Here is a 72089-nt window from a genome sequence, read left to right on the forward strand (position 1 = left end):
GTGTTATGAACAAGATTTTCAAAAGCGTGAAACTATCAGAAGACGTATTTTTTAATATAGATACATTTTGTAACAAAGATAAAGAAAAAGAGAAAGCAGAGATGTACTTACTCTCTACATTTGAGGAGAAACAGCGCCAGTAGTGCCGCTATGCAGAGAACAGCTATGCAGCAGGTGATCAGCACCAGGAACCATGTGTCATCATTAGTGGCTGGCTCTGAAAACATTACAAGTTTACAGATGAAATATGGTAACATGCATTTAATATGTCCAAGTTGTTGAACAGCAATAAGGAGGATATTTAAGCTAAGCGTCCACTTGTCGGTATCGTACGCAACGGACGCAACGCACGCAACGGATCGTAGTATTATTTATATAGAAACTCGAACAAGATGTGCGATGCGTACGATGCGGACAGGTGGACGCACTTGTTTGAGTTTCTATATAAATAATACTACGATCCGTTGCGTGCGATACGTCCGTTGCGTACGATACCAACAAGTGGACGATTAGCTCAAGAGACGTAACTGAACCACCAATGGCGAAGATAGATTCGTGGCCATGTGGCAGATACATACCTAGATTGATAATCTCTTAAAAAGATTGACAACCTCCTTTTTGGGAAGTCGTTCAAAAATACCTCATGCTTTAAACAAATACTCTCTGGGTCATATAAAACCTCGGAGAATAGCTACTATAGTCCAAAGAAAATGAAAGCAACATACGTATCTCACCATGTCTGGGTAGCTCATGGTATTCCACTCCTGGGAACAGCGAGTTCTCCTCGTTGTTCCTGCTAGTGGGGCACTTGGAGGCTCGGCAGGGAGGCGTCAGGTTTGCTGCACTGGCCAGGAAGGCGGGCAGGGGGGGCGGAGGCATGTGTAAGATGGAGTCCGGAGGAGGGCCCAGGGACAGGCATTCTGCCCCGCAAGACATCCTGTAGAAAAAAATATATAGTTATGTATTACCTATTCTGTAAATTGTGCTAAAGGCGTATCCACGGATAAAAGAGAACTGCAGGACTTGTATTTCTATTACTAAATGTTTTTGTTTTATTCACTTTTTGCTTAGCTAAACTACAATGGCTTTTTAAATTCATAATTTCGCGCGCTCCTAATTCACCTGTGTTCACCATTTCCATTAAAAAAAAAATAGGTACCTACACTTTTACCTTAAGCTAATCAACACTACATTGAGAACCATGAACACTTCACCAAATTTTCTTATAAACAGGTTTACTTATAAATATTTGTTCAATTAATTAATTATATTAATTTATTTATGTTTACTGATGCGTTATGTTTATTCATGAAAATTAATCGTCTTCATCGTCAAATTACACTTTAATTTAATAAACAAAGACGAAACAGTAACATCTCCGATAAGCATCTTGCGGCAAAGAAAATCCGGAACAAGAAAATTGAAAATTCACACAAAGAAAACGTCCTTATAAAAATAGCCAAAATAAATGGCCTATCCCATGAAATAGCAGTGCAACTCGATCTACACTACATACGAAACACAATAGTAACAAACAGACTCACTTTTTAATATTATTTATAGACTTTTCACAGAAAACAGATGCACTTTACTCGGCTCTCGTATTACACTTGCTAAAAATTTGGTCCATCGGATGCAGGGCGCAGGCGCGAACCTTTACCATAACGTTTACAAACGAGTATAAACTTTCCTACACAAACAAACACAATTAATCCATTGCTGGTTTACACCGACCACGTAATGGAGACTGTTCTACAAAAGCAGCAGTGTATGTATACAACATTTATTTGACACGCATTTTGACGTTTACACTTAATGTCGTAATAAGGGGTACATTATTGATTCACGCACGCGCGGGAAGGGATTTTGACCCTCGAGTTAAGGGTGGTAAATAAAAGGTTGAAACGAAATAACAATTCTATTGTTGTCTCCCTCTATTGCAATAAATCTAGGATGAAGTGAAGAGTGTAAATAATGTGGAATTAGATTTTAGAAAATTGCAAATGATTGGAGAAGGGTTTAATCGAGTTGCAAATCAAATTAATAGATAGTTGAAGCGAGGGGATATCATATCTTTAAACTTATTAAGATTACTGCAATAGCTCAGCAGTTAAAACGTAGCTTTCTGAGCGAAAGATCGTAACTTCGATTCCTAAAATTATACTTGGGTATAGGTACTTTTCTAAGTTGGTATGTACTTTCTAAGTATATCTTGGACACCAATGGCTGATAAAAAGGTGAAGGAAAACATCTTGAGGAAACCTGGAGCATTAATCACCAACCCGCATTGAGCAAGCGTGGTGATTAATGCTTAATCCTTCTCCGTGTGAGAGAAGGCTTGTGCTCAGCAGTGGGACGATAAAAAGGCTGTAACAGTATAGGTACTGAACATGGGTAGTCGGTTCAGTATTTATATGAAAGTTCGAGAGTTCGAGTTCGAGTTACCTACTCTAAATTCACTGTTACGCTTTCATATGAAATGCTGAACCGATTTCAATGAAATTTGATACAGATCTCTATCGGTATTCAGCCACAGAGCTTATTGTGTGTGTTTATTAATCGTACTTTTCCTGTCACAAAAAGAAGATATAGATACCTAGATAAGAAAATAGATGGTACAATAATGTCGATCTCAAAACTTTTCGCTGCAACCACAAATTGTGATGACAATAAGAACGAATACGGAATAACGGAAACAGCTTCAGACGATAACTCTTCTACCAATAAATTATCGAGTCAACAATGTGAACGCGAACTGACTTACATGATAATAATATTTAATACAGCAAACAACAAGCCTTATGGCTTTGTAATATGATAAAGACTGGCTCTGAAACTAATAACCTGATTTGAAAAAATCTTACAATTTTGGAAAGCTTCCCTCTTCCCGAGTAACATTGTATCCCAGAACGGGTCGCGGTGAAACCGCGAGAAAACAGCTAGTGTTTTTATTAACAAACTTCTATAAATAGTTTGTATTAACTGTAAATCCGTTTCCGATACACGTGCTACCCTCCAATTAAAGCCACAAGGTCAAATTGAAAAAATAAACCTTTAATTAATTCCGCCACGAGTGGTTAAATTATAATATTGCATGTTTTTCACGGAGAAGTGGTATAAATGCAACTTATTACTTGCCAATGTCGAGGTCACGTTCCAATGAACTTTCCAGCTTTATTAACTTACTTATTTGTATGGGAGATACGTCTGTTAATATGGGAGAGGAAATCCGTAGGATGGCGGATAATAATAAGTAGGTACATGAATGAGATAGTTGTAAAGATTATAAAAAAGCTATCCAATGGAATGATTTTCAATTCAATCTCAAAAAACGCCAGCTTTTTCCTATCCTTTTTAAAGATGTTTGAGTCGGCATCCAAAGTGGAAGCAGCTGAGTACCGGTGGTTTATTTTACATAGAGCGACTACCTATCTAACCCCTAATTCCCTATTCCCCTTTGTAATACTTGTCGTCAGGCTTGTTCAAATGACAACCGCGATATGCCAATTTAACGTGCTGTCCGAAATAAGCCTTGCTTTACTAGTCGACCTATTACATTTCTACTCATGTGCTCACGTGTCACAGCAATTAACTCTTAGTAGATCAGGAAGCTTACTAACACTCGTGCTAATTACATTTCACGACATTTCTTTGTGTTGTCCTATCACAATGATTCAATTGACCCCCTGTGTCAACAGAACAAGTCTTCTCATTATTTTCGGAGATAATATTTCTTATTGTATATTTGATTAGGCTAATTGATCCTGTTTGTTCGGCCTAAGTAGTTTGGCATTTAGTGTACGTATTATGATAGTATGTAGGTGGTGCTACCAGTCTAGGTAGGTACCTACAGGGCAAAATTCGTTATATTATAAGTAGAAGGTTGATTCTAAGAGAGTTCAATTTAACACTATACACTTTCAAATATGGACCAAATCTACCTAAATTATGAACCTACCATTTCCTATAATACTTTTAAATATAACCACGTTAACTTTACTTTTATGCAAATCGTGAATAAAACAATGTCGGTGTGGCAAAAAGTATCTTACAAAATTCCTTTTAAGAAACTACCCTTGAAAAATTCTGTGTTGATAAATGGAATTGGGTAAAGAGATCTGGGGCCCGATTCTCCTAATTTTACTTAAGCAACATACGATTCACGTTCGACTGCGATCCAATCCCGACTCGATTACGATTGAAACGTATGTGGCATTCCGCTATTTTTTCTTTGAAATAAACGTTTTTATCCTTTTCTGTCATTCAATAATGAATCATTTTGTCTGCAAATGATTTACGATTGCAAAATGATTGTACAGCAAACTACCGTATAGACTAAAATTACCAAAATAGCAGACCAATCGCACACCAATCAAATGTCAATCGAATACGATTGGTCTTTTATTAGTAGCAGAATGCCCGATATGGTTAAAACTGCTATTGCGATCATATTGCGATCCGATTTCTATTCGATTTTGACATTATTAACTTAGGAGAATCGGGCCCCTGATCGATTGCCTACACAAAGCAAAATAAAATGTGCTAGCCTTAGCCTTCTCAATACACGTAACAACTCAAAAAGCTTTGTATTAACGTAAATAAATAACGGTACGAAAGTTTTCTAGCACAAAGAGGCTTGTTGTTACAAAACCTGCCTTTGTGATGCAATGAGGTTATCCATAAAAGATAGGTTGGTAGGTTGCCATAGTTTTCAATAAATAGTTCACCTTTAAATGTGTTACCTAACAGTTAGAACTAGCAGCATAAAAGTAAAGTTAGAAAAATTTATTTAAATACAGAGTATATTTATTTTATTTCAATACTTTTGTTGCTTAAAAAAACTGTCCCAACTTAATAGTGTCTATAAAAACCCTTCTTCCAACCTCAAAAATCATCAAAAATGTTAATTAAAATACGCAATGGAAATAACCGCACATTGCCGGTGTTCTCATAAATTGTTCAGAACGAAAACAATCATGGCGTCTGCCGGTATGACGTCAACAAGATGGCGCGTCCATTGATAAAAGGCGGCGCGGCGTGCGTCACATCCGCGTGCAGTGCGCATGCGTCAAGTTATACAACCATTGATAGAGAGTGGGGTGCTTTGTAGCTTACGACGAGCTTACGATTAGAAAAGCTTTTTCTTTAGGAGCTGAAAGTTTGAATTACAATCTGAATTGCAGAAAAAAAGTGGCTAGTGAGCTTCTTTCTGCTTTGGATAAGTAATGCTAAAAAACTGCTCAACATTTTGAATGTAATATATTCGTGATCACTGTCACCTCGAGGTTCATAGGCTCTACAGTTTGGCTAAAACTTAAGGAAAGTAAAACCTATTGAACCAAATTGAGATAAGAACAGGACAGCTGCCTGCATAGTTATTGTTTTGTTAATGATACAGTTGTGGCATCAAAACAAAGGAGCGATGACTGTGTGTCCCAAAAGTTAAAGGTTGCTCAAACCAAACATCAGAATATTTTTAACTGTAATCTGTGTAAATATGTGACTGAACTTTCAGACCATTTAAAAATTAATTCAGCAAAATTGATCAATTTATAACTCATCTATTCACTTTCATCGTTATCGTAATCGTGTCGCCATCGTCCCATATAAAAGACATTTTCACAGTGCAAAAGCAGCCTCTTTCGGACGGCACGAAAATGTAGGCTGTATATCGGCAGTATCAGATGCCACCCTTGCCTCCGACCGCACGGACGAGCGCTACCAACGGGGATAGCCGCGAACTTCAAATTCAAATTTCGTATATCGAACGCGGACTTATTTTTAAAATTTATTTGGTTTTCTTTTATTTTTTAAATTCGTTGCTTCTGGCAACGTGTAAAGACTGTTTATACTCTTTGGTGAACTTTGCTGATTATTTACGCGAAGATACGGTAAGTTTAGTTTATAGCTATAAAAAATAGATAGTATAAAATAGTTTCTTGGTAATTCGAAACGGGTTTACAGACTTCGATCTGGAATAAATCTGATAAAAGCTGCTAATTAGTATAGTTTTCGTACACATACGTAATTTTATTAGGAACCATATGAATTTCGAGACGATTTTTCTATATCTTTAAACGAAATCTGTTTATTTAAACGAAGTTTTTCGAAAACTTTCTTTACTACAATATCATTGTAGTATACAAATACTTTTATGTAAGTTTTGTAGTCACTTTTAGCTTGTGTGCGGCGATTTCATGGTCTACGGCGCGTAGTAAATTAGCTACGCTTTTGGTGCTACGAGATGCGCTACGAGCTACGCGCGGTTTCGTAGCGGATTTATTTTACTAAAATATTTTAAAACTTTACTATTGAACTGGTTCAATTTCTTTGAATTTATAAAAAGACAATATGTAGAGAAATGGGATATAGCATTACCTATATTTCTATTGATGATTATATAATCAAAATTGCCTTTACATTTCATAATACTTAACTCACTACTATTATTTGAGAAATACCAGTCCTAATGTATCCAGAAACGCTTTTACCGGTCTCCAAACACTAATGCGTTTTAAATTGTTACCTACATATTCTTTGATACAACATTTTTTCATGAATAAAATCAGGCTTTCCTACAATTATTTCAAGGTTACAGAAACATGATGAATGAGATAATAATCGTTTTTTTTTTTGGTGAAAAATATGAGAGCGGTGATAGGTGCTTTTAACCCTTAATCGATTCTGTCATTACAACTAGGTACATGAGGCTCCATTACTGAACGATAAGGTTCGACAATATTGCGTGATATGTTTTTGATGGAGAGTATTTTTTCATTTTTAAATGGGTGACCCGGTGAACTTTTGACCGACGCGAAAAGAGGGGTGTTATAAGTTTGTCCGCTTTATGCGTCTGTCTGTCTGGGACACCGTAGTTCTTACATGGATGAACCGATTTCGATGCGGATTTTTTTAGTGGTAGGATTTTTTTTGTATTATACCTATGTTAATGTTGGTCCTCTGTGTGATCTCGAGTCGGTCGAGTTAGATAGCTGTTCCATTGCACTATGATACTGACGAAATATAGACAATGCCCTTATGTCTACGCAAATGCTAGTGCACTATACATTTCTTGTGCAGCTGGCTGATGACCTAAGGGAAAACACTCATCGTGGCCTAAAATCGGTTTGGACGCCATTATCAATATACATATATGTACATTGAATGTATCTACGTATATATTTGTATATACATACCCGATGATATTACGGTACGATGCACATTTAGCGAGAACCTGTTAAGATACCGTGTAGTAATTCAATTTGGGTTAGTTGGGCGACCATTTGAAGTAAATTGACTGGACTAACACGATTTGTGTCGAGCACTGATTCTATGTAATATATTGTATAGATTATGCTGATAGCCACGTGTAAGTTAGTTTACAGCATCATGCTTTTACACCTGGACTTAATAGATATGGATATCTTTCAAAATATTTATCAATATTTAATCCAATACTTTCTTAAGCATTAAAAAATAGTCAAATTAATGGAATATATTGTAGTTGCAGATATCTTGATTTAAATGTCATTAATATTTATTGGGGGCGCTGGGAGGCTTCATATTCGTAGATGGTAAATATCTGATCATATGTCAGTGGTATAATACGTTTAACGAAGCCATCTCTCTACAAATGAATATTGGACATTGTTGAATACTGAAAAAAGTTATATTTTCTCTGTCACACAGAAACGTAATGTACGTATATTGTCGGTCACGTTAGGTTCCCGTGACACACTCCTCAGAATGCGACAGGTGGCACCGATATAGTCACGTTTACATTTATTGCACACGTGCACCATGCAGTTGAGATTGCACCCGCAAACGTCTTACCTATTCATAGTTTGAAATAGGAACGATTCTCATTTATTTTTTCTAATTTGATTGCTGCCAATTGGCCAACTCGGTGATTTGACGGCTGATCATGGTTTGGTTCAGGCATTATGGTGTGTTTTAGAGGAGGAAGTCAGCAACCGGGGTGAATGAGAAATAAATAAATATGTTTTGCCAGCCATTTTCACACAATCCTAAACTGTTTGATAGCATGAAAAATATTGTAAGCTTTCTAAAAAGCCTAGGTTACCAAGCTATTAAACCCAAAGCCATTTTCCCATTGTTATTTTAGACAAATAAAAAACGCGTCATTGTCCATTAAGTAGAATCTGTTGTTTAGCCCCTGAGTGCTAGATCTACATACATTTACCCACTTAGATGTGACCTCGTAGTCGTAATCTCTTAAGTATTACTTTGAGTAAGTAGGCCCGGTATAAAGTACAATTAGTCAAGTTTAATTAAAAGTTATGAGAAAGACAAGTTAAGGTAATGAGATTTTTGAGTTAGGAGTTTTGCGAAAGGGTGGAAATGTATATGTACCATTGTTTTGTGTTATGTTTTCCTGCGTTTCCTGGTTCCCTTATATACTATGGGCCAATGATAATCTTTATCCACAAATCCCACATGTTGCAGCATTTTTGAAATCATTGAGAAAATCTTGTGAAGCGGCAGTTTGCGGTAAAACGAATCCTCATATAAAAGGCGCTTTGTGTAGGCTTTTACTATCTTTAGACACAAATGAATAGTGCGTAATTGATTTTACAAACATCATAGATTGTCTATAGCAAAGGTATTAGCACCAAAATGGTTCCAAACACCAATTTTCAATACACCTTCGAAATCGAATTACCGTCCGCTAAGCGACCGGTAGGTACACAAACAATTATAACTTTACAGCTTTATGTCTATGAATAAACATAATCTTTATTAATATTTGCTTGAACGCCCTGAACTAATGTTTTTTTTTCATTGTTAGATAGTCAATATCGATTACGGCTGTATGATCTTGACACGGGAGAAACCGCTGGTGGAAGCTAGTTCGATTATAAAATATATAGAGAACAGTTTACTCAGTACTTTTAAACCCCCTACGCAAAAACGACGGGGTGTTATAATTTCATATTTTTTCAAAACTTTAGGTATTGTCAGTGGAAACAAGCCTTCGCTTAATTCACCCAAGAGTACCAGGAAAAATCCTAACTTATTTTGGGCAAAGAGTTTACAATGATGACAAATTTTTAAAAATAAATAGAAGCGCGCCAAAAACAGAGGCACTCTGTTACGAAAACATCTCAAGCCGCGTCTCTATATATTGAAGTGCTAGCGCGCGCTCCGCTCCTCTCATAATTGCTCCCATTAGTGTCTAGTCGAGTAATACTTTCATAAATAACAATGTATATTACAACTAGGTGAAAATAGGAAAGAAAGCTATCCTAGACAATCTCCCTTTAGATAAATTATTGAATCAGGCGTTACTTTGAAGAAATCCATGACATACAATGTTCTTTTACTTACATCACATGTGCGGTTTTCACGCTGAAAATACTTAAAAGAATTCTGATACCGAGATATTCTAGAGCCTGAGAAAGGATATAAGGTACTTTTTATCCGTATGCAGTAATTCGGGCCACGGGTGAAACCGCAGGGTACAGCTAGTAATACTATAGACCTGTTATTTCACGAAGTCATTCTCCCCAACCTGTTTGTCCAATGACTAAGCTATCATTTGCAATGCTAAACAGCCCATCCCGGCTTTAATGGAGATTTACTTATAATTCAATTAATTCGCGACTCGCGCCAGATTTTGATGAACAACGCTATTACAAAGGATTTGAACTCGTCAAACGTTTACTCAGCAATAACGAGATTGGTAATTGTATTATTTTCCGCTTGTAGGGATGGTTAAGAAGGTTCACAGTATGAACTTGCATTTATGTATGTCATAGGTTTACAACTACACTAATAATATAAAGCTGAAGAGTTTGTTTGAAAGCGCATAATATTTATGTTAGAGAGCCCAATTTATCGAGGAATGCTTTTTGTGTTGGACCACTTCTGCACTAATTTTGGAAAAATCTTGCAATTTTAAGTAGTATAACATCGAAGGCTATGAATATATAGACCACTTTTTACATGGATACGCGAAGAAGTTGCATTGAAACTCGAGTCAAACTGTCAAACTTCCAGCAGCTGGACGAAAACAGCTTGTTTTGGTCCACACAGCATATTTTTTCTATTGCACCCAGTTAGCCTAACAAACCACCACAAACCAGCTTCATTTAGTCCATTTCCCTTGTTGTAACAACCTCGATGAGACAGAATAAATAATGGGGAAAAACACCTAACACCCATTACGTTTCTAACGGCTGCCAAGAATAATATTCCTTCTTGTAGAAATAAGGAAACTCGAGCACTTGATTGGAATTTTATTTTTGTACTAGCTTCTGCCACAGCGACTTCGTCCGCGTTAGATTCGGACTTTGTGTAATGAGAGAAAAAAATACTAAACACCAATACAATATGCGTAGGTACCTACTATACTACTACTTCACCTAAAAAGAAATAAAATGTAAACTATTATATTATTGTAATTGAACGAATATTCAAACACTACCAAAATAACTAATTATTACCTATTTAATAAAATAAAAACAAAAGAAAGTTTAAAATACATATTATTTAAGGACGCGCTGCAAGGTTTGTTAATATCAATTATTGTCGGTCATTAAGGTTGAACAGTCTGAACGTCTATTCGCACTAATCGTATCAACAGCCAAATATTGTATGAAGCTCGCGCAGACTAACGCGCCGCGAGCCGCGTCGAGCTCGGCGACCGTTACGCAAAAATGATCCTTATACATGATATTCACGCGCGATGGTTTATTACCGTATTTCATGTATAGCTTTGGTTTTTCTTTACCGATTTATATGATTCTTTTTTTATTGAATAGGTAATAATGTTAACCGTTATTATTTAGAAACGTTATAGTAGACAAATATAATCAGAAACCTTCGAACTACTAAGCTATCGAGAGTTTATTGTGAGTCAACCATAAAAGGTAGACATATGACATGGGATGTCATTGAACATCGTATTGAACATCGTTGGCAGTCGTTACGGGTAGTCAGAAGCCAGTAAGTCTGACACCAGTCTAACCAAGGGTATCGGGTTGCCCGGGTAACTGGGTTGAGGAGGTCAGATAGGCAGTCGCTTCTTGTAAAGCTGAATCCGGTTAGACTGGAAGCCGACCAAAACATAGTTTGGGAAAAAGGCTCGGAGGATGATGATGATGCTGTCATGGGATGTCTTTTACATAATTTTAAGGAGAATATTTCCGTCCTACATGGTTTCCGTGTAGCTTTTACCATTAAGGCTGCACACGCGACGGAAGCTTAAAAAATGGAGTAACTTCACCCTTTTTCCCAACACTTCGCACACTTCACGTCACAGCGTGATAAAAAGTATCCTATGACCTGCCCAGGAGTATGAAGTATAATTGTACCAAGTTTCGTTAAAATCCGTCAAGTAGTTTTTGTTTCTATAACGAACATACAGACAGACAGACAGACAGACAAAAATTTTACTGATTGCATTTTTGGCATCAGTATCGATCACTAATCACCCCCTGGTAGTTTTTTTGGAAATATATTCTATGTACAGAATTGACCTCTCTACAGGGGCCCGATCCGATTCTCCTAAGTTAATAATGTCAAAATCGAATAGAAATCGAATCGCAATAGCAGTTTCAACCATATCGGGCATTCTGCTACTAATATAAGACCAATCGTATTCCAACGACATTCGATTGGTTTGCGATTGAACTGCTATTTTGGTGATTTTGGTCTATACGGTAGTTTGCTCTACAATCATATTGCAATAGTTAATCATTTGCAGACAAAATGATTCATTATTGAATGACAGAAAAGGATAAAAACGTTTATTTCAAAGAAAAAATAGCGGAATGCTACATACGTTTCAATCGTAATCGAGTCGGGATTGGATCGCAGTCGAACGTGAATCGTATGTTGCTTAAGTAAAATTAGGAGAATCGGGCCCCTGATTTATTATAAGTATAGATTGATGATATTTATTTGTTTGTTAGTATTGTGGATTCGAAGAAACTTATTGAGTCTGTTTGCTATAATCTATTTGGCTGTCTATCTGTATATTCTGTTGTAATTATAATGCATATCCGTAGCTTATGAAATGAATATTTATGTATTGTTTATTTTAAACTTTCAATATTTTTGTTACCAGTTCATGAATGGGTCTTTTTGTAGGCCTGAAAAGGCTTATTGACGTGCTGTTTTGTAAATTCTGTATTTCATCAATCAAAGCTATAAAGATTACTGTAGGTACTTTACTGTACTTTATTTCGGATAAGATTGAATCAGATTTTAAAAGAATAAAAAATATCATTCAAGTAGGAGATTAACGAAATGTACAAGTAACGTACCTATAAGAAAATTGCTCATTAGGTAGGTACTCATAAAGCCAGAACGTTGGCAACATCTTTTTCAAAATCATTTATCTTTTTCATTTTTTCAAAGGATTGGATCAGTAATCCAGTTATAGCAACACCGTCAATAATGCAATCGATGTTTTAATCGATTTAGAGAAAATACGCTATTCATATCGGATTTTGTTGCGTAAAAGGCTCGTGTTTTGTTTTTGCTTTTTATGTTGATTTTCTAAAAGAAAATTGACGAAGACAGAAAAAAATAACATTACGTGTAAGCACCTATGTGCGTACTTGACAAGGCATGTTTGCCGTAATGGTCTACTAGGTCTAAGATGTTGTCTTTTGTTAAAATATCTGTTACGCCATTTCAATTGACCTCATCATCCTCCGAGCCTTTTTCCCAACTATGTTGGGGTTGGCTTCCAGTCCAACCGGATTCAGCTGAGTACCAGTGCTTTACAAGGAGCGACTGCCTATCTGACCTTCTCAACCCAATTACCCGGACAACCCGATACCCCTTGGTTAGACTGACGTCAGACTTACTGGCTTCTGACTACCCGTAACGACTGCCAAGGATGTTCAATGACAGTCGGGACCTACAGTTTAACGTGCCATCCGAAACACAGTCAGTGGTGTCTAATATATACTTAGAAAGTACATACAAACTTAGAAAAGTTGCGTTGGTCATTTCAATTGACCTATGTTATGATTTTGGTATATGATGATCAGTATTTCAACTACAGCGCTTTCACGCTGTTAAGTATCTGTCGCGAGATTTTGTTAAGCGCGACAAAAATTCACCAGTGTGAAATCGCTGTTAATCTTTAAATCAAGAAAGTCAAGACTTGTTCTCAAGCATCTTCAAGTACTAAGTCCTAAGTCAAAGGTTAAGTAAGGGAAGTTCTAAGTACAAAATGGCGACTTGTTAGCAATTATTTCCACACTTATTCGCTCCCTGGAAAGTTGAACAACGTTGGACTACGCAGTTTCAGAAAAGTTGTTCCAAATTGCTACTTTCATAAAATAAAAGGAATGTTTCCTATTTTTTTTATTGCATTAAATTAATTATTCAAAAAAAATACAAAGGATTATTGATAACAATCTAGATAGATATTGAGATTTGTTGTTCAAAAAGTTTTTATTGTGATTTATATATTTTTTTCGATTCTGAATGTTCGACATTTCAATCTCGTTTGAATTCTAATGAAGTACAATTCAATATAAAAAGAAGAAATTAGAACGTTCGTATAATTTATTGCATTTTTTCCAGTTCAATTGAATTCAAAGAGTTATTCAGTCAACTGAGTTCATTCGAGATATATTCATGAGAAATCGTATTGTGTCTTATTACTGTAGTTGCTTAATTTGGAAACATAATACCTATCTACTGTTCTAAATTTAACATAACTTACGATTGATTTGGTAACTTTTTTTCCCTAAAAAAATATTACGCCTGAAACTATAAATGACAGTCGTATAGGTACAATATAAGAACTCATTAAACCGGTCTATATTATAGTTCGGCCATTAAGAGAATGCGTTCCTGACACGTCGCGATTGAACTGACGACGTAACTTTGCAATGGCGTTGCAGTTACGATAAAAATATTTTTGCTGGTTGTTACCGTTTTAACAATTGAGGAGCATTAAAACAACATTATTATATCAATAATCAATGAATGTTATTACGTCGTCAGTTCAATCGCGACGTGTCAGGAACGCATTCTCTGAATGGCCGAACTATAATCTGTTTGGTAGTTTATCAAGCAAAGTATAGAGCGCACAATAGTTAATTAAAGTGACATTTATCTCGCGTCGTATTAGTGTTAAAAGCTTCGTTATTGATATAAATCGGACTTAAAAGGTTCTCTCAGAGTTATCTCGGTGACAGGGATATTAATATAAATGTGCACAGCGATAGTTGGAGAATTTGTTACACCGTATCTATTATATACTACCATGGTATATTATCGTGGTGGCCTAGTGGGTAAAGAACCAACCTCTCCTTCGATTCCAGGTCAGGCAAGTACCAATGCAACTTTTCTAAGTTTGTATGTACTTTCAAAGTATATCTTGGACACCTTGGACTGATAAAAAGGTGAAGGAAAACATCTTGAGGAAACCTGGACGATATAGTCTGAAATCACCAACCCGCATTGAGCAAGCGTGGTGATTAATGCTCAATCCTTCTCCGTGTGAGAGGAGGTCTGTGCCCAGCAGTGGGACGATAAAAAGGCTGTAACAGATGGTATATTTAAATTTAATTTCGTTGATTTATCACCTCCTTTTTAAATACCAAAACAAAAAGTTTTGAGTTGCTGTTGCGAGTTTTCAAAATTAAATATTATGGAACTTTGTGGTTATCCAAAATATGTTTGAAAAGAAAGGGACGTTTCTATTTTAGTTTTAATTTGATAAAAATCATAAAAATACCATTTCAATTCTAAATTGACAGTGATTTGGGTTAACCTACAATAAAATATTCGGTTTTTATACGTGAACTTTTTGCGTGAAATTTTTGAGGCATAAGGTCTTAATTGGCAGGATTACCAAGTTCATTTGACATTCATACAATTTGAATTTGAAAACAAAGTTTTTTGTGTGGGTCTACGATGTATCAGGGACACTATATTTCGCTACGGAATAAAAATTAGGCACCTATAGTTTTGTTCAGTTTTAGATCATAATATTTTAATTTCAGAAACAATCGTTCAAACCAAGAAACTTTTACATTTTTAATATTAGCAGGATTATCTTGCTGTAGTAGACAAAACTTTGGTCCTGAAAAAAGATCACATATAATATATTACTCAAACGTCCAATCAAGCCAAAAGAAAAAAAAAAACGTTGAAACCAAACTCCTACCCACATTAGCTCACATTTATATTTAGATATAGACCAAGGTTTGACTTGATGAATATTTCATGAAGTTTTCATACGTTTACAGTTCATTGCGTTATGTATATGACGTGGTGAAGGATTATTATGAATCTCGCGCGCAATGGAGGCTGAAACGAGTCATGTGAAAGTAATGATGTAGGTTGGGTTTCATGAAAATGAATTAATGATTTCTGTCGTTATGGGAAAAAGTAAGGTAAATAACAGTTGCTGTAAAATAACTTTCATGCCTTCCAAGGTAGATACCTAATGATAGTCAAAACGCTAGTTTTCTTGAACGAGGTAATCTCTGGAACTGCTGGCCGATTTAGATAGCCCATGGCACATAGGCATCATCGAGAAAGGCTATACATTTTTCTTTTGAGTTTCACGGAGAAGTTAAGTATCACGGGACCCGCTGGCGGAAGCTTAGAAATCGTTTGTTTTATGAACATTTAATCATAAATTTATCAGACCAACGAGTTAGAAATTGTTTTGTCATTTACGTGTTTTTTTCTCTGAGTTTTATTTTCATTATTAGGAAATATCAAAACAAACATATGTACATAAAAATCCAACACATTTTCACGTCATACAACACACAACATTTTGATTCTCAAAAGCCAGCATAAGGCCTTACTAACCTCATTGTCAGCAGGCCTACAGGTCAGGTCAACCATGAATGATAGATGAGCAAGCCAGTCTCAATGTCGTCACAGTCTCCTCAAGACTGGTTGTAACCAGTTGCTCCAACCTTCAAAGTTTCGATCCACTGTGGTCAATTGATAGTCGAGAGTTAAGAGTGACATGTGTACAAGTTCTCGTCTTGTGGTGGGTTACATATTGATATTGATTGATAGCGGGTTTCTATAGGCGATCTATCCATTTTTTTTGCGAATAGAGATTAAAGAATTTATATGGAGCTAAAGTCTAATCGCAAATCAAAGGATTACAATGTGAGATTCACGTTTGAAAATGGAATTGTACAGCCTTACTTATAAAATCTCTAGTCACCTTCTAAGCAACATTTTAACTAATCACTACTTAAAGTTTTAAATAGTGATTAAATGTTAGTCAAGACATGTTTAAGCCACGTTTATAAGTAAGAATTTTCTTAAACAGCCCTTAAGTATTACTTATATTTAATTCACGTTTATAAGTAAGGCTGATAGTCTTAAAATGTTCAGTAAAAAAATAAATTTAGTGGCCTGTTGGTCAGCATAGTTTTTTGAAAAAGTTTCGAGAATTTCTGATTCTTGTCCTGCTGAAAGAGATTTCTTAAGAAATAACCAGTGTTTTTGTACTTGATTGTTCAATTTTTCTTCTTGTCCCATCGACTGTGTGCGTAAGCTGTTAAATAAGTTCCAAAAACGCGAAAGATTTTCTATTAGGAACAGATATATGACATTAATATTTGATAGTATTTTGGGTCACTTCAGTTTCCTATTTCTGTTTATTTACAGGAACTTTCAACCCACACCTATTGTACCGGAACCTATAAAAATTACTTAGTACAAAAATAGCCGGTCCCCAGTCGAAATTTTTACGCGTTTGTACGTGTTTCACGCTACTATCAGATATATACCAACAGCTATAATTTTACATTCATTTGAATACAACGTTTGCGTTAACGGTGCCGTCTATTATTTATAACTCTGTGTTATGGTCACGAACATTACATAGAATAAAAACGAACCTAGAACCTAATATTAGGAATCGCTATGATTTGGTAATTATGTTTGGGGTTGATTCTTGGGCACCATCAAAAAATATTCTAGTGCTGAAATAATGCCTGACTGAAACATTTAGTTAAGTAATGACGAAGATACAGGTATAAGCGATAACCTCCCTTATTTAAACTCGTTTAGAAAGCACTTTCTGCATTGCTGCACCTACCAAAGCATTTTGTAGTTTACCCAGGGGCACTGGGGCATCTTCAAGTTGAGATTATTTATTTTACTGCAAATCGAACAGTCTTGAAGTTGCTCAGTGGTTTATTTAAAGTACCTCATTTTTCTGCCATAATTACGAGAATTCCATATAGAATTCCATCGATAGGTACTATGTTAAAAGATACCATCATTAAAAAAAATCTCTTCATCTAAGAAGGAAACAGAAATAATTAACTGCATTAAATAAACTTAAAACTAAGTCTATTTACCAAAGAGTATAGCCATGTTACCTAGCGAGACACTTCTGCCAATTAAAAACTTCAAACTAATTACCTGTGTGGTCTCTAAGGATTTGCGCGACCGCCAACCGGGGGGGTTACCTACGTTTTTGCGATGCGTTCCTATTTCCAGTAAAAGGTTAAAAAGTCATAGTTTTGTGTGTAATTGGTATTTCTTTTGTTTGTTGACTGAAATGTGATTGAATTTATAGATTGCTATTGGGACTTATGACGTTTAAGAAAAAGTTCCCTGAAGTAATATAGGTATCGACGTAGTTAAGATGTTTTGTTCAAAATAACGTTATTCCCTAATCAGGAATTGCTTACAATATAAATTAAATTAATTAGTTATTAACACTAGTATGGTGCAAATTTATCTCCATGTTAATTTACATGCTCAGTTAGCTCAATATATTTATATCTTACATTAACACAAATAAGCTTCTTTCTATGCCACCCGATCAAGATCCGACTACATTATCGAACTACCCAAAAACTTTTCGTACAAAGCCTGACAGGCAATAAGGCAGAGATCCCACTAGAGGGCTTAATTACACGGTTGAACGACAGCTCTACCTTTGTGTACACGCCCTTTGAACTGAAAGATCGTGTTCGGGTATGTGAATGCCAATGTCAGATGTGAATTGTTCGAATTCTGTATGATTTTGTAGACTATTTATGTAATTTGGTTATATTGGTGATAAATTTAGTCACCTACGTTTTCGATTTTGTTGAGGGTGCTGTTTAAGAACTTATTTTGAGGTTATTTCAACAGTAACGTGGATTGATCAGGTCGTCATAAAGCACCATTTTCTTAGCACCTTGTATTTCTCCATGTATCAGAAAAAGCGTCAACTCATAGGGTATATACTGGTCATGTCGGATTGTCGTCACAGCGAAAGGATTTATTTATTTATTTAAGGACAACCAACAAAGCATACACCAGAAAAGATTCAGATTAATGGTATACGCATTGCACCTGTAGCTTCAATCATGGAGTCATATGCTATGTTATGCCTTCTGTGTGCGTGGCTTATCTTTTTTTAAAAATTTCATAGATTGCAGAACTAGATAATAAACACGAAAAAACGAAAATAGCTTCAGGACACAAATATTCTGACACGAAAACATGCTTGAGTACGCATGTTGGTTAAGGACCTTAGCGGCTCAGTGACCATCATAGCGTCGGCCGCCGCTGGTACTCCTTCCCTCGAAGGGGTGAAGAGTGGAAGGGGTTGCGTCGCAGCACGGTTCGGGAGAGATAGTCGTCGTGGGGGTGTACTTCTCCCCGAGCCGAACTCTCGCCGAGTTCCACAACTCCCTCCTGGAGTTGTCCGTCGTCGTCGGAAGTTATTCCCCTCCCCCGTGATAGTGTTAGGGGACTTCAACGCCAAGAACTTGGCCTGGGGTTCCCGACGCACAGATGCACGGGGTAGGATGGTGGAGGACTGGGCGCTGGAAGCAGGCCTGGTCGTCCTCAATCGGGGTTCTGTCCCCACGTGTGTACGGATGCGGGGCGAGTCAGTGGTGGACATCTCGTTCGCCAGCCCCGCTCTGCTGCCGCGTGTCTTTGACTGGCGCGTGGAGGAGAGGGTGGAGACCTACTCCGATCACCGGTACATCCGGTTTGACGTCTCCGCCCAGAACCCTAGCGCGCCGGTCCTGCAGACCCCGAGTGGTCCACGTTGGGCGCTGAGGCACCTGGACCGGGAGCTTCTCCTGGAAGCCTCAGTCGTGCAGGCCTGGGTATCATCACCGGACAGGCCCGCCGACATCAACGACGAGGCGGAGTGGTTCCGGGAGACCATGTCCGAGATCTGTGACGTGGCCATGCCCCGAGCCCCGCCAGGACGCGCCCCGACGCCAGGTGTACTGGTGGTCTTGCGAGATCGCCGCCCTTCGAGAGGCGTGCGTCGCTGCGAGGCACCTGTACACCAGACACCGCAGGCTGCGCATCCGCCCTCCGGATGCAGTAGCCAGGAAGCGGAGCTGTACGAGGGATAGAGAGCTGCGAAGACCGCCCTCCAACTGGCCATCATCCAGGCCAAGGAGGGTGGCCAATGCGGAGCTGCTGGGGTCTCTGGACAGGGACCCGTGGGGGCGCCCGTACAAAATGGTGCGGGGCAAGCTCCGCCCATGGGCCCCCCCGCTGCCCCAGAGTCTCCGGCCTCAGCTGGTGGAGGAGGTGGTGAGCGCTCTGTTCCCTTCGCGCGGGGAACACTCTCCCCCGCCCATGGCTCTCTGCAACCCGCGGTGTCAACGACGGACCACACTTCCGACGACGACGATGTCCCCGAGGTGACTGGGGTGGACCTGAGAGTGGCGGTGGCTAGGCTGAAAGCCAAAAACACCGCCCCAGGGCCTGACGGCCTGCCTGGCAAGGCCTGGGTCCTGGCCCTTGAGGCTCTCGGGCCTCGACTTAGGGGGCTTCTCAGCGCATGCTTGGAGAGGGGCCAGTTCCCACTTCGTTGGAAGACAGGGAAACTGGTCCTCATACGGAAGCCGGGGCGCCCTGCGGACTCTCCGTCCGCATACCGGCCTATCGTGCTGCTCGACGAGGTGGGCAAGCTCTTTGAGCGAGTTGTCGCACACCGCCTCGTCGCGCACCTTGGGGGGATAGGGCCGGACCTTGCGGACCACCAGTTCGGTTTCCGCAAGGGGCGCTCAACGGTGGACGCCATCATGCGCGTGAGAGCTCTCACGACGGGGGATGCTGTGTCCCCGGGGGGGGGGTTGTCTTGGCGGTGTCTCTTGACATCGCCAACGCCTTCAACACCCTTCCCTGGAGTTGCATTAGGGAGGCACTCCGGTATCACCGGGTGCCGACCTACCTTCGTCGCGTGGTCGAGGCCTATCTGTCGGATAGGTCCATCATTTACCCCGGTCACAATGGGGACTGGAACCGGCGAGAGATGTCGTGCGGTGTTCCACAGGGGTCGGTACTGGGGCCGCTCTTGTGGAACATCGGCTACGACTGGGTGCTGCGCGCCGACCTCCCTAGCGGCGTCAGCGTGGTCTGCTACGCTGACGACACGCTGGTTCTGGCACAGGGGAGGTCGCACCAGGAAGCGGCCGACATAATGACGCGCGGGGTTGCGACAGTCATCGAGAGGATCCAGCTGCTGGGCCTGGAGGTGGCCTTGCACAAATCCGAGGCCATGTGCTTTCATGGGCTTCGGAACTCGCCACCTTCAGGCTCCCAGGTCACGGTGGGGGGGTTACCATCGGCGTCGAGAGGGCGATGAAATACCTGGGACTCGTCCTCGACGGCCGGTGGAACTTCGTCGAGCATTTCCGACGTTTGGGCCCCAAACTGGAGAAGGCAGGTGCTGCATTCAAGCGACTCCTGCCCAACCTGGGCGGCCCAAACGCCCCCTGCCGCAGACTCTACGCGGGGGTCATGCGGTCCATGGCCCTTTACGGGGCCCCGGTATGGGCACGTTCGGTACGGCCGCGGGCTTTACACTACCTGAACGTGCCCCAAAGGGTGATAGCCATTAGGCTAATCCGGGGGTACCGCACGATTTCCCGCGAAGCAGCTGGCCTACTTGCTGGACTGCCACCGTGGGATCTGGAGGCGAGAGTCTTCTTGCGCCTGTACGACTGGCGCGAGGAGGCTCAGCGCCGGGGAGAAACCCCGTTGCCGCGGCAAGTTGTCGCGCAGCGGGCGGAGCTCCGGCGCGATCTCATGGTGGCCTGGAGGGAGCGACTGTCGCAACCCAGTGCAGGGCACGTCACCATCGTGGCGGTAAGTCCCCTCTTTGAGGAGTGGCTGGGGAGGAGTCACGGCGCCCTCACGTACCGCATGACGCAGGTCCTCACCGGACACGGTTGTTTCGGGAGGTACCTGCACCCGCATCGGTCGTGAGGAGGCGCCCGGGTGTCACCATTGTGCGGGACAGCCCCGAGGACACGGTGGACCACACAGTCCAGGTGTGCCCCGCATGGGAGGGGTACCGCCGGGTCCTCGTCGAGGCTTTGGGCGGCGGCGACCTCTCGCGTCCGGCCCTGGTTCAGGCCATGGTCCGGGGCGAGAGGGAATGGGATGCCGTCGCCTCCTTCTGCGAAGCGGTCATGCTCGAGAAGGAGGAGGCGGAACGCCAGAGAGTTCGCACCTCTCATCCCGGCCGCCGCGCTGGACCAGGTAGACATCATGGGCGCCGGGTGTCGCGAGATGACTCCCGGCCACCGTAGGCGTGGGTCGGTGGGCGGTGAGTTCGGGTGGCTCATCGTCCCTCTGTCTTTCTAGACGACAGACCCGTGTCGACGGTGCGCGTTGTTCCACGCGCTCCTCCAAGAGATGTCAGCAACCCCAGCGGGGCCCAGCAGGGCCAAGGCCTGCCGGGGCTGCGGGTTGTTCGAAAGAGATACCGCGGCCCTGGTACATAAAAGGCCTATGACGGAACACGACGATTTTAGTCAGTAAAAGTCTGACACTCCCTCACCGCTGCTAACCCACAGCGGGAGGGGTCATTTGATGATTTTACGTCGCTAAAAAAAAAAAAAAAAAAAAAGTACGCATGTTGGTCATCGTTGAATTAAAAAAAAAATTCGGCAAAGGTCAACATGGCCCTTAGCTTAAAGGGCTGGCGGTTACAAAATTAAAAAAGTTTCTATGCTGTTTGCTTTTAGAAATTTTATTTATTTTCTGTTGTAATTTTTTTGTTGTGTCAACATTTCAAATAAATCGAGCGACGAATTATTTTGATGGGCTCTCATAAATATTGATAAATTCGAATTTTAATTATTGCTTTGTAGCTTGCAGACATCTTTTAAATTTTAATTCTCTTAAGTGTAGCATGAGGCTACAAGATTGAGTTATAAAAAACTTGCAATTTCAGAGTTAGAATTTCTAAAATGATGTGAAAGCAATCGCGGGAATTGTATGTAGGTAGATATTATTATATGATCCATTTGTACAGAAATAAATGAGGCTTCCACTTATTCGTCTACGAAACATCGGAATGCTTTTAATTAGATTTTCTATGAGCAAATATTGGGTCAAGGAGGACATTCTCTGTCCTCACCTTTTCAGACGACTGAGGGGAGACAGATATTTTAATTATACACACTTATACATTACAATAAGTTGTTGTATTATGTTGGCAACTTGGCTTTGATCAGTGGAATTAGTAGTACCTAATCTTAATGGTATTTTTAGGGTTCCGTACCCAAAGGGTAAAACGGGACCCTATTGTTTTCGCTCCTCTGTCCGTCCGTCCGGCCGTCCGTCCGTCTGTCACCAGGCTGTATCTCATGAACCGTGATAGTTAGAGAGTTGAAATTTACACAGATGATGTATTTCCGTTGCCGCTATAACAACAAATACTGAAAACTAGAATAAAATAAATATTTCGGGGGGGCTCCGATACAACAAACGTGAATTTTTTGCTCATTTTTGCTCTATATCTATAAATATACATAGAATATTAGTTTGGATGGTACGGAACCCTACGTGCGCGAGTCCGACTCGCACTTGGCCGGTTTTTTATTTTCATTCTTTATTGAAATTAAATATATGATTAGTGGCTGCTAATTCTGGAAGACTTTTTCCTTGAATCGCGCTTTACTTCATCTAGTGACTCATTTAGTAGTCAACATTTTTAACCCCCGACGCAAAAACGACGGGGTGTTATAAGTTTGACGTGTCTGTGTGTGTGTGTGTGTGTGTATGTGGCATCGTAGCTCCCAAACGGATGATCCGATTGTAATGCGGTTTTTTTTGTTTGAAAGGAATGTCATTCGGGAGTGTTCTTAGCTATGTTTGGTGGAAATCGGTTCAGGTCTTCAAGGTCATCAGCTCGTTTGTTAGGTGTGATAGGAATGTTACACGCTCAGTTTACTTGCAAGCATATGTGGGATCTGAAATTCGAAATACTAATGTCTTCTGGAACCACTGAGCTGGTCTGCTGTTAGGACACGAAGATAGGAGACGTAACCCTGAACTGCCTTTTAGTAAACCCATCGAGTTTGGGCTCGTTGAATTTGTCTTAACTGGTTCTCTTCATGTTTCTAATTGACGAGAACTTGATGCTGGAAATGGGATGTGGCGGATGAAACCCTAGAATGGTATATAACCCTGGATCACCAGAGGTTAATCTGTATTGTTTCTCAATCTGTGCAATTCTCCCAGAGCCAGTTTGCCATGAGGATTGTTAAACAGCTTCCTTTGGCCGAGATCGCATATAGCTACCCCATCTTAAAATAAAATAAATTAAATGAAGGAAAAATGAAGTAGCTCCTTCAAAAAGCATGAAATAAAATTAAATTATAAATTTAAAAAAACCCCGACCCAAAAAAAGTACGCAATTATTATGACAAAAGGTTAAAAACGCTAAACCCTATAAAAAGCAAAAAATAACTTTTAACACTACGTAAGTACCAACTACTTAAAGCATGTCAGACTAAACTAAATTTTGACGTGTCGGGGGACCGCTTTTTACCTTCAAAAATACTTACATAAATCAAATGATAGGTACCTACCTAATTACAACATTCGTATATAAAAAAACACGAATCTTAATTAGATAATTAGAGCGGTCCCCCGACACGACAAAATTTAGTTTAGTCTGACATGCTTTAAGTAGTTGGTACTTACGTAGTGTTAAAAGTTATTTTTTTGCTTTTTATAGGGTTTAGCGTTTTTAACCTTTTGTCATAATAATTGCGTACTTTTTTTGGGTCGGGGGTTTTTTAAATTTATGTATTTTTTGGCGGAAAAGCATATTCTGCGAACTTATACATATAGGTGCCTATATCATATGCTACTAAAGTGCTTACAGACTTTATGTTTGTTTTTCCTGGAAACATTGTATAAGCGTGTTATGTTAGGAAACTCATATGGAGCTAGATCCTAAGATAACATTAAGGATTGTAACTCAGGCTTGTTAATAAGAGTCTTGTTATAAGTACTTACACAATGTAAGGTATAACCTTCAGACTTCTGAAAATAAAAAATCGTTCATAATCTATCTAAAGATCTATAGCTAGTTAAGAAGTTCTGTAATCGACATTGAACCTACAAAATAATCCTAGTCCTAGTAATATTATAAATGTGAAAGTCTGTGAGAATGTATGGATATATGTTTGTTAATCTTTCGCGCAAAAACGGCTGGACCAATTTGATTGAAATTTGGTATGTAGATAGGTAATAGCCTGGATTAACACATGGTTTTTTATCAACACACCAAGCGCGCGAATCCGCGGGCGGAAGCTAGTAATGAATATTTTTCCTAAGTAAATACTCGCTAATTCAACTGATACATATTTAATTACTTACATAATATTTGAACCAGCTAAAGCTTCCATATTGTAAAGTTCTTTATTAATCTCTCTAAAATGAACTCCAGAGATTTATCTTTCGTTTAACTTTGGATTTCATAAACTTTGTGATCTCTCGAATAAACGAAGATATAAATAAGTATTAAGTAACAAAGTCATTTAACTTTAATTTTACGCTTTATTTGCTTTTATAACTTATGAGTTAATGTAAGTTATTTTTGTCGATGGTGAAGCTTTGATTAGTGATGTGCTATATTGTCAGACGTGTAGGATAATATCGAGATACCTTCATTTCAATGTATGACGAGAGAAATGGGTGAGGCGGTAAAAAATTGATGATTTGATCATGATTTTTTCAGAAAGTTTCTGTTTATCTTAGACACCAATGACTGTGTTTCGGATGCACGTTAAACTGTAGGTCCCGGTGTCATTGAACATCCCTGGCAGTCGTTATGGATAGTCAGAAGCTTGTACACCAGTCTAACCAAGGGGTATTGGGTTGCCCGGGTAACTGGGTTGGGGGGTCAGATAGGGCAGTCGCTCCTGGTGGCACACTGGTACTCAGCTACATCCGGTTAGACTGGAAGCCGACCCCAACATAATTTGGGAAAAAGGCTCGGAGGATGATGATGATGATTTTTTCAGGAAAAACATTTTAACAAATTATTGGCAATACTACGCGTTCGCTTTATCGCTTTCAAAACTTATAAAAGTGTCAAATTGTCTGCAATAAATTGTGTTCTAAAACATTGTACACGACTAGCACTTTAAGTATCGAGTTGAAATTATATCGATATTCAAACTAAGCTAATAGTGAATTATCTCTTATTTATTTACATTAACAAGAAAGTTGGCCTGTAGCCAGTTACATTTGTTCAAAAAAAATATTCACACACAAACAAATCAAATCTTAGTCAGAAGGTAGGTACAATATCTCAATTTCATCATCATCAGTCCAGTTTATTTCTTTTTTTTTTTCAACATAAAAAACAAGTCGAAGTTTCTAATAAGGTTTATAAACAAACATTGTCTACATTTGAAAATGGAAAGATTAATTTGCTTAGCGCTAACTTTTATCGCCTATAATTTATAACACTTATTTGACTTCTTGTAGATTGTTTTTAGGTACTGCAAAATATTGTTTAAATATGCAAAATTACAAAAATCGTACACCAAAATGCATTAAAAATATGAGCTCTTTGCAACTGGCCATAAATCTATCTTACATTTTCTCAACCCAAAAAAAGAACAGCGTTATAAAAAAAAAACGCACAAACTCTTTCAATATAACCTCCTTCGTTTTAAAAATCGAACGCAATAAATCAGTTCAAAAAACGGCGCGCAACAATGAGGTTTTTGACGTGTACCATAAAAAGTTGGTCTGCAACAAATCGGCTGTCAGGACAAGTTGGTAAGTTATCGATCGAGTATCAAGGGCAAGGTTGCCGACGGGACTTGTGACGTCACCAATGTCGCCAACTGAGATTTTGACAGGTCACAATAGATTGATGAACTCTTGTGTGGAAAGTCTGTTAAGGATTGGTCAGTTCGCTAAGGGCTAATTGCAATGACTACAGTTTTACCATGATAAGGTATAGGAAGCGGGAGATTTCGTAAAACCTAATTCTTAGAAAAGCTTGTTTTGTTTCTTAATTGCTTTAGAAACAAAAATCCTAAATAACATATTTGCCTTGGACTATTGGAGGTTTTGGTCTGTTTTCCTTAACAATTATGATCTCTTCTCAGTGAAAATATGCTTCAATTCAGGTGTATTCAATATGTAGATAATTCAAAACTACTTTAGTAAGCAGTTTTGGTAATAACTTCCAAATATTGACTTTTAGTTAGAACGGCTCGTTAGTCTAGTTGCGGTATTGATTCTAAGTTATATCTAACCTGGCTTGTACTTGTAAATTGCTCGGTCAGATTTGCTAAGTTAATCATTATTACGTTATGTTGGAAAACTACCTAATAACTGAGATTTGTTGCTATGTTTCACACACAAATAACAATAATCTGCCTAGCCTTTCCCCACTCATCTTGGGTGGGGCTTCCAGTCTTATCCAGTGCAGCTGAGTACCAATGTTTCTCATGGAGCGACTGCGTATTTGACCTCCTCAAACCAGCTACCTGAACAACCCCTGGGTAAGACAGGTTGTCAGACTTTCAGACAGAGATTAAAACTTACCAAAACTAAATTACACTTAAAGATATCGCCCTCTCACAAACAATTTTCAAGAAAATACATGCAGATGACATATTTCATATTGTTTTCTCTGTAGTGAAGAAATTTACATACAAAACATGTAGTAAATCCGTAAGCTGTCGGTGATATGCTGAAAGCCCCTGAAAGCTGTCATATTAAACCTAGACTGACCGTCGAGATTTAAAGATTTAAAAAGGTAAATTGGAATTTCGTATTGTAGATATGACATATGTTTATGACGGATTAGAGTGAATATAAATAGAAATCTTTTTGAAGAAAGATTTTGAGCATAAATTATAATGCATTTTTCAGGTGTTTTATAAATATAAAGAGCGAGTAACTTGAAAATAAAAGCCTCGTATTGATTTTTAATGTTCCCAACAACGCGTTATCACTCATAATAAGTATTTATCATTATTTTCGGCCCTAGATAATGATAGATATTTTGGAGAAGGCGTCAAAGTTTCAGCTGTCCATTATTTATACCCAATTATGAGTCTAGACTAGATCTAATTCATCGTATTACTTTGATCTGACACTAGATAGTTACAAAATAGTTATTAATTACTAATATTAAAGTGTTTGTGTAGGACACTTACTAAACTTAGAAAAATAACATTTTATTTTAATCTAAAACTATTCATGTATTCTCAAATAAAGTACAAACAAACAACTTTATTCCATTAAATTGAAACAAAACAACATGTTTATGCATTTTTCATGAAAAAGAAAAAAGAATATACAAGTTTTTCAGTCCAATTAGTAGAGCGTTATTGTTTACACGCCTCAGTGCTAACATTGTTATTGAATTCAAACTTTACCCAACTCAGCAAAAAGAATATCTAACAAATGTAAGTTGGGATCTTATCATGGAGAACAAAATGACTAGCGGAGGTGCCATAATAGAAATCTCATAAGAAAGTAGCGCGTCAAAATGCGGGTGTGCGGGGGACGAGGAAAGTTACTGTCTTCGCCCTTACGCCTTCTTTGGAGCCGCCCATTTTAGGTAAAACCAAAAATCGTTGACAAATGTTTCAAAGAAAACGAACGTTCCGTTAGCTCACTCGTAACTGATCGTTTTGGTCATGCCCACCGTACGAATTTGACCTAGAAGAAGGTGCCTGACCTACCTGCATTATGGTATCTCCGCTCATCATTCTTTAGTTCATGATTGGGATTCTATCTGCAATTCTAAATACTAAACTTTGAGCGATGTTGAATAAATTCTCATCATTTTGTTTGTCCCAACCTGTATAATTTGAGGGTCCAACCGTGAGCGAGTTGAAAGGAAATAAATTATATTCGGACAACCTGATGGTCTACTCAAACACACTTGAAAGGGTTTCCACAAAGTCCTGTTGAACCCTTTTGTGGTTTTTCAAGGTCAGAGGGTAAGGTTTTCTGGTTTTGCTGATAACTTCTAATTTGTATAGACAAGTAGGATGTATCTACGTGTGTTTAATGAAAATTAGGTTTGGACCTTCCAGTTAACGGTTAGATGTTTTTGATTTGGTATATAGTTTAGACTTAATTCTTAAAAACTAAAAAAAAAAACTAAATTGAGGCCTTTTACATTATACAGAGATAACTAGTTTTGTCTTAACCTCGTAACATTAGTTTCAATGCGACTTTGACAACTGCACGAAAATAAACTAAGTAAACTTTACATTATGTTTAGCTACTTTCCGAAATACAGCTAAGTAATTTATTTACGTTTCAGGGAAATTCACTGTAAGCTGTCAGCCTTCCGAAGTTGTTGTAACTTAATCGTTTAGCTTAAACTCTGTATCTGTATTTACATGACGATTCCCCTGAGATAACGTAACAAGTTTAAATTAATATTCGCCATATTGTTTTGCTAAGTCAGCAAGTTCAAGTTGTATTTTTTATTTTAGGTACAGTATTTTTGGGTAAAAAGGATTAAATTATAATTGTTTTTGGGGATTCCTACATATGGTTTATTTGTCATTGGATAAATTCAACACGAATTTTCAAATCATAGTACCACTGCTTTATAAAAACGTTTCCGACGTTTAAAAAATGATGCTAATGAATTAGATTTTCAGAGACAAAATCTACTTAAGAAAGTGAATGATTATAGGAACCGAAAAATTTGCCTTGGCAATAGATTAAAACCCAATAATATATTTTTTTCAATATATTGTCAAATCTTTTACAACCAGACTCCATCACAAAATATTTAATCTACAAAAAGCTTAATTATCTTCCAATCATTATATCAAGTTCCATAAAGGCTACCACAAAATACATAAAGCCTTCTAGAAAAGGTTCTATAACAATATGAAGGACCCCAATAGGTCCTTCAGAGTTGGAACAATAGTGGAGTCGGTAAACAACCACGGACATTGTTCGAAGACCTCTCGTTACTGGCCAGCGACAGATTAAAGTGATAAGGTCCTTCTTTCTTTGATATTTAGTTTTTTTTTGTCTATGGTGATGGATGGTGTCGATTTTTGAGGTTGGGAGTTTCTGTTTGTTTTTTTTTTTTGTTAAAATTTTGGATATTGATTGTCTAAGGATACTGACGGGTGTTATAATTTAAATAATAGTTTTATAAAGCTTTTAAAGCGGTATCCTAAGCGCAGCTATATAATTCAAAAGGAGAAAAATATCCCTTTCTAATGCGATATTTATTAAAAAGGCACTCTGATGCAAGTAATACTTCTGAGTAAAATAGATCTTCAAAAGCAATTTTCTACTAATCATTACTAAGACATTGACAGTAAAATATACTTTAAAGTGAGTTTTATTACTGAAACTCGTACCGAATCAGTAATTTTTCGTATACGTAATACCGAAAAGCGTAGCAACAATCTACATGCGTAGCGCCGTAGCACCGGAGCTGCGTAGCGCCGTAGCACCGTAGCTGCGTAGCTCGTAGCACATGATAATGAAATCATAAAGTTATTTTACAGGTAACCAGACATCGTAAATTCTACCAACATGGCTGTCATAATATGTTCCAATGTGTTTACATTCATTTTTTTAAACGTGACTTTGTGAAATATGTACGTGTGGATTTTTTAAAGCCAAGAAGTGATGTCTTATTTAAAACATTGGCAGTGTTTTACAAAAAAAAGTTAAACAAAGACATTTGACACGTATTTGAAAAAGGCAAGTCAATAAGTTTCTTGTAATTAACTGGTATACAAATATCCACCTTATTATAAAACATGGTCTTAAGAAGTACCGGCCTTAATAGTGATAGTTTAAGACCGATAACTTCGTTGGAGACGATACGATGGTTTAGACCCGCTGCTAAAGCAGGTACTACTTTAAGACAACGTTTTATAAAAAGGTGGATCTTTATATCACTAGTGAATTCAACCAATCTAAATAATGGAATTGACGTTCAAAGGTTATATCTGCCAACTTTATTTTATATCTTAACTATCTAGGTCAGTTTTCAACTTGAAACTACTGATATTTACTATTTATAGCTATAAAAGTTTTCCTCGAATTATTTATTTGGTAAAAGTGGGTCTTTCGCAAATAGATGTGGAACTTTCTTTAATAATACACGTTTATCGGATTGTGGGAATGTGAAATAATATTTGTAAAGTACGTCTACTTTTTAACCGACTTCCCAAAAAGGAGGAGGTTCTCAATTCGGCCGGTATGTTTTTTTTTTTCTATGTATGTACATCGATCACTCCGAGGTTTATAGACCGATTTACGTGATTCTTTTTTTGTTCGACGCGGAATAGCTGCCAATTGGTCCCATAGTCATCAGTTCAGGATCTGATGATGGAAACCCTGAGAAATCGAGGGCAACCTGGCCAAGGCCTGCCGGGGCTGCGGGTTGTTCGAAAGAGATACCGCGGCCCTGGTACATAAAAGGCCTATGACGGAACACGACGGTTTTTAGTCAGTAAGAGTCTGACACTCCCTCACCGCTGCTAACCCACAGCGGGAGGGGTCATTTGATGATTTTTGAAGTCGGAAAAAAAAGAACCTTCGAAAGTTGTAGGCATTTATAGGGTAAAAACTTGACACTCAGGTGTATGCCTGAAAGCACTATTCAACAATGAAGGTTTGGAGCTGACCTGATGATGGAGACCAGAGAGGGTCGAGGGAACTCGACAACTGAATATGTAAACTACCTCGTGTTTGGGCTTGTATTATTTGTATTGACGAGACCTTTGCAACAGTGAAGGTTTGGAGCTGACCTGATGATGGAGACCAGAGAAGGTCGAGGGAACTCGGCAACTGAATATGTAAAAATACTTCGTATTTGGGCTTATATTTTTTGTATTGATGAGAACTTTCCACTTATATGAATAGTGACAACTATTCGTATCACTAAAAAATTGTAAATAAAAAACTTTTTTACAAAAAAATTAAACCGACTTCCAAAAACACTAAAAAGCAAAAATAAAAAATAAACAAATTTTAGGTGCCGGCCTAGAAGTCGGTGGCAAAATTAACTTAGTAACATCCATTAGACACCGACTTCTAGGCCGATGCACCTAAAATTTGTTTATTTTTTTTGCTTCTTAGTGTTTTTGGAAGTCGGTTTTAATGTAATAACTTTATTCTATTGGAAAACTAGTTATTTGCTAAGATTTTTTCCTATTTTATGATAAAAAAAAACTATCTATGAGGCCGATTGGTTATCTTTCTACATTCCATATAGTTATACAGATAGATTTAAACAGATTTTTAATTCACTAGTAAACTTAATTTTAATATGCTGTGTTTCAACACAGCGTTTCTCGTGTTTTTTTACATTTATAATTTTTGACATCAACAAGCAATAACTACATGAATTTCTAATAGTTTTTAGTTCTACAATCAACACATCACATCGGCTCTTAACACTAAAATTGATTCACTGAAATGAACCTCCACATACTATTGCAGTATACATTTACAGAGCTCTTTCAATCATCATCATCATCATCAGCCTATCGCAGTCCACTGCTGGACATAGGCCTCTCCAAGTGCACGCCACTGAGATCTATTTTCGGCTTCTCGCATCCAGCTCCTGCCAGCCGTCTTGCGCAAGTCATCTTAATCTTCGCTTTTTCAATACCTACCGCTTATAATATAGAAAGGATAGATTGGGTGACGTCAAACACTCAATATATGTATGTCTGTACAATCATCTATAGACATTGAATCTGCCATGTGCTTCATGCGGCTGTGTCCATGTTTGATTTTCTCTTTTTCAATTCTGTGCAGTTTCTTTCGAAATAAGGAGTGCTGTGGTTGTGAGTGGAAAGGATGTCATACTTTTAGACATATACATAAATATCATTATTAAAAAAAAAATGGTCCTCATCGCTATCGCTCGGTAATGTTTTCATAAGCATTTCTTGCACATTTGAATAACTGTGTACTGTGAATGGAAAGCTACTTATAAATATGTTCCGTAGTTTTTTTTGTGAAATTGTAACTAATACAAAGTCAACCACATATCTAAACTTTCACGTTTATTATTTTCGCTTCATTGACAGACAGACAGATAGTAATAATATCAATATTCCCTGTCTATCTATTGTGATATCTGAAAATAATTAATTTCCACGAAACGGTGGAATGGAAACTCCATTAGCTGTGTCGGACTTTTTGTAATTAGTTTTCTTACTCAATGTAATTACAACGAGATACAAGATAAAGTCAAAGACATGCAAGTTAAAGGGTTTTTAACGTTAACAATTTATATTTTAACTTCGGTAATTCTTCAAAAATATTTTTAAAAGTGACATTGTAATTACCATAAAAGGGTTTAATATTATTGTTTTTTCTTACATACAGCATACACGTAGCTTTAACAGAAAATTCATTAAGAGCTGCCACGACACACTTTAACAGGCAGTTGAACCTCAAACCATATTGATCACAGCGATTCACCCACGTTCCGTGGGAACTACTGCCCGTACCGGGATCATATTATATAGTCCATGTTACTCGGGAAGAGTGTAGCTTTCCTACTGTGAAAAATTATTGTTGTTAAATGATGTTTCCTATTTATTATTTTAGTATAGAAAATCCCGATCGTGTCGTCGTGTCGTGTGTGAGTCGTGGTGGCCTAGTGGGCAAAGAACCAACCTCTCGAGTATGAGGGCGCGGGTTCGATTCCAGGTCAGGCAAGTACCAATGCATCTTTTCTAAGTTTGTATGTACTTTCTAAGTATATCTTAGACATCAATGACTGTGTTTCGGATGGCACGTTAAACTGTAGGTCCCGGCTGTCATTGAACATCCTTGGCAGTCGTTACGGGTAGTCAGAAGCCAGTAAGTCTGACACCAGTCTAACCAAGGGGTATTGGGTTGCCCGGGTAACTGGGTTGAGGAGGTCAGATAGGCAGTCGCTTCTTGTAAAGCACTGGTACTCAGCTGAATCCGGTTAGACTGGAAGCCGACCCCAACATAGTTGGGAAAAGGCTCGGAGGATGTGATAGAAAATCCCGATCAAATTATCGACCGACTAAAACTTTGCAGTCTGGGATCGCCTAAATAAGTACTAAAATCCAGACAAGAGATCTGAGTAACATTGACGCCATTTCGACAGCCAATAAGATAAACCTCTGAGCCTGAGTGCTTTATTTAAATTTTATCTTCAGTGGTACAGCTAAGGCCTTCTTATTGGCCTTTTTATGTAAGTCGATTATGTTCGCGAGGTCTTGGTTTTTTGTATTGTGAGACATTTTTTGTTTCTATAGTTTTATTTTAGTTTAATGTAAAAAAGTTTAATGTATAACGGGGCTAAAGTAGTAAGATGATGGTATTTATACACACATCAAAAGTGTCTAGGGATCAACATATATTTTTGCAATAACTTTTCTCCTGATTGATATTAATTAAAATTTTCTTTAAGGATTCATCAAATAAAGTGTTTTCGTTTGTCACAGTAACGATAAACCAAGTCACCTTTGCACTAATAAAGAAATTTGCCATTTTCCTAATAAAGGGATTTTTGACATTTGAAACACTAACACAAAAGTTCGAAAAAAAAGACTGAAATAACAGTTTTCTTTAAAAGTTTATTGGGTAACTTAAACAATTAATAATCCGTGTTTCTACCGCGAACACTAACAACACAAGAACATCGGTTTGGCATACTCAAAATGAGTTCATCCAAATCACGATGTGGAATGGCCGCCCATGTTCGTTGCAACAACAAAAAAAGGTCTTCTTGCGACTGGATACCCTCCATATTCGGCAGAGCTCTTCTCTGTAGCATATCCCATGCATGCTCAATCGGGTTCAAGTCTGGCGACTGAGCAGGCCAGGGCAGGACATTGATGTTAGCTGCCGCGAGAGTCTGTCTTACAACTCTTGCGGTGTGCGGTCGTGCATTATCATGCATTAACTGAAATAAGGGACCGATTTGCACTTGTAGAGGAACGATGACGTCTGATACAATCGTCTCAGCATAAATTTGAGCGTTGAGGTTGCTTCTGATCCAAATCAACTCAGTTCTTCCGCCGATCCAAATACCCGCCCATACCATGATGGTTCCACCACTATAAGGATGGACTTCCTGGCAGGATTTTAATCGCTGTTGGCGTCCAGGGGTTCTCCAGTGTCGTATACGTCTTGTATCCGGTCTCATACCAAAACGAGACTCATCAGAAAAGCACACGAAACGCCATTGTTCTTCTGCCCAATTTCTGTGTTCAAGAGCCCATTGATATCGAATCCTACGATTGTGCATTGCTATAGGTGGTACCCGTAGCGGTCTTCGGGAATGAAGGTTCACTTCATGCAAGCGGTTTCTGACTGTTTGGTCGCTAATTAAGTTCCCTGAAGAGTGATGAAGCCTCACGGCTAACATCATGGCGGTTATTGTTGGAGCTCTTCGAGTTAAGATTTGAATGTATCGGTCTTGTCTCCGTGTGGTGCAGCGATACCGTCCTCCATGGCGCTCAGCTACGGTACCAGTGCTTCGGTAACGTGTCCAAAGTCGACTGATAACACTCTGACTTGTATTCAGAGCTAAAGCCACAGTACGTTGCCGGGAACCAGCTTCTATCATTCCCACGGCTCTGAGCATTTCTTCCCTGCTTAAATGACGTCGCCGCTCCATAATAACGTTGGTTTTAATCAGTAGTAGGGAAACAGTAGCACTAATAATGTCTTCAATGCGTTGTATGTGTTTATAGGGAAAATATTGACAGCTGATTTTCATCTTTTACTCGAATTTGATTCACAGTTCCTGATTCAAATTATGAAATGCACCAAAAAGGATCCATATAAATTTATAAAATCATAAATTTATTACAAAGCCACATCTCAATCTCAAGAAATCCGCATAAAAATGCTTGATCCCTAGACACTTTTGATGTGTGTATAATGGGTAAGGAAACTAAGTATCAAAATATTCATCCGCATCGCTGTCAGCTGGGATCGTATGGGTAAGGCGGTTTTCAAACGGAGTATATTACTGTTGTTTCTACTATTATTATTCTTTATTGCACACACAGATATGTTTAATTACACAGTACATAGAGGTAATTCATAAAGGTGAGCTTAACCCAAAGCTGGCTCCTCTAACAGCAAACTTTACAGTGATGGAGATCTTGTATTTTATTCAATAAAAAATCTGCCATTACCCGCTTAACGAGTAATAAGTCACCATTCCCCATTTTCGCAATTCGAAAATATTTATAAACCAACCTAAAATTAAAAGGAAATAAGATATTTATCTTCTTACCATCTTCAAATATCAGCTTAACGTAATCAGCCAAAAATAGAAGTCCATTTACTTACTATAAATAAAATAATAACATTTAATATTTATATACCAAAATGCCGAGCTTTGCGTACAAAATAAATAATTCAGAGGCAAGTTATTCTCGTAGGTTCGACCGAAACAAACCCCGAGGCATTTTGCTAAGTGGTGTTATTTTCGTACATGGCAACCCTAATTCTATTAGGCCAGGTATTATAGTAGACACCTTCACTGTAATTGGCAGTATGAATGGTCGTGTCTGTGCCTTAATTTAATTTTTAATTTTAGAATTTTACCGCTTAAATTGTAGATGGGTTTGGTAAACAGATGTTTAAGCAGTTTTAGGGAAAGTTTAATTATTTTGTTAGGTGACTGGCCTTGAAATAGTCGTGTGATTATACTACTCTTTGTTTACAAAGAAAAGATTATACATATGTAACACATTAACTTCGCCTCTATTTAACTGAAAATCGTTACCCAAAAAATATTTCATACAGCCAAAATAAGAAACCAAAACCAGTTTGTGACCAATATATCAAACAGATTATATAAAATTAAATAACCAAGGAGACAGATATTAAGACTGATAGATCGGCCATTCTAAATTCCCAGGAGACCACAATACATGAAGTAGACTGAACAAAAATGTACAGGAAAACGGAATTTTTGTTATTCCCATGAAACGGTACGTTTTCAGTTGCGCGTTAAATCTTATAATACCTTTCCGAGTGGTTTCTCTCGGAGGGCCAGCTGTCAGGTGGAACGTAGCCCGGGTTCTCGTGTTCTAAATACAAATGGTTATTGTTTTTCTAGTGTTTAGGTAGGAATTAATATTTGAGTACGGAAATATTGGCATCTTATGAAGAATTTAAGGATCGAAATAATTAGGAGCAATTAATTCACATAAAAATCGAATAGTAATTCTTATAGGTAGGTATACCATACGCTCATTTTCTCAAAATTCGCGTTGGCTAAAGCATTATGCAAATTATATATTCGATACATACTAATTGAAAAAATAGACCATTACAAAATACGTGAAACATACCTACCTATTAACCAAAAAAATACCTATATTCATTTGAACAAAAACTACCAACTCATGAAAACTATGGGCACAGTACATTTAATATGAACACACAAGCAAGAAAATGTAACAATAAATAAATAACAAGTTAGGCGACAGACGAACTGTGTTACACCAAGATTAATATCAGAATTACCTCGCATCTCTTATTAATACAGACTGCGGGCCCACCTGTAAGAGTACATAAGTAGGTAATTAAGTACTACATGACATAGTAAAATTCAGAAGTTCTATACAATATGCTGTTATGGCTAGATATATTGTGTAAGTTTCTCGACCTTTATTTTAATTATAATCGCAAGCAATAAATTAAATCAGTAATATCATGAGAAACATTAATTTACTTTGATTTTTTTGATTAGTAACTTTAATTTGCATATAGGTATAGGTAATGTAAATAGAATAGATAGGGCATAATAAAAATTGGTGATTTCAGATAATATAATTATAAGTAAAACATGATTTCCAATGTGTTTCGATTTTATTGTAAACTTATATCTGAAACCATAATACAGGCATTTACTTTTCTCACCATCTCAACATTTCGCAATCGCTTATCACCAAGCAATTTTAAGCTTTACTACTTCAGCCTTACAGTACATTTTCTTCTACTTCTTATCTCGCCATACAATGGTAATGTCGTGTCCTGATGTATTGAATACAAGGGCAAGTCGGGGATTTGTGATAATCCAGCTCAGGTGTTGCCATGGCAACGAAGGACTCGAACTTCAACGGAAAAGTACCTATTAGAATATTGTGTAACTTAAGGTGAAGTTTTGTTAATGAAACTTTAGGTAATTGTTGAAAGTGGGTTTATTTGTCTGTTACGATTTCAGGCTAAAACGGGTGAGATGATATTTGACAATGAGATAGGCTACTTATATTCGTAGGGCACGAGAGAGGAGAGGACTTCGGCAAAACATAGATCTTAAAAAATAATTGTTACTTAATAAAAATAATGTTATCAAATGTCAACTTCAAATTCAAATTGTACTTTTCACTGGAATTATCCATCCGATGGAAAAGTACACAAGTCTGCAACGCATTCGCAAAATAAAAGCTTTTCCACGTAATAATACTTTCATTTTGTTGATTGTTTGTATCTATCTATACCTATTGTATCTGTACTATCTTTTACTGAAATATATAAGTAAATAATCTGATAAAACAATTATTGAAATGACTAAAAATGTGCCACCGTCAATTTTTACCGGCGATTTTTACGCACACGTCTATTGTTAAAGGATGTAGGCATACATTAATACACGAATATACTTATGCAGTCATCATCATCATCCTCCTGCCCTTATCCCAATTTTATTTGGGGTCGGCGCAGCATGTTTTATATTTATGCAATATTCAAAAAATTCCATTCATCACCAAAAATAGATATTCTCCCCACCAGTAAAATTAAACTCTGTAAACAGTAACCTTACAAGCACTTCGACAGTACACCTTTCACACTATAGATACTGTCAGCTAATGGAACACAATAATGGCTCCATCGAGTATTCGCGATGCTTGTCACAACGCTCATGTTAATGTATAGCTTACTTAACGTCTCCCCAAGGTTTTGGGGACATACTACCGGTGTATTTTTAACTGGAATAAAAGTAGGGTCACGGTGCACAATTTTTAACTGCAAACTGCTTTTTGTATGGTATTTACTAGGTTATTCAAGTTTTAAACTAACTTTACGACATAATGACAATATTACTTACGTACTATTATTGAAATGGCCTAAAATACTATTTTCACACTGGAAGTTGGCGTCAGAATTAAATGAAGCACTGGTCAAGAGCTTCCATATGACACACCTAAGTTTCGGCACTGTTCTAAAATTTAAAAAAATGCCTACAAAATGAGGTACCTATGCTTCTTTCAAAAAGACCAATATGATGATGATGTCCTCCCAGCCGGTTATCGGCTAAGGCGGCTGTTCTCGTGTAAGGAGATTAGCTAATTGCGTAGGACATATTGTAGTGCACTTGAAGCATTTGCGGGATCAATTTACCTATATCTCGAACATAAGTTAATACCAAAATCTGATGGTTATATAATTTTGCAAAAGATGTTTTTCTTCATAAAATAGTTCCAATTTAATATAACAAAGTTCTAGAAAGTTCCGCAATAATGGATTGTGTTGACGCGTAGGATTATATTCAAAGCGATCAGAACTCAGAAATGAATGAATATTAATTAAAATCTTTTCCTAGAAGTTATTCTAGTGAATGAGTAAAAGTTTCCTGAACATTTTCTCTTCAGTTTTCTACAAAGAGTTGTTTGCGTGGGCACTATAATACTCGGTTTTCATGAAGCCGCTGTTTTTTCGTTTTTATTTTTTAATACCGGCTTCCTTTTAAAAAGGATGGATTACGAGAATTGTTTTTTTTAGTTTGAAAATAGAACGATATCGGTACGGGGAAATATTAAAAACAAAACTGGTTATGAGTGGGCTGTGACTCGTGAAAGTTGTAATCTGCAAAAAAGTTGGTTTGTTTGACTGAGCGCCCTCAGGAATTACTGGTCGATTTGAATAGATCTTCTTATGTTATAGATGAACGGCTTTCTATCTAAATACCTAACCAGCCACATTTAACTTTTCCTATAGGTACACGTAGGATTTAACGTTTCCTATACACCTAGTTAAATCAAAGCGTACAGGTAGATTAACCATTCCTGTGAACGGCAACTAAATACTATAAAAAGAAGCTATGAATTACAAGCTAAATATATAAAATCGATACATATCTGCATCCATAGGGACGTGCTGAACTTAAAAGCGTTATTAAATATATTTTTAAATTAATTTTAACTGAAATTTGTAAACAGTTTACGATGAGAGGAGATTGAAATTGCTTTTGCTTTTTACGTTAATGGTAAAAGCTTGTGCAAAATTGTTACGTTGAAGAGCTATTAATGAAGTGGGTTAATTGGGAAGGTAATTACAGATATAATTTATTATACACTTGGCTAAATTGTACTTAGGTACATATATTTTTGAGTTTAGACAAGATTATTCGATCATAAAAAAAAACATTATTATTTCTTCTATGTAAATTTCTTATAGGTTGATCCAAACTAAAACGTTCCAAAAAGTTCCATCGCCCCCGTTTAGACATTTTTAAAAAGCATTCGAGAATTTTCTAACAGAGCATTCTATTTTCTACATCCAGCCAGTCAATTTCACTTTACAAAACCGACCTTTTTAAAAATCGAAGGCATCACATCCGTTCTTTATTTGAACGCGGAGACAGCATCCGTATCTACAAATTGCTGGCTGACCTACCCTTCTGAACTAAAAAGGTTACAGTTTATTCTTAGCAATGACGTGGGCATAGCTAAATGTGTCAACATTTCAGTCTGAAATTCAGGCCAGATTGCAGAACGGTTTTAGACTGTAAAACAATCGATAAGTCTGGGTTTTGCTTAATTAGAATAACAAATAGGATCTAATTTTAGGAAGGAGGTTTGGTTTTAGATAGTTTTAGATATACGCCGAATCTAATTATTGTTTAAGATTTTAAATACGTATAAGACAGTTTCAATAATACCTTAAATGGAAATGTTCACGTATTAACCTAAGATATTACAGTTATCAAGAGTTAGTAGCTACTGATATAATTTTCTCATATGTTTTCCACGAGTGAATTCTAGAACCAAACAAAAAACCTCACTAACAACACGAAAAATACTTCAAGAGCGCGTGATAAAACAAGATAATAAGCTTGTCTATGACCCCTAATATGTTTGACAGACAGAATTATCTGCACGTAGCAGTCTAACATCGTTCGTTCAACAACTTAATCCGCAGGGAAATCAAAATAAACTTCATCGCGCTTTGCAACTAGCCAAGTATTTGCTATCCGAATTTCAAATCGTTGCATCATGGCGCTGGCACGCTTTGATTCAAATATCGAATGAAAATGCATAGACAATAACGAGATTGGAGAATAAAAAATATTGTTCCATAGAGGTTTTATTAAAAGACAATATTACTTTTTAGAATTGAAGGATTGTCCTTTAGAATGTTCTGACAACTTCGCCGATGTATAGGTAGGTATATGCTCTCCCGATGGATAATAATCAAATTACATAAAACAATCACCAATGCGTAATTAATAATGGATCTTGTTAATATAGGTAATTGATTGCCATCTTAGGTGATTACTGTAATTAGCTAATTGCTTACGTGCCTAGTTCCTAACAGGTGATAACTAATGCATAGAATCCATACATACCATATACCACTTATCATTCGACGATGTTATAGGTATGCATCTTCTTGAAACGCGATGGAAAAAGATTCTTCATAAAAAAACAATTAAAGCATGAAGTTAATCTTTAAAATGACCATTGATAAAAGTGTAGTAGGTAACCTCACTAAAAAGGTTTGACACTAAACAGGGCTAACAAGCCATTTCATCGAATCACTGCAATTTGAACGCGTATAACAGCACTTAGTTCCAGTTCCATTTTCAAAATCAGTTGGCAGTCGACCATGGAGAACCAATTGACTAGCGGAGGTGCCATACCGGAAAATCTTTTAAGAAAGTAGCGCGCGAAAATGCGGGTGCGGTGTGCGTGGGACGAGGAATATCTTCACCCTTACACTTTGCCCTCTTTGGAGAGGATCATTTTTTGTAATACCGAAAATCGTTGGTAGAGAACTCGAACGCCACGTCAGTTATTTGACCGTATTTGAACTATGTAGAAAAAGGCGCCTGATGTACCTGCATTACGGCATCTCCGCTTATCTTTCCTTACTCCGTACAATCGACAAATACTGAGGATACACGTGTCGACACAGCAAACAACTGCGCTCTGTGTGAACTAGGCTTTATCGAATTTTATTCGGAATTTCCGACGAGTGAATTGTGTAGGCTCGGCTTAACAACGAAGAGCTGATGAATTAATTTATTTATATGGAAATATTCTGTTCGGTCACGATTTTAGGGGCTTCGTAGTCAGAATTAATTGATTGGATTTATTTTTTGGTCCAGTGCGGTTTCAAATGAAATCAAAATGTTGGTTTTGCTTTGACAACTTGGATTTTTCGATGATTTTGTATTTTTATGCAGACCTAAGCATACCCTTACTGAATAAAAGTTTATTACAATTTTATTTCAAGAGTCAAATTATGATTTTTATAAACATTTCCTAAGTTAACAACTGGATATCTAAATCTCGCAAAAAGGACCAAAAAGGTTGTTTTACATAAAAAGGCCGAGCAAAAACGGATATAACCGGAAAGTGTGCAGTGGCCGATGTCGGACGATATTAAACTTTACCCGGATTATCCGGCATCTACCCGGGTGAGCTGTGAGCTGATCACACGTTTCAGTTCGTGGAAACTCTGAGCGAATTAAATAAATGTCATTCGATGTTTATTTTAGTGAGTGGGTTGGTCGGAGGACGGAGTGAGCATGTTTAAATATTTATTTGGATGCAATTTAGTTTCAACTATATAGTTCTTATATCTATAAAGTCCTGCTCTAGAGTTTCTAGAGTCTGTGTAGAGCAGGACTTTATAGGTGTTTCTGAAGGACCGATTTAGGCATAACGGCTAGGAGATCAGCCAGGAGCATAGAACATACTATAGTAGGTACACAAGCATTTGCGCAGACACAGGTGCACTCTCTATTCCGTTAGGGTTACTCTCATAGCCCGACGCGACTTCACGCGACCCAGTGTTGAAGCTACCTTTAATCAATTTGTACTCAAAATTCTGTTATTAAAATTGACGATAAACTGAGTTTTACTGGTAAATGGATTTACTGATAGATTATTGGATTAAGGAAATTGAGTTTCGTAGGAAAATAAAACAAGTATTTTACCTTATTTACCAGGTAACTTTTTAGTGAGCCCGGCTTAGTGAGTATTTATTTATTGATTTACTACTATATTATACGTCTGATTAGATTAGACTGGAAGCCGATCCCAACGTAGTTGGGAAAAAGGCTCAGAAGATGATATTATATTATACGTCGACATGGTATCAGCCGAAAGATGTCCACTGCTGGGCATAGGCCTCTCTCAAGGTTCAATCTTCAGCAACCCGCATCCACTATAGTCTACCCACACAGATTCTGCCGGATCCTGATCTTTTCTCACGAACTTTTTTGTCCCATTTACCTTCCTAGAACAAGAAATCTTCAGTGACAGATATGTCACTACATAAACAAAACACGCACAAACTTAAAACAAATGCAAACAGGATGTGCAGAGCGCCGATGTAGACCGTTATTAACCCCGCCGGATTATCCGCCCGGCCTATCTGACCCGGTCGGACTGACGTTACACTACCGGGTATCCGGGGGAGGTGACGGCAAATAATTGTTGGGGACACCTGAGTGTGTGGAATTACAGAATAATTGTAGAAAAAATATCACTGGAAGATTTTCATTTTAATTTTGTACCTTTCTGTAAGCATAAAAAATCGAATAAAGTTAAAAGTTCGATAATCATAATCAACCGAACTTACACAACATTTAACCTTTGTAAACGTTTTGTATCTTTTTGAAACTAAGTTTAACTTAATCGTACATTTACCCTAAGCTATTACTTATATATCATTCTTCTAGCCTCATTATTTCACAAAAAAGTAAGCAAATAAAAAATCCCAACTTCAAAAATAAATTCAAACCATTCTTTAAGCTACACAAACTTAATTACTTACTACTAACTTAACTTATTATAATAATAATTTCATAAAACCTAAAATTAACTTTAACTTATGACACAGTAATATTAATGGAGGTATTTGAACTTTTCTCAGAATGACTCTGTGACCCCTAACTTAACCGAATAATTGATGTATTTACTTACTCGCTTTACTAGTTTTGTCCCGTGGACTTCAGAAGGCCATCGCGATTTTATCTATACTAATATTATAAAGAGGAAAACTTTGTTTGTTTGTTTGGTTGTAATGGATAAACTCAAAGACTACTGGACCGATTTTAAATATTCTTTCACCATTAGAAAGCTATATTATCTGCGAGTAAAATAGGCTATATTTTATCCCGGTGCGGGCAGTAGCTCCCACGGGACGCGGGTGAAACCGCGGGAAAACAGCTAGTTTTTGATATAAAAAAATCATATGGAGTAGCCAACATTTTTTTTTTCAATAACTGTACTGTAAGGAAGGTTTTTAGGTTAGAGCATTCAATGAAAAACCATGTAGCTTGGCCATAGACATTACTAAATAGTTATGGCTTAGTTAGCATATTTCACTAGCGGTCCACCTCTGGGTATAAACTTTTTTCAGAAATCATCCATCAAATCATATGTTGGTGAAAATCCGTATAGCTTATTGGTGTGTGGCTTTTTGAGTTTAATGCGAACGTGACAACATCTATTAAGCACATATTTTTTATTTATATTAAGTGGTTGGTTAGTATAGATTTCACAGAAAGATCAGAATTTTGTCGTGCCCTCATATTCATTTAGTAGTCACAGTGGAAACCTTAAACACTGTAATCATTTAAATGATTGTGAACACGCGAAAATGTCGTTGGAACTCGATAAATATGCAAATGTTACGTTTAAATAATTGATACAAATGAAGACAAAGTTCACGGCTTCGTAATGTGTTGTCGAATCGATGAATACTTTATTTATTTTTTACAAAAGGTAAAAGTAAATGGGATATTTTTCCTAGAAAGTCTTCCAGCTTTTACTGACTTACTGGTAGAGCACGTGTCAGACAGCAGACTTTGGGGGAGGCCTTTGCCCTGCAGTGGGACAATATAGGCTAATTAAAAGAAAAAGTGTGGAATCTTGTTCAAGATCCCGATCAATAAAATTACGTTTATGCCACCACTAGCTTCAATTTGCGAGTCCAGAGTAGACACCACTGTAAAAAACCCTTTTAAAAGCAATATAAAACCTTTTAAAAAGTCATTTATCATATTACTGAAAAAACAACAACAACAGGACTTAATTTTAAAACCGAGTGACCTCCCAGGAGATGTTCGTCCGTTTTAAAAGCTCTTAAACAAATTGAAATCGGTTTCATCTCATAATGGACACAGGGCAGGTATACGAGATAGGTACCTGTGTAATTAAAACGTATTTGACCATTACGAAGCCTGTGAAGCAAATACGTACACACGCCTATCATCAAGCTACTAAAATACGTCTTTCCCCAATCAATATTAAATCTTAAGCTTTGACGATAAAGTCTAAAGTCAATGAAGAATTTTTCAGGTTGTTGTATTTACGGGGCGCGTGAAGCAAATAAGTACTATTTTGATAGGCACATTAAGAAAGTGTGACTTCATGTTGTTTATTTTGGTTGTTCGAAGTTATTTTCGCACGTGTTTTTGATATTTTTTGAGCAATTTCAACAAGGCTTTTTTTTTTTAACGACGTCAAAAATCATCAAATGACCCCTCCCGCTGTGGGTTAGCAGCGGAGAGGGAGTGTCAGACTCTTACTGACTAAAAACCGTCGTGTTCCGTCATAGGCCTTTTATGTACCAGAGCGTTGTGTTTGAAGCTTATTATAAATTATATTGGTTATCTTGTTACTTTATTTTTTTTTCACAATTACTTATTAGGTACAATTCGTTGTTTGATTGACCGCAGTATTTACGCAGGAAATAAGTACAGATTCGATTTGAACTTTAAATTCAAAGTTAGATAGCCTATTTATCGGGTGAGGAAACTGTTTGTCTGGGTGTGTGAAGCACATAGTTTCTACGGGACGTGGTCCTTTAAGTAGCCATAAATATTTTCAAGTCTAAATAATCAATTTGTCAATCGAAGATCAATAACATTTTACCTTAAGTCCGTTGTACTGAACACTCAGTTTTAATATAATTAAGCTCCTACAATAAGAATGACCGACAAGTACCAATAAAATCGAATACACAATCGAATGTTCAATTCGAATCGATTTTCGTCATTGACCTTGAGAAGGTAGACCAGTAGGAATGTTGTATTCATAACAAATCGTTCAGTTTATTGTAGCTTCGTGTTCTAACATTCAGCCTGATTGATGGAGGCTTTACATGAAGACTTTATTTTTAAGGAAATTATCGGCTTAGTACGAATTTTTATCGCTCTCAACGGTGTAATATAGTACGGTGGAATTTAATCGGATATTTTTTGGGTGTAATTTTATTTTTAGACTAAGTGAGAATTTCTCATACGTTTTAAGAGTGGATACTCTGCAAACTTTTCATCGGCCGTTTGTGTTTTTGGGCTCATAAATCAGTGTGAAGATGAACGGAAGTACGTAGGTGCATTAGGTACAACGATCAGGTATCTAACCGGTATCAAAACGTCTGAAAAAAAAAACAAATATTTAAAAGTTTAGGTGACGGGTGTAGGTAGTGCTGGTCTTATCACCCATTCTGTCACCTAAATTTAAAAACAAAACATTTACCAATCATCGGGTAAACTGTCAACTGTTTAGTCTGCAGTGTGGTGTACTCTAAAAGTTAAGTACAGAAGGTAATAAATTAAATATCAAAGACCCAATAACATTTAACTTCCTCTCGAAAGATGACTCGATACTAATGATCAAAAGGAATCGATAGCTACCTCGATTAAAGGGCTTCATTAACCTTTTCCAATATAAAAATTATGATTAGATATCGATATCTCGATGTCAGTGATTTCCGACTTCAATTGCAGAAAGGTAATTTGACAAAATCCTTAAATAGATAAAATGAATCATTAAAGTACTAATGACTAATGACTTAAAGAATGGTTGTTAAAGTTCACGAATAGATTATGATACTTACCTTAACTTTGCAAATGTTGCAATGTTTATCTAGTTTCAATGACGATGGTCATACTTTCATAAACGAGAGGGTGAAGGGTGATTATCACCATGATGAGATTCTTTGACAGTATGCAAGAACCTCTATATCTTATGAATTTAAAAACTCCGAAAACAATAACTATCAACCCTCCATGTAAACATGTTATTGACAAACATCACGTAATACCTTACCTACTTACCTTACAACTGCGTTACACAAGTAAACTGCAAGGATCAGATCATAATTCCCTTGTCAAAATACATTTAATGAGGCAGCCTGTGTAATCGGATTTGCAATATTACTCCGCCTTCTATCTGTGACTACCTATCGTAATTATACTTGAAGAAGCCTTCTTGTGTAGGAGATAAACCGATGAGCAGAAATATTGGGTCGCTTGTAAAAATACTGTGACATCGGCTGCGCTGCAGTTGGTGAAAAGTTGGACTTTTGATTTGGACCCTTATTCTAATACTGAATTTCCAGTTGTGGCTCTGGGTGCGTTACTCTTCGATTCCTTCACGTATTGACAACGATATAGGCATATTCATACAAAGCACAATAGTTCTAAATTCAAAAAAATTCGTTGTAAAACACTAAGATTTAAAATTTAAATATTTTTCAAGTACTACGTCCAGTTAATGCATTGATTTCAAAGACAAGCCCGTTTGGATACTAAGATACACCTATGTATTTTTGTAGCTGACCTAGTTTTCTTTCGCGGCAGTGTACAGCCTTACAATGCAATAACGTCTTATATTACCAAGCCTTCTAAGAAGCTGAATGAATAGGAGAGATACATTACCTAACAGATACTAATCCGAGAGTATATTGAATTAGAAAACAGTAACACAACGATATCCTTTTTTGTTCACTTAGAAAAAGATCCCTAATCAGTAAAATCTCATGAAAAGTATGTTAATATAAGTTAACATAAGTTAGGTATATTTATCTAACATAAATATAACCTATGAACTTTAACTCGACTCCATAATTAGCTTTTAATAAAAAGAAGACAACTAGAACATGCTTCAAATTGCGATCTTATGATAAAAATACAACGCCCACATAAATCTCATCTTACTTTAATCTTACAACAGTATGTATGTCACATAAACATGATTTTTCCCTGAAACTTTATTACCGTAAAATCGTTTCAAGTCTCTGCCATTTTGTAACATGAAACAGTCGTGGGATGACACCCACGTAACGTTATAAAATAATGTTATTCAACGTTATTAGACATAGAATAACAGTTATTTTCGTATCGTTTCAACTGAAGACTTCAAGAAAATAACTGCGTGGGATAATTCGCAAAGTTAGAATTGCCTATTTTTGTGCTCCACTTAAGTTTTTATTATGTTAAACTGTTTGATAAGATGTTTATACTAAAGACGTTATTTTAGAAGCCAAGTTTTTAAGTGGCTTGCAGAATTAGCTGGTTAGTATTGTATTACCTATGGGTAATAATTATTATTTGTGTCCATCGTAGTTTATTTAAGTGTGACTGTAATGAGTTGTATTTCATTTGACTTCAGAACAAAATGTAATAAACCATCAACTGACGTGTATTTATAGGGTTGAAAAAGCCCGCCAAAATCGGTACATAGCACGAAATACGAACGAGGTAGTCACACAAGTAGGCCGTATGCCAACAATCTACAAACAAGCTAACTTTTACTATCAGCTGGTCTAAAACATGGTGTTTTTGTTAAAAACATCAAATTATACAAACTAAAGTTTTTGGGGTCGCTAAAGTTTGTAACTAACAATTTTAGATATATTTTTTGCTAGAACGCATGAGGTCCGATGTGAAGAGAATTTTAATGTTTGATAACGGCAAACTATTCATTATTATTCTTACTCTATAAATCAGTTTACTTGTTAGGAACACTGTTTTAAACATAAAAAATCTTTCCTCGGATTCTAAAAACCTATCTATTCATTTTTATTTTTCAAAATTTTACACAATTTGAACCAATGTCTAATAGCAAACAGGTTAGACAGGTAAATGAAATCCACCGTTACAGATGTAAAAATAATAATTTTGTAAACGCAACGTTGAAGCTATTTCATCAACTTCACCTATAATAAATTTTCTTGTAAAACAACAGAACTATTTAAACAAACAAGCCTAAAACTACAGCAACTTCTCTTCGAACATTCTGGAATCTCGTGCCAAAATCGAAACGGGGGATTCGTGAAAATGACAGCCTTTGTTCACATACCACCTGCCGACAGGTGACGTCATATAGTGGTGTACAGTCGGCTGCATAAGGCTAATAACACAATCAAAGTAATGAAATAGATGTTGTGTGCGCTATTATCTCACATTACTGATGCGGAATTTAGCATAGCATTTGTCACACTTAGAAGAAGGTTTCAGGTGTTTTTGACTTATCATTTTCGCTTCCGTTTGTTAAAATTCTCTAAAGTGTTACTGAAGTTTTGCTGCCACCTGTACATAAACCTACTGGTACGTTGTAACGAGTATTTCAGTAACAGGTAGCTGTGAGTTCCGATAATATTGATAAGCTGTCAATACTCGACATGTGTTATCTCGGGCTTTACAACTAGATACAAGTGTTGTACTTTGAGTCAAGTTCCACTGAAATATTGGCAGAAGTTTTGATTGTAGGTAAATAGATGTATTTATTGAACCTGAGGTTAACTTGAGGAGAATATTCCAGAAATAATATTTCTGTTGAGTTCTAAAAGGATCTTGAACTGAAGTTCGTAATTATTCAGCGCACCTGTAGTTCTCCCACTTTACTTGTTTTGTTTGAAGACTGTTTTAGGAAACTGTAATAATCGACAGCCATGCTTAAAACCACTAACAAAATATTCATATATTACTATTACATTTTTGGATATAATAAAATCCACCCAATTCTCATATTATGTAGCCATATAATCAATATTGCTTTAACATCATTTCAATCATTAATCTATAGGTCGAGGTACGCTTACCTAAACCATAAAAATTTCATAAACTTACATACTTTCAGATTACTTGACAACCAGTATTCAGTAAGTTTCCACCGATACGTAGAAAGCATAAATAATAAATAGCTCTGAGCTGACCACCTGTCCGCACACATACACAACACACTCACACACGCGTAAGTGTTACAATCAATATCATGTGGAGTGTGGAGTACTTGCTCAATAGGAATGAGTGACGTCAACGCAGAGCTTGCTTGTCTATGTATATTACATTAGGATTTGTTAGTAGGTACATCGATCTTCTGTAAAGTAACTATGGGAATGAATGGGATTGACTTCCAAAATTATAATCGAATTTCAATGGCTCCAACTTCATATTGAGATAGGTATTTAATGCGGGTATAGGTGAGACCAAGTCCTTTACTGGTGGTCTCTGCTGTTGAGCGAAATAGAAATCGCGGAAAACAATTCACAAAAAGTTATTTTTTTATATCACAAATGAGGCAAAAAACGGTCTCACAAACAAATTAGTTGATCTCCTATACAACATTTGAACTAATATATAGTCTACACTTACAAAAGTTCTTAAAGTAAACTCTTTATGGATTCTTCTAATATATCTGAATGTTGCAGTCTCTTACAATACCTCTTCGCCTATCTTTTATCTCTGTACCCCTAAATTATACATAAACCAATCTTCAAGCAAAACTTTATGAGATCCCTTTATATTTCAGTGTACAATCTTGGAGTGCATGATATAGAAAGTTTTGCAGTCTTTGCAGTAACTATATTGCAATTTGTTCCAGTTTATTGCTCGTGGGCTGTAGAGATTGCGTTGTGTGCCGATATGTGATCGAGATTCACTTGTTTTGTGGTAGTTTGTTTGTTTTATAGCTGTTTGGGGTTGAAACTCTCGGGCCGTGGGGTCCGAGTGCCCACGCGCTTGCCAAGCAAATTTCTAAGCGCCTTGTTGACACTTCTCGTGACCCAAGGGTTGGCTTTTATTTCGCCCAACGTTAAAGCATTCCCATTCAACGTGGCAATGCAGCCAGTCTTTTGGGTACTCTGCTGGGTGACAGCGATGAGGATCAATTTTTCGATCAAGTTTTCTGAGCACCTGTAATGATATGAGATACCTTTATATTTCAGTCTACAATCTTGGAGTGCATGATATAGAAAGTTTTGCAGTAACTGCGCGAACATTGCAATTTGTTCCAGTTTATTGCTTGTCGGCTGTAGAGATTGCGTTGTGTGCCGATATGTGATCGAGATTCACTTGTTTTGTTGAAAGTATGTGTTATTGCAATTTAGTGAAGGTTTCTGAGCACCTGTATTGGTGTTTTTTCAATCTATATGTTATCAAATTAGAATAGATCAGGGGTTCCAACTTAATAAGCCCTAATATTTACTGTTTAATGTAACATCTTAAAAACATTATGAAACAGTAAATTCTAAGGAGGTGTAACGACTCAAATAATAGTCGCAATAGATCATCGCGATCGAACTGTTGGCATTTATGGCTATAAAATTCAATTAATATAATTTTCTTTATATTTGTCCCCAGATAATCTACACGATGAGGCTGGTGGTGCCGGGCTGCGTGAATGACGCGCGCAGCATACCAGCGCTGCGAATCTTTGTACTCGCCTCTGCTATGGCGCTCTATCTTACTATGGGTAAGTACCTAAGTAGTTAGGTTACAATTAAATTGGTATACTATGTATAGTATTAACTACAACATATTCAGAGAAAAACTATTCGAAAGAAGAATTTCTGCGTCTCATAGTCAAACTGGAGTAAATCCATTTAGGACCTCTCGTGCTATTAATCAAATCTAATTAAATCGCAAAAGATCGCTGAATTTAGAACGGCCTGGGTTTTACATTGAACAGCGCCTAGCGGACATACATTGTACTTGAACAACTCTTACTTTGGGCTTACCCAAAAATCTGATACCTACCTAGAGAACCTGAGATGGACTATCTACATATATAAAATAAATATCTTTGACTTTGAATTACATATTAACGTAACATTTAAAAGATACCATGCTATTGTGCAGTTTTATACGGAAACCGACTCGTTCCATTTTGAACATTTTATTATATTTTAAATCTTAAATTAATTCCAGTGAGAGAAATGCGTGACGTTGTTTATTCCTACACCCTAATATGACATTAAGCTTAATTAATGATTGTTCATTAATTAATTCCATTTCCGTGATTTCCTTTATGTTGACGCACATTTGCATGTGACATTTTCGAGAAGAGGAATTCAAATGTATAACCATTGATATACAAAACATGTACCTACCTACTTATAATTAGATTTTCTATAAAATATCTTAAGGTCATTCCCAATACTTTATCTATCTGTGGTTTTGTATACTAGAGATAGGAATTCGACATTAGTTGTATGGGGCTTATGTCCAAAAGGTTTGACGCGTTTGGTGCACTTCTCAACTTGTACACTTTGCTCAAATGGTGCAATTCGCAACTGGTACACTTCTCAAATGGCACATTTCGCAACTGGTGCTCTTCTCAAATTGTGAACTTCGCAAAAGGACACTTTTTAAGAGGAGTGGATATTTGGATATTGTATCTATTATAGTAAGCAAATTCGTAGATAGATAAAATATTGAGAATGTTCGCCACTTGAGTGACTCTGTGGCAGCTTTTTATTTTTAATTTTCCGTGAAGTGTTAGGGTGCGTCCACATCTGGCGAATGCGCCGCGAATGCGCAGCACGCGAGCCGATCGCGAGCTGTTCGCGAGCTGCGCGCGTGCATTTTTGTTCGTGCGCCGCTTCTGCGCCGCCCGCGCGCAGCTCGCGCGCGACCTAAGCGCCGCACGCGAGCGGCGCGCAGGCGGCGCGCGACGTCTGCCATCTTCGATAGTACTGAGCCAATATACGGAACTGTAAGGGCGAGAACTGATTGCGCGCAGATCGCGCGCCGCTCGCGCGCCGCTCGCGCGCTCTATACGAGCCTTGCGTGAGTTGCGCTAAAGAGGCGCACCGAACTATTGCAGTGACTGCACGCGCGCAGCTCGCGGACAGCTCGCGATCGGCTCGCGTGCTGCGCATTCGCCAGATGTGGACGCACCCTTATAAATCCTCCTTCGCTTGCAAACTTCTTTGACTTTATTGTTTCTTTTGTGAATTACCTTTTGATTAGAATTTCTTCGCTGGTTTCGGTTTTGTTGTAAAGAAATCTTTGCAATACTTTGTAATTAAGTAATTGTTTTGTCCATAATGAATTGTGAATTTGTTTGAAGTTTATTATTACGTATTTCGGAAGGAAATATTTTTTTATAGCGAATCCTAAATTAATATATATATATTAATTATCGGTGAAAATAAAAAACCTTGAATTCAAATTAAATTACCTTAAGTAGCTTTCATTGAATTGTAGCTTCATATTAAACTGAATGACTTTTAACATTAAAATATTTTTTAATAATATTTCAGTAATATGTAGTTACCTACTTTTAATTTTAGTTACTAAAAACCTTTTCTCTATAAACCAATTTTTTTTCATATGTGCAATTTAATCTGCAAACATTACAATACAAAGCGACTAGAATATCATCCATAAATAACGATGCATGCAGTGCAGAAAATCTTATATCGTTATAAATATTAGTGATATATTACTGGCACATGTACTGAATAAAAAGGTTTTACTTTAGGTATTACCAGCTTCTTACTGGCCAAATGCAATGCTACTTTCAGCACATTTGAACTTTTTTTTCGATTCTTATCTTACGAGCCGCAGAAAAATCATTAGGTACAGCAATCGTTTTTCATAACAGTTTTTTTTTTTCTAATTAGATACGAGGACTCCAATTTCACATAAAAAGCCTTAAAAATACGGCGTATAAATTGATTTGAATGCGTTCGAATTTCAAAATTAATGACATCGAAAAAGAAGATGGCTGTTCTAATATCGTTTTTCGATTTGTCCTTCGTCCTCCAAAGAACTATGACAGGCCGTCGACTTTAATAAATAAATAGAAAATGATTTTAGCATCAACTTTGCCAATGAAAGTCAAGTCGTATTAGTCTGTATTTATTTGGCAAATTGCTCGAGATTGAGAGTGGTTTCATTGTGTGGCTTATCAGAAATTAATGAACGATGACTGGCGGCTTGACGGGTAATCTTTTACGTACAGATTTATCCATGGTAGCGGAATAAATATTTCAATATTTATAGACTTTTACACATAATACAGTTGTTTTGCCCAAATCAAGGTAATATCTGGAAGAATGAAGTTTCTAATCTTCAATAAATGTACCTATGTAGGTATATGAACGTTTATATTGCGACTGGCAGAATGGCAGAGTTCTAGTGCCTCGGCGTATCGTTTAATTTTTTTTTTTTTTTTTTTTTTTTTTTTTTATTATCAAAAAATAAAAACATACAATTTTCTGTTACAATAGCACAAATAAACCACTGAGGTTTGTCCTTATGCAACGGAAATCGGATCTCAATACAATTGTTGACGAATTATACAATAAAGAATTACAGCACAATCAATAGTAAGTGTGTGAGAATTGAATAGACAAGTACATCACCACGTTCCAATCCCCATGTCATCCAACAGATGTTTTTTGAGAACAGATTTATAATTATTTTTTGTTATTTTATTTCGCAAATCAGAGGGTAGTTGATTAATTAACCGGGGAACCATATAGCAAGTAGTTCTTTCTCCGAACGTATTATCGGCTCGCACTGTACATAACTTGTTTTGAGCGATGCTTCTTGTGTATACAGAATGTTCTTTTTTTGTGAATAGGTATGAATTAAAAAACTATTCCTTTAATAAATTTAATTTGAATTGGAGGTGGACTGGTAAAGTATTACAATGTTTAAAAAGGCCTAATTCATTATCTTTGTATCGTAATTTAGTTTTTGGTGACACTATTCTCTTTAATATTCGTAACTGAATTTTATAAATTTTGTTGAGGTGTGTGTTATAGGTACGACCATAACTGCTGAGGCAGTATTGAACATGTGACTCCGCCAATGAGTTATATAGCATTAGTTTAACCTTATATGGAATACGTCTGGTAAGTATGGTGATATTTGCAAGGAACTGTCTCAATTTATTACAGACATGTTCAATATGGTTGGTCCAATTTATCTTGTCATCAATGTTAAGTCCCAGGTAGGTATGTGAGTCAGTTAGTTTAATAACAGGGCAACAACAAGATGAGACAGTGTGTAGGCAACTGTGTTCGTGAGCTGTTATATGACAGGTTAACGACTGTTTAAGGTAAGGCGACCTGATATGCATGAGTTTCGTTTTGTTGGGGTTAAGCACTAAACCATTGTCATGACACCACTTACTTAGTGTATTGAAGTCGGACTGTAGTAGCTTGCATGCTTTATTTGGGTCTTTGTCGGCCACCAATAAGCATGTGTCATCAGCAAACTGATAACAAGTACAATGTTCTAAGTAACTGTTCATGTCATTTACGTACGTCAAGAAGTGTAAAGGGCCGATTACTGATCCCTGTGCCGTTCCTTCAGTAGTGATAATAGTGTCACTACGTGTATTTTCGATTTTGACTTGAAAGCTACGGTCGCTAATGTAACTGTTACACCATTCTAGTAGAGGACCGCGTATACCACTAGTCTCAAGCTTGTTTAGGAGTTGTGTGTGGTTGAGGGTGTCAAACGCGCGAGAAAAATCTATGAATAGGGCTAGCACGTGATTTTTATTATTCATGTGTTCATTGACTTGATCGGTAAAGCTAGATAGCAATTCAGTAGTACCTTTACCACGTTGAAAGCCAAACTGATTACGGTGTATAACACCATGGTCACTATAAAACTTGTGGATTTGTTGACACACGTACTTTTCAACGATTTTATCTATTGTTGACAGAATAGTTATTGGTCGGTAATTGTTGAAGTCGTTGCGTTTACCTTTCTTGAAAATAGGTCTGACACAACCCTTTTTCAAAGATTTAGGGTACATACCTGTTCTAACACTAATGTTAACAAGGTTCGCTACTGCTACTGATATTTCTTTATTAATTACTTTTAGATCTGAGACTTTAATAGCGTCGTCGCCAGGAGCTTTATTGGAGTCAAGGTTTTTAATAATTTTCTGTATTTTATCAGTTGTGGCTTTCTGAAACATTATAGATGAATTTACGGGCTTACAGTCGTTCAATGGGTCTAATAATTTCAAATTACAATTCGGAATTATTTCTTTAACTGCTTTATCAAAACCCCGTGCAAAGCCATTTGTGATTGTCTTAATGCTTAATCCTTGTGCATCGAAAGCTTTCAATATCGCTTCATCGACTGATAACGTTACCCGGCCAAGCATTTGGTTTACAATTTGGTAGACTTTTTTTGTATTTTTAAAATTATGTTCTATGTTTTTTGTATAATATAAATTTCTACTTTTCTCCAATAACCTATGAACTTTATTTCTAGTTTTACTGTAATTTAATCTTATATGAACGTTTGTTGGATTGTTTTTCCACAATTGGAATAGTTCATCACGCTTGTCACAAAGGTTTTTAATATTTTTATTCATCCAAGGTACTCGAAATATTTTACGACGTTTCTTGCAAATACTCTCCGTATATGATTGGTTGCGTGCAAAGGTAAAAGATTTGCAAATAAAATTATAAATTTCATTTGAGGACTGCATATCATTTGTTAGAGTCCAATTAACCTTACTTAACTCGTTATAGAATTTATTATAGTCGATGCTGACTTTCGAAACATGCTGTATCTGTTTTAGAGCAGTATTATCTACGCAGGTAAGTATTACCGCACGATGATCGGCCAGTACGATGTTTAGCGCTGCCGAGTACGGGTCTAATGTGGGGAGACGAGCAAATATATGGTCAATACAAGTTTTCGTGATAAGATCTTGCTTTGTCTCAATTCTCGTGTAATCCGTGATTCCACACATCAATCCGCGCCCGTGCAGTGTTTCTAAATACGAGTTTTTATGAGATGACATGGATTTTAGGTCGATGTTTGTGTCCCCTACCAAAATAAGATTAGTTTTTGAATCAAACTGAGAGATGTACCTGCCTAATTCATTTACAAAGGTTGTTTTATTCGAAACTGGTGGTTTGTATATGGAACACAATACAATGTCTTGATTACGTCCTATTTTCAAAATTCCTGTTAAATGTTCAAAAGTAAAACTTTTGTATTGGATCGGAGTAAACTTTAAATAATCTTTTACGTACACAATTATTCCGCCACCTTTTTTATTCGCTCGAAGTTGTGAATATGTATTGTAGGTAGGTATATTATACAACTGAACAATGTTATCAGATATTCCAGCCTCCGTGAGTACAATGATATCTATAGGAATTGGGCAGTTATGAATGATTTGCAGTAGTTTTACAAAGTTTTTAATTAATGATCGGATATTTATATGTATACAAGAGAAATTTAGATTTTTTGTGGAAGGTAACTGTTTAAAAAAAGAGTCTAACGAATTACAATCAATAATTTCTTTAATATGAAGTTCTTCCATAGAGAGTACTAAAATGTAGTTTGCAAAGGGAGGGATATAGAAAACTTAAATGCTATGGGGCTGATTATTATGATTACTTACGATTTATTTTCTTTTTTAATTTGATCGATATCTTGTACAGACTGGATAACATATGTTTTACTATTATCGTTTTTTTTTACATATACTTTTCCGTCTTTACACCATATATACTGAAATGATTCACGTAGTTGTTGCTTAGTATTGTATAGAAGAGTCTTGAAATGCTTTGAGAGTGCTTCTCTAATGTAGATACGTTTATGAGCTCTGTCTTCGGCGACGTCTTGGAATATTTGTCCCACCGTCATGTTCTTTTTTTTGCTAGCAGCGATCCATTGATTTCGTGCGTTCTTCGATTTCATTTCGGCAACGATTGTACAGAGTTTGTCTTTGTTGCCGGGGATTCGATACGAGAACTGAATGTCTTGAACATCTAATTCAAGTTTTGTGCCAACAGTTGCTAGTACATCAGGAACATCGGGTGGTGAAATTTCAGGTAAGCCGGCTACTTCTAGTGTTAACGAGAGCGTATTCTGCTATTATTATGCATGTTTGTTATTGGATGAAATGAATGGATATTCATGTTTATGAGAGGTATAGCTTATATTATGTCAGAACAACATATGTAGACTTTTTAAGAATGTGGGGAAGTTCATAATTTCTTCGGGACGTGGGTACCGCTTCCCATGGGAACTACTGCCCGCACCGGGATAAAATATACCCTATGTTACTCGCAGATAATGTAGCTTTCGAATGGTGAAAGAATTATAAAAATGTCCCTGATGATGCGCTGATATTTCTTGTAGTGTTTTTATAGTAGCAAAATACACAAGTTGTCATATATTTTTTTCTTGAAAGTAAGAACATACCATGACAAAGTGAAGTCTGTTTTCATTGATATTTTACCTACTACCAGTTTTATGGCACATCTGTTTCTGCATGATTTTCTTCATCTATAATTTTAGGATATCATTTCTTTAAATTCAGTTTTTTGCTCAAGTTACTTATAAAAGCGTTATTTTCTATGTAAAGATAGATAATAGGCCGATAAACTTACAAAGTTCAACATTCAAATATGTGTCATTATTGCACCCGCTGTTGCAGAAACGTTAACAGAAATTATCGTTCATTGCTCATCCCCGTGGGTCCCATCCCATTGAGTGGGTCATCGACCTTCCGGCTTCTGGGAGACCCGTTATTTCACGCGCCCCTCGAGGAGATTCAGCAAACCCCTGTGAGGCCCACTAGGGCCAAAGCCTGACACTCCCTCACACTGCTCAAACTGATGGCTGAGAATTACGTAACTTTCCAGGATGCCATGCAACGTGTTTCAAATGCCCAGGCCTTTGGGAGCTTGGTAATCCTTTTCTCCACCTTAACTTGAGTTTTGTGGTACATGAACAAATTAGAATAGTAATGAATTAGGTCATCATCATCACGTATTTACCAACTCTTAATGTTCATCATGCACACCCGCTTCTCTAACTTTATTGAAGGATCACTAAAATTGTTTCAGTTAGTTTAACTACGCTACTATAGCCCGTTGTCAAACCTTTTAATATCAATTCTGTAGAAGTGTGAATATCGAATGTGTAGTATATCGAATTTCCGTTTGTGCATTGCACAAAAACCATCGTTATGATTTTCGAGAACTCAAAAGAGTCGGCTGGCTAAGAATTATATTCATCGTTGGTTAATTGAATACATTTTCAGAAACCACAATAGCAGTAGGAATCAAAGCGAATGATCGCTTCATAGAGCTCTGATTTTCTCGAGGCGATCAAGTCAGTTCATATTCATATTTATTTGCATACCATAAAGTAATAAAGATGTTACAAGGGGCTTAAAGCTAGGTACATATTATGGACCCTGTTAGGGTACAGCAAAAGAAGGCTAGAAAGTCTAATTACAGTAGTAGATGCAATAGTAGATTAGGAAAACACAAGTTATTCATTCGACTATCTTTTTATCGTCAAGGTATTCTTTGACGCTATAGTAGCATTTGCTTAGGAGAAGTTTTTTCAATTTGTTTGCAAATATATGTGTCTTTTTTTTTCTTCTGGTTCTGGTCTGTTCGCTCATCAGATCTTTGAAAGCAGTTCGATGATAATATACTGTTGTCCTGTTTACCTACGTGTGACACATAATATGGTATTTAAACGTCCTCCGCAAGAGAGCGAACGTTTGTGCTATTTATAAAGACGAAATTTTACCGTTGTGCAGTAGTGACGCACAGTATACACAGCACTTATGTTTCTTCTGATCTGCTGGCTCCACCAAGAAATGACAAATTGCGAGCGTACATTTTGAAAATCTTGGAAGAACTGCAGGCTTCAAGTGCCAACACACGAATTGGACTTACTCTCTCGGACGTATACTTTACCTGATCGTGAACTAATGCAAACATTTCGGTGGAATTCCAACATAACATAGTGAGTGAGTGCACAGAAAATCCCCAAAATACAAGTAGTGAAACTATGCGCTTGCCTGATGACTCAGTCATCAACCACCCAGCTATTCCTCAATTGTGTGGGTGTTGGCTTCCAGTCAAACCGAATCTTTTTGAGTACCAATGTTTACTTGGAGTGCCTATCTGATCTCTTCAACCCAGTGAACTAGACACCGCGTTATCCGTGGTAAGTAAAACTGTTTGACAGACTTTCTGGCTCCTGATTTGTCGCAGCTGCTGCAGAAAATGTACAAATGACAACTTTGTCAGACCTTTGTTTTATGTGAGAATTACGTAATAATTTTCCAAATCGGTTGACTAGATCCAGAGATTTCCTCAACGTCACAAACTTTACTTCTTTTGTTTAGATAAATAGTCACACACCGTCGACACCACTTTGATTGATCAACCCGTGCTGCTGCTAAGTGGTAATCCTAATTATATTGTTATGTAAAAGAATACACCTACGCTGCGGCATAAGTAGTATTTTGACAATTCCAAATTGCCCACGCAGACGAAGTCGCGGGCAACAGCTAGTATCAATATATAAATACAATACTATATCTATAAAAACTTAAACATACTATAAATACATAACAAATATTCTTAAAATTTGCGTAAACGTTCCCACGTGATGCTTCAGAGTTCCAGATATTGGCGCATTCATAGAACTCTTCACTACTTCAGCTTTATATTTATTAGTATAGACCGAAAAAAATCTGACTTTTTTTGTTTGTTACACAGGTGCATCAGTGTTCCAGGCTATCGAGGGACCCTTGGAGCAGAGCATAGGGGAGAAGCTGGAACAATTGAAAGCTCAGTTCCTGCAAGATCATCCCTGTGTTACAGGTGAGTTTACAACTTTTAATTTAGTTTACATTAATAGATTTATGAAAATTCCACGATAGTTGAAAGGAAATTATCCTTGCGACATAACAATGCAGAAACTAAGCGACATATACAAAATTGTAAGTACTGTGAAAGTCTCCGTACACAGGAAACTTTTTGTCTGCCGATAGGGCTCATATAGGTAGGTATATAGGATATAAACACATTCACGATTACTTACAAGTAAACAGTTAGCCAACCATTAGGACTAAAATAATTGATTTATTTAATTTGGTTGAATTTGTGTTACCAGCAGAGATATTACTTTGTTTTGTCTGAACACGTTTGTAAGTATGTCATAAAAAGGTTTAAGTCCAATAGGTCTTTACATACGTAGGTTCGGTTTTATCAGTACACACAGCAATAGTACCTACCTACGCACTAACTCCTAGATAATAAATAAGTACCTACGTACACAAAGTAAACTAAACGTATCATTTACTTGCGTCAAGTACCACGGGTAACTAAACGTGTGAGGGTAAGGTTCAGTACCAATAAATTATGATGTAAACCTAGCCTAGTGTGTACTGCTTTATAAAGCCTAACGTTTTGTTCAGATACCGCGATTGGAGGACAAGAGTGTTTGATTTCTCTTAGAAAAAAGAAGCCTTCATACTTTTTGGGATGGATTTGCTTTTACGTACAAAATTGCTAGGTATATCGGGTGTGTCGTACCTAATCACATTCAATTAAATACGTTAAAATATTGGTTAATATTATGTCGATTAGCACACTATAAGACATGTCATCGACACGAAAGAAGAAGAAGAAGCAGCACAAAGAAAAAAATAAATATGTAAAAACAGTTTGCTATAGATGGTAAGTATTCCATCAGGATTTATTGGTAAGTGAGCATCGAAAAGACTGTATAACTTACCTCAAGGCGAGTCAACTCAATACACGTGATGATCAGTTCCTCTATCGATAAATAAATATATGGGAATACTTGGGATATTTTATCAACCTTTCCCCTTTATAAAAGTATCGAGTATCGCTCATAAAACGCACTTAAACGCCAAAGTAAAGGAGAGATGCATCATCACCCGTGCGAAACGCGTCGGAAACGCTTAGTCTAAACAAGACTTTGCAAATATCAAGTGACACACCCATTTCTCGTGGCTGACTTATATTACATCTTGCACGAGTAACAAGCTACTTTCACATACATAAGATAAATATTGAAATAACAGAAGAGTAATTTTGCTGAGGAACATTTTAGTTATTACCTCAGGAGGTAGAAACTTGAGAATGAAAGTTTAGGAAGTGGAAATTGTAATATTCCTTAGTCAGACGTTGTTCTGTTATAATAAGAGAGGGTGTTTTGTATGTAGAACGACGAATGATCTTATCAGTTTTTTGTGACTGTGGTCTGTGGCAGGTAACAGCCAGGGGCGAGCTAGAGTAATTTTTTATTTGTTGATGTGGTTGGTGACACTAAAGGTGTAACTAACATAATTAAATTGAGACTACATAAACTACATTTATATTAGTTTCTCTTGCAATCTCAATTATATACCGTCGTAGGTATCATCCTCGTCTTGAATAAACTTAAAGCTATTTTAATAGTAATGTTTTAGGAACACGTTTTGTTATAAAGTGACCAATATATTTATGTGTGAATGACCATCACCCAAACATTGACTTAAATTAGTTACATTCAAGTAAGTACTTACCTCTAATATTTGAGCAGATATACTCGCTAGGGCTAGCTACAGGCTTTTTTTTTACGTCATGTAAATATGTACATAAACTGAACCCAACAATAAAATAACCCTTGCCTTTCGTGGCGATAGATCTATTTATTAGGTGATACAACTTGATATACTCGTATATCATTTTTTTCTTTAAAAAATGTAGATAAACAACATACACAAACATCGAATCCACGAGAAACATAACTACCCACGTGCAGTAAGAAAATAAAAGTATTTACCCACACGTTCAGAGCAAAGTGCAACGCGTGCCCATATCTCAATAATTGCGTACAAGTAAGTTTATGAAATAATCTGGAATCATGTCTTGACCTATTGATGCACTATCTACAGATGCATTAGAAGAGGTCACTTAAGCTTAAGCTATTAGCCATAAGTAGTCATTAATTAATGTAGATACGTAAGTGGGAGAGTGACTTATCCATGCCCTAACCTACGATGGTGGATAAGTCAATGCTATCTTGTCTAATCGGGACTTTTCATACACCTTGGAACTTATAATATCACTTGGTGTACCTATCACCTTGCAATCCGACGCTTTTGTAAATGGCTTTATGCAATGAAATATTTATAAGTAGGCAAGGAATGCTACATGAAGACAATAGTAATCTTGAAAGATTGGCAAGAAAATAAAATTATGAAAAAAAGAACATATTTTTTACACATGCATAGGTGAAGATAGTAAAGTTCACCACAAAATATATCAGGACCTACAAGATTTGAAGAAACCAAACCCAACTGCTTGGCTAGGATAGTTAACCATCTAGCAACTATCTATGTACCTATATGCACTTATAAGTGCAACACACATACATACATAATAATATATGTAAAGTGCACATATTGACAAGCCCCTGCAGATAACAGACACCTACGTGATAGCATCGTGCGCATTCACTGATAATACATTGACGTAAGATGCAATAGTGCAAGTGAGATGATCCCTTGCATTATGCGGGTAAAGTCAGATTAATTGCGTTAGATTACTTTATTGCATTGCTAGAAAAAAAAGTGCATCTAACGAAACCAAACTTCCTACCTACGCCATTTAGTAAAAGATCCAACAATTAACCATACTTATGCACTTGCAAGTTAACTGCACATACTTATTGACAAGCCCCTGCAGATAACAGACACCTACGTGATAGCATCATGCGCAAGTTAACTGATAATACATTGACGTAAGATGCAGTTAGTGCAAGTGACATGCGTTAGTGCAAGTAAGATGATGATTTGTATTATGGGGGTAAAGTCAGATTTATTGCGTAGTTTGATTTGATGCTGGCGATTATCAAATTAACTCACGGATAACTATATAAATAAAAAAATATTTATACAGTTAATACTGTGTTTATAGTTATGCTTCACGTATGGCTTTGTGCCTATCCTGTAATAAAAATCTTATCTTGGAGCGAAAGTTTCTACCTGATAAAAAGTATTGGAAAGAGTTTTCAGAAAATATTTTCTTTTCAGAGTTTTTTTTTATATAGGATTTTTGTAAGAAATGCCGTTGGTGAAATGATTAAACTGGACCTGGAAATAAAGTTCAGATTTACTGGTTTTCATCCCGTTTTCGTGAAATATTGCCCTCAGGACGATATCGAATCCACAAGAAACAGCTTATACTTTATAATCAGCAGGAAAACCAATACATAAGCTAGAAATAGGTTTCTACCTTGATACCACATTGAAACAACATTGATACCACACCTATAATCACATACTTATCAAGGTATTTGAACTTTTACCGTATCAAGTGTCGAGGGGCCAGCGCGTGGACACTTACCCTTAGGGTTACCAGCCTATAAAATCTAATATTATTTACTGCCTATTATTTAGGACTCAGCTATAAATACTATTAGAAAGGCTAAATAAAAAGGTCTTATAATAAAGAAGTATGATGTATCATACAGAAGTTGTAACTTCTGCAGTCATTTCTGATGACTGCGAATCACTGGCTGTTTTCGTGGTTGTATTTTGTAAGTAAAAAAGAAAGAAACTTGATGCAGCCCAAGAAGCCTATATAATGGCCAAATGTGTCTACCAGAAAATCTTCAAAAAATAAATTTATAAATACAAAACTGCTGCCATACTTACGTAATATTCCTCAATTATGTCAACCCAAATAAAAGTCGAGAGTCTCCGAGATTTCCTGATATCTTTCATAAGAAGCCGGTCGTGTTTCTTTATTTATGTTTCATAACGAGTTCTTATCCTCTCTGCGAAACTTGAAGTTACTTCGCGGCTGAAGCCTTTTCAATAAGCCCAAACATTCAAATATAACGTGTTTTACTAGCTCATCTTGTGGTTTTATTCATTCTCTTCTGAAATTAATATTATTAAAGTGAAAGTAACGGTTTGGCACTAAAACTATTGAACAAATTTAAAGATATTTGGAATAATCTAGTGCCTGAGAAAGGATTAGACTAAGTCCTTTTTACCCGGTTGCGGGAAGTGATTCTCCCGGGAATGGTGGTGTGAGATTCCAACGACAGATAAGAAAGAAATAAATACTTTTAAAAACTTTAGCCTAGATACAGCGACTTGTATAATAAATTATTCAAATTAATATTAATATGACATGGCATAAAACATTATTAAATAATTTATCGCTTATTTATTTTAAATAACACAATTATGACATCGCAACGAGCATCGTTATGATTATAACGTTATTTAAACAGCGTGTAGGTCTCCGTGATAATCACAATCTTATTATCTTGGGTACTTCACAAATAAGAAGCGACAACGCACCCAATAGAAGCGTTTGCTTTTAATTTATCGTGGAGTCGACTCATGCGCTCAGTCAACCCACGATCTTTGTCGCGACCACTACGCACAACGTCTACGCCACACGTTCCTAAGGCTTCCGCCATATTTAAACCCAACAAGTCCTTCTAAAATGCATCAAAATGGTGATATTCAAACTTGAAAATTGTCGCCGGGATACTAAAGTGACGGAAATATTCGCGCTTTTCGTTGAACCTAATCATCCGAAGAGGTTTTTCAAGTACAGTTGACCAATAACTCGTAAGTTCCGGGATTTTCGGTTTGCGTTCTGGAACCCCGTGGACTACCGACAAGCCGGCTAGGTTAAGTGGGCCGCGATAGTGTTTTGTTTTTTATTGGTTATTCAAATCTCGAATTTTGGAATGTGCTTTTAAAAATGACTATGGATTTTTGATTTAAACAAAAAAGTTTTTATTGGTTTCGCGCGTTAAAATTGTTTGACATTAACTTTTTAAAAATGGAGAAGCAGGCTGGTAACAAGTATAAGCGGATCCACTCCTACGGGAGCATGAGTTCGAGGAGTGATGACGACATGATCGTGCACAGTCAGCTGTTTCCTTACCACAAGAAAATGGTGGTTGAGAGAGAAATTTTGTATGAGGAGGAACATCCCCCTTTCCAGCCTTTGATAGCAACGAGCAGGTTGTTTGGGAAAGCGAGGTTCACTTTTCTGCTGTTGTTCTACGTGGTCTTCTACATGGTCTACTTGGCGTCAGGGGCTCTGGTCTTCTCAGCTTTGGAAGCGCCGATGGAGAATCAGATACGACTCGAAGTTATAAGGGCTAAGCAAGACTTCATGGCGCGCTATCCAGATATTTTGGGTAAATATTTTTCACATGGTTATCAACTTACATTTAGGACAAGAGTCTTGTCAAAATTAACAATCAGGCCATATAAGTTTTTATGAAACATGTCTAGAACCACCGCTGGCATACCAGTTTCAATCTAACAAAAAACCGCATCCAAATCGGTTCATCTATACGAACTACAGCCAGACACAAGCTGGCAAACTTATAACCTCCTCTTTTTGCGACTCGGGCAAAATAGACCTGTACTGGGATTCTATAAAACTCGATCAACAACTCGCATTTCACTTCGATTCGTAATGTCATTTCATACTTTAGGGGAGGTAGGGGAGGGATGGGCACTTTTTCACAATTTATTGCATAAAAAATCAGATTTTACAGATCATTATCAACTTTTATTGCCATTTCTTATATTCGGCTAGATATAATGAAAGAGCTTTCCTAAAAATTACAATCAGTTTCAACATTACGAGATATTTAAACGGTTTTATTTAGCTCACCCCGTTTGTTTTATTATTTATTCTTGGATCAAATTTAGTCATTCAAATTTCACCCTCTTCCTGTCAACCGATTGGTCTGAAATTTTGTATACACCTTTAATTAAATCCAATATGGCCGCCGGCACAAAATGGCACAGCCCCCTCAATATGGGTATCAAATGAAAGGGCTACACAAGTAGAATACTGTCAGCAACCCCAGCGGGGCGCAACAGGGCCAAGGCCTGCCTGCACGTCGATTCTATAAAATTCGAACAACAACTCGCATTTCACTTCGCTATTCACTCTCACTTCGCATTCGATTCAGAACGACCTTGATTTTGCATTCTGTAAACATCACCTAATCACTTGCGAAGTGAAGTGAGCTCGACATCGACCAATGCTGTGCTAGTGACTTCCCCACTCGACAAAATGTCAACCGAGATTAATCAGTTTTTAATTTTATCAGTTTTGACACAGAATTTTAGCTAAATATGATGTTTTAGTTATAATTTGTTATTGTAAGGAATTTGAGGCAGCTTTTAAGTATAAAATAAACGGAAATCTCTAAATTCGTGCTGTGAATATAATCTATGCTTACCCTACGAAAAAAAATACAGACAGCGCCAATACCATTATTAATCTGTGGACAATATTTTCTTCTCTTCTGTCATAGAGGAAAGTAATATATCGGGTATCTTCTGTCTTCATATTGTGTTTAAGCTTGTTTGTTTTCGCCGGTTTTCGCCGTAATTGTGATAAAATCATGAAGTAATTTTATATTTCTTGTTATAAAGTTAAAAATAATATTAATTAAAGAAGTGTTTATTTTATTAATCCAACAATAATTTCAGTCCAAATGACAGGTCGTCTCACCCTTCGTCGGCTCAGGTTGAAACTCTGGTTGAGTTTATGGAGCAAAACCCTGGCCTGGCGAAGGGTTTCGTGAGAACGCAAAAAAAATGTAATACCTACTTTATCTGGATTTAGTGAAAACAAAATTGAGACCAATTTGGTTATTTTCATGCTTAAGAGAATACCAATATTATAACTGAAGTACAGAGGCTTTTGAAAACATATCAGCTGGCGGGGAAACCACATAAAGGGAATACTCCTTATTAAGAACTAAGTGTTTTTCTTATTATTGTGTGCTTGATTACAATTTTTCAACTATAAACTGTGTCAATACTTACTTTTACACGAGTTGTAAGTCCTTTGCCTCGACGTTTTGTGGGCTTTATCAGGGGCAGTAAATCAGACTCCAGTTGGTCAATTAGCTCCTTTGACAATCTATATATGCTCACATAGTCATCATCGCGAGTTAATAAAGGTAAACTACGAATTCTAGCAGATTGTTGACGCTTTTCTAAATTATCTAAAGCATGAGCTTCTTCTAATAAAGATTTAAGCAAAAACATTCTAGCCATCGTTAAATGTAGGCACTTAATCACTTTAAAACACCTAGAACTTTATTTAAACACTATTTTAAATATAATAGTCTCTAGATCAAGTTGGCAACGGTACCTGAAACAAGATTCTATAAAGGATTTTTCGCGCAGATTTATAACCTCACAAATTTTCACTGACGAAGAAAAGCCTCCCTACCATAGAGAGCATTGGACACTTTTGACTTAGTTTATGAAAAAAAAATCGGTAAAAAAACTTTTAAGTTAAACGGTTTTATCTTATGTGCACTGAAAACTAGAAAATAAAAAATAGTTACTTACCTGTCAACCTACGTAGGTGGTCCCGGTCATATTAGACTAAAATAAAAACGTGGGGCCCATTAACTATTGCTGTAGTACTCTCTTCTAAAGGTATAATAGGTGTGGATTGCATCGACTTACTATAATTGTAACTGGAGATTTTGACAATCAATAATTAATAATAGAAAATACACATACCTTTCATTAGTTTTCTCTTTATAACGATCCGAAACCGCAACAAAATATTTAAGTACTTTTACGAGTGTTTGTTCTTGACAACTCACAGAAATGACAGATAGTCTATGGATGAACACCGTTACCAGTCGGTAACGTAAACTACCCAATTAAAAAAAAACAAAACTATGATCAGAAATCAGAATAAAAGGACCCCCCTTTTATTCTGATTTGATCATGTCTCCCAACTGCCCATCTCTCCCCTACCTCCCCTATAGATAGACAGATTTTGACAAATCTGTCAAAATCTCGACTTTGATTTAGTTCAACTTGTCAACACGCTCGATAGTGAAGCGCTAGTGTAGTTTGACAATGTCAATCACGAAACTTTAAGGTAGAATTCCGTGGGTCGCGATTGTCGCAGCCGCGCGCGACAAAAGTCAACCTATGAAAATGTATGGCACCGCTGCCGAGGGCTGCGACAGTCGCGCGCGGACGACGAATTTCGTGAGCCGCTCGCGGCCGTACGCTTCTCAACATGGTCTAGCGCTTAATAACATCTATAGAATTTTAGTAAAACCAGAATTAAATTTTTGACAATGCCGCGAGCAGCTTACGAAATTCGTCGGCCGCGCGCGACTGTCACGGGCCTCGACAACGGTGCCATACATTTTCAAAGGTTGACTATTGTCGCGTCCACGGAATTCTACCTTTAGATCGAAGTCGAAGTGAGAGTGATGTCGAAGTGAGTTGTGATATTTTATAGAATCGACATGCTGATCACACTTCAAGTACCTAAATAAAACAGTAGAAAACTTTCCAAAGCCATAACATATCCTTATAAAATGTCGTCCCGGCACAGAACTACCCACAAAGCGTATATTGCGGATATAACCGCTATTGTGCAACTTGTGGTAAATATTTGAAATGCCTGCAGTACTGGCGGACAATGCACGAGTTTCTCATTAAGGAGGATCGAACACGTTCTGTAAGGAGGCTGCACTATAATAGTTTTGTATGTGGCCAGTCTTATATGGGGCTTTATGGACTCCTTATAAATAATAAGTAAAGACTTTCGAATTTCGAATCGGGTTCCAAAAAAGTATGAAAATATTTGTGTTTCTTTTGAAAGACGTTTTATATCTATTGCTTATAAATAGAAGTTTCGGAATGCTGCGTTTTTGTTTTGGTTACCAATTTATTAATAAAAAGATAGAATTTGACTTTTGACTTATTTATCGCGGATAGTAACAAAAGTATTCAAAGATGTCACCGCACCGGTTCGGTAAAGTTTTCGAAAGCGTTATATTTTACCATCCCGGCTATCGATCAAAATGACATCATACTTACGTATTTACATAGTCAAATTATTACCTGCTTAGTTATCTATGCATAAGTATTTTTATTGAACTTTATCGAGTCTTTGTGAATCTGTTGATGTAAACCAATAAAATGAATTAACCTTTCGTTATCGAATAAACAAGACAACATATTTTATTTTAAATGTTATCTAACAATACAAAAAACTAGTTATAACGATATCGGTGAGAAATCAAATATGTTATTCTAAAATAATTTGTGATAAAAAATATCTTCTAAAACATGATAGTAGGTCAGATAATTTCAATAATTTTATGTAAAACAAGATAGAGTATTGTTGTCATTGATAACGGTAATGGCCGTAGGAAAAATACATTAGTGCACAGATTGATAACGACAATCACTTCAGTTAGTCATCATGCCACCGGGCTTTTTGATAAAGCTAAATGTTTTCAACACTTTCAATAAAGTTTTGGCGAAGTTACCGCGGTATTTAGTTCCCATTTACCTACGTATACGTATATGGGCTTATCGCTCTACCTTATTTCATCCAAATGTAGGACATAGGTACTATATGTGCGAAAGAAGATCAAATGTAAGCACGGCCAAAGAGACCTGTTACTATTTCGTGAAACTCATAATCTATCCTCATTAGCTATTATCCAAAAGTCTAGCTAATTGTAAAGAAAACTATCTATGATATGAACTTCGTCGTTCCCAATATTCCATCTACTAACTGAAACTGATGTTTTGCTTCCTAGAGATGGGAATTTGACATTATTTTTATGAGGCTAATGTCAAAATGCTATCTTTAATTTTTTTATTAAAGAATATTGGAAACGGCCGTTAGAAAGCATAGATAACCCACCGCGTGTCACGGTTTAACAAGATGACTTTATTTCGTATCGTACACGTTCTTGACATATTTTGTTTGTGCACTCATTAATTATGTAATTAACACAAACTTGTGTTTTGCTGCATTATCTTGTATAAACTTTGTGTTTATAATGTAGTTTAGATAATTATGTAATCTATTCGTGTTGCTTTAATTATTCTACTTAGGGCCAGTTTCTTCATCAAAAGTTAAAGATAAAGTAATGTCTAAAGTTAAAGTAACGGTCAAATTCGTTTTTTCAAGGCTAAAGTGACAGCAAAATTCATAGAAAAATTGAATTTAACCGTTACTTTTACTTTAGACATTACTTTGACTTTTACTTTGGCTTTAACTTTTGATGAAGAAACTGGCTGTTACTCTCGCAAAAGGCTGAACGGATTTTGATGACCGCAGAAAAACAGCTTTCAAATGAGAATAACGTAAAGGTTGCTCTTTGACAAGGTGCGGGAAGAAATGGCCTTTGAAAGCAAGTGAAACGGCTAACAGAAGCTACTTTTTATACTAACAAAACTATCTATAACAGATGACAGGTACGGTAATAGTAGCAAAAAAAATCTGAGGCGCTAAGAATAGCAGCATTCCATAAAATTTCCTAAAACTTACGAATAAGTTCATCTACTTCTATCAAACGAGTTTAAAAAAAGAAGGCCTTGTTCTAAAACACGTTGGTTAAGGTCGTAAGCCTACCATTAAATATTTGAAGCGGTAACCAACGAAATTTTGGACGAATCGTCTCGGTCCGTCATTTGGGGAAACTGGTTTGGTCATAGACCATGCTAAGTAGGAAGATTATTAATTTTATTTAATGTCTATTGTGTAACATAGTTTAGGAATTTGTCAATCGTTACGTAATTGCTAATGATATTGAATGATTTTTTAGAGAATTTAAATTTAAGGTTGTAATAATGTATAGTTTTTGGTCATTGACTTTTTAGAGGACCAACTAACTTTGAGATTTGAAAACCGGTTTGCATTTTGACTGTCTATCTATGTGTCTCATTTATATAATTGGACCCTAATCACAGATTACTAAATAGATACAATGTAACTTAACTAATCTACAAATAATGTTTTTTCACATCGTTTTGATGTAAACTTTACAAAGGTTCCGTTCATACGCCAATTTGAATAAATTTTCACGCGGACCAATTTCTAATGAAAAATATTTTGTACATAAAAAGCCAATAGAAAATAGAATAATAGCTTGAACAAAGCAAATGATTGTATACAAAAGCTCCCTAATGGATGGAATGGCTGAATGCAGAGGTATCAAAGCATTGGTAGACTGTGATGTGGGCAGCCATCTTGCCGGCTCAATGAATCGGTACTAAGTAAGCGATCACTGCTCACAGACACCATTTTATTTGGCTATATTTATTCCATTAGGAAAACAGAGAATTGTTTAGGAAACAAATTCTTGTTTTATTTGAATGTTTCTCATTATATAAGTCATTACAGCAATGATTTTTACTTAATATTTTAAAAAAGGAAAGAAAAATATGGTATTATAAAATAAATCGTCCAATGAAAAATTAGAACATGCTATAAACAAAAAGTGAATTTATTTAAAATTGGAACCTTCTCTAAATATTCGGTTCGTTTTTATGAATTCAATTCTAGAATGATTTTTAACTTTTAAATTCATAGACGGAACTGATAGTAACGAAGATATAAAATTAATAGTATGGCCAAGTGACCTTTCCAAAACTGACGTGAATACCTACAGTGCTGCTTGGAAAAATACAGACTTTTTCGTCCAGGTGTTCATTTAAATATCGCTATTAGATTAAGAGCAAAATATTTAGACATTTTACATATGATGACAACTCTTTATTAATTTATGCGAAGACGAAGAATATTATCTATTATTGAACATATTATATGTTCTATAATAATCCAAGTTAAACAATCTCCATCGACAAGAATTTATTGGTATTTACTAAAATATTGATCTTCTTGACTATCTTGGTTTCCCACGCGTTGGCAGAGCGTGGGCCGTATAATCT

The 72089-nt window shown here is 36.9% G+C and overlaps 3 protein-coding genes across 6 annotated transcripts in view; 2 read left to right on the plus strand and 1 right to left on the minus strand.

Annotated features, from left to right (window-relative positions):
• Positions 1 to 1629, minus strand: part of LOC124633821 — a 2919-nt gene extending 1290 nt beyond the window's left edge. For 2 of the 4 annotated variants that reach the window (XM_047169182.1, XM_047169179.1), the window contains exons 1-3: positions 1545 to 1629; positions 735 to 937; positions 112 to 217 (exon numbers count right to left, since the gene is read on the minus strand). In XM_047169182.1, the coding sequence (XP_047025138.1) occupies positions 112 to 217; positions 735 to 936 (308 nt within the window). In that variant the 5' untranslated portion in view covers position 937; positions 1545 to 1629. Of the gene's footprint in view, positions 1 to 111; positions 218 to 725; positions 938 to 1544 lie in introns of all 4 variants that reach the window. The other 2 variants (XM_047169181.1, XM_047169178.1) reach the window with 1 other exon arrangement.
• A 4051-nt stretch (positions 1630 to 5680) lies between these two features.
• On the plus strand, positions 5681 to 60273 carry LOC124633777. Its single transcript, XM_047169110.1, has 3 exons — positions 5681 to 5891; positions 50897 to 51008; positions 60061 to 60273. Exons 1-3 carry the CDS (start codon positions 5685 to 5687, stop codon positions 60222 to 60224), a joined length of 483 nt encoding a protein of 160 aa, XP_047025066.1. The 5' UTR covers positions 5681 to 5684; the 3' UTR covers positions 60225 to 60273.
• Positions 60274 to 64642: 4369 nt separating this feature from the next.
• The window catches only part of LOC124633776 (potassium channel subfamily K member 1-like), a 20019-nt gene continuing 12572 nt past the window's right edge, over positions 64643 to 72089 (plus strand). The window contains exon 1 of the mRNA XM_047169109.1: positions 64643 to 65527. Within this exon, the coding sequence (XP_047025065.1) occupies positions 65164 to 65527 (364 nt within the window). The 5' untranslated portion in view covers positions 64643 to 65163. The remainder of the gene's footprint in view (positions 65528 to 72089) is intronic.

Source organism: Helicoverpa zea, chromosome 10, assembly GCF_022581195.2.
Source record: "Helicoverpa zea isolate HzStark_Cry1AcR chromosome 10, ilHelZeax1.1, whole genome shotgun sequence".
In the NCBI taxonomy this organism is placed as follows: Eukaryota; Metazoa; Arthropoda; class Insecta; order Lepidoptera; family Noctuidae; genus Helicoverpa; species Helicoverpa zea.

Bases quoted from the DNA above. Each gene is read 5' to 3' on its own strand.
- LOC124633777 (XM_047169110.1), top strand. From the start codon at position 5,685: ATGCCACCCTTGCCTCCGACCGCACGGACGAGCGCTACCAACGGGGAT. The intron at 5,892-50,896 runs GTAAGTTTAGTT...ATTTGTCCCCAG, and splicing joins ATTATTTACGCGAAGATACG to ATAATCTACACGATGAGGCT. The intron at 51,009-60,060 runs GTAAGTACCTAA...TTTGTTACACAG, and splicing joins GGCGCTCTATCTTACTATGG to GTGCATCAGTGTTCCAGGCT.